Below are 72,089 nucleotides of genomic sequence, written 5' to 3'. Positions count from 1 at the left end.
AAACATGAGCAGAAGAGTGCAAGAAGAAGAGATATCTTTGTACAAACCAGGATATCTGTCCTACACATAGAATTAATTAAAAACCTAACTCAGAGGTGCTTTGGTGACACATCTCAAACCTATATAGGTTGGATTTCTCTTCCTTCATTTCATCCATTATTACCCCTCTATCTTACATTTCAGATCAGTAGAATAGCTGTGTAATTAACCCATGGATAGACTAGCTCCTTATACTGAAAGAAATGGCTTTTCTAGTTTAAAAACATGTATGAAAATGTGGTTTTCCTGAATATTCTTCTGGGGGCAATGATTGCCAAAACTAGCAAAAAATCAATGATATAAAACATACTGGGATCAGAAATGGATTTAAAGGTTTGCAATTCCCATCCACTTTTTTTTCAATTCAAAAAAACATATACAAAATATAATAATTCCTCAAAGCCAAACATGTCAACAACAAAATCACAACTTAAACTAAAATGTCTTAACTGCTGATCTTTTATCTTCTCCAAAACATTGTTTTCATCAAGGCAAAGAAACTGAAAGAAGGAAAACAGAATTACAACCTTAAACATTAAAAAAGAAGATATTTTGAATTTAAGAATATATCCTCTCCACCCCATAGCAATGTGATCCTACATTATATTATTAGCTTCTAAGATGATTTTATAGGTAGGGAGAAATATTTTTGACAGATATTGTTCCAGTCACATAATATTTTTCTTTCTGTTTTGGGAAGAATGGAGACCATCTCAGGCGCAAAACCAATAACAACTATAGGATGATGCATTGTGGACAAATTGTTGTCTCATTGGCAGTTTTAAAGCTGACAATATAACAGGTCTGGAAAAATTGCCGATATTTTCAAAGTTTTTCCTATATATTCATTGGTTTTATTGATTATCTTCTCACTTTTTTCTTTATTTAAAAATATTTAAATAACATTTGTTAAATGGGAGGATTCTGGAAAAGAAGGAATATTTACAGAAATTTTGGTGAAATAAAAACAAAGGATATCAATAAAATTTTATTTTTAAAAATAACTATATAGAGAGCAGAGTGTACATGAGGCAGCAGCTGAGAATCATTGCGTGTAACAGCAATGATGAGAGGGAATAAGTAGGTGAGAGAAGAGCAGAACATTCCTTGAGGACTTGAGATGGAAAGAAATTTGTGACAGGAGATAACATACTAGATAGAGGAACCCTGAGGTCCAGAAGCCTTTGGACAGACAATGTGGGTCTTGTATGCAAGTGACCTGTGGGCATGCTTTTGCATCCGCATGTCTTGCAACTTCCTTTCCTTTCACCAGCTAATAGAGGAATAACTTTCTACTCAGGAGAACAAGTACTAGACTATGAAATAAAGTCTCCATTTTTATCCCCTTTATCTCTATCTAAGTAAGGGAAAAGTTGGTTCCAAAGCTTATTCTGTCTTATAAAATAAAATTTCTATTTTCTTTTTTAAAACTCTGCATTTCTTTGGCTATCTCCATTAAATGAATTGCTTTAACTACTCTTGATTTGTGTGTTGTCAGTATGATCCATTAGTAGAGAAGGATTACAACCCCAGAAAAGGAATCATTTATGGGGTGAAGGAAAAAGGTTTGTTTTTATTTTTTGTTGTTGTTGTTATTTTGCTAAAGCAATAGGGATTAAGTGACTTGCCCAGAGTCACACAACTAGGAAGTGTTAAATGTTAAGTGACTGAGGCCAGATCTGAACTCAGGTCCTCCTATCTTCAGGACTGGTATTCTACCCACAGTACCATGTAGCTACTCCACAAAAAAAAAAAAAAAAAAAAAAAAAAGATTTTTATTTCCTACTCTCAACCAGCCATGTGATTTTGAAATAAAGTTACTAGACCAATAAGAAATTTTTTTTAGGGAGCTGAGATATACATAGTCCAGACAGACACAAAGAAGTGATCAGACAAGGGAAGAAGGGGCTTTGAGTAGCAGCACCCCTGGAAGGAAAGAAAGAAGCTGCATGTGGACTAAAGAATAACTAGTCCTAATAATAAAGAATTGGGTCACAGAGAAGACTTCCAGGTTTTGAAGTTCAAAAGAAATAAATTGCCTTTGGAACATGTATTACTTCCTTTTGCCTTTTATTGACATTATTCTTTGAATCCTCTATTAACATGACTATTAAGTGGATTTGAGTGAGAGTCAACCAAGATTTAACTGGGAAAAATTTACTCTTGCCATGATACCTTAAATAATAATAACAAACACTATGTCTACAGGTTGAATGTTAATGGAAAGCATAGTTATGGGGATCCCCTAAACTATGATCTTAAACATAGAGAACCACAAGATTATCAGTAGAAGTCAAAGTAGCAGCAGCCCTCTAAATAGCTAGTCCATTTGTAAGAACAAAAATTAAAGGAATCCTAGATACTAAAATAGCTAAATGTCAGCAAGCATCTCCAAATAATTATTGGAATATAAAGGAAATTGAGCTCTTGAGATGTTGATTAGAATATATTTTATTTTTTATTATAGCTTTTTATTTACAAGATATATACATGGGTAATTTTTTAGCATTGGCAATTGCAAAACCTTTTGTTCCAATTTTTCCCCTCCTTCTCTCTACTCCCTCCCCCAGTTGGCAGGTAGACCAATACATGTTAAATATGTTAAACTATATGTTAAACACAATATATGTGTGTGTGTGTGTGTGTGTGTGTGTGTGTATCCATACAGTTATTTTGAAAACAAAAATGCAAGCAGTAAAAAACAGGAGGGGAAATGCTATGTTGTGGTTCACACTCATTTCCCAGACTTCTTTCACAGGGTGTATCTGGTTCTATTCATTATTGAACAAATGGAACTGATTTGGTTCATCTCATTGTTGAAGAGAGTCACATCCATCAGAATTGATCATCGTATGGTATTGTTGTTGAAGTATATAATGATCTCCTGATCCTGCTCTTTTCACTCAGTATCAGTTTATATAAGTCTCTCCAGGCCTTTCTGAAATCATCCTGTTGGTCGTTTCTTACAGAACAATAATATTCCATAACATTCATATACCACAATTTATTCAGCCATTCTCCAATTGATGGGCATCAATTCAGTTTCCATTTTATAGCCACTACAAAGGGAGCTGCCACAAACATTTTGGCACATACAGGTCCCTTTCCCTTCTTTAAGATTTCTTTGGGATACAAGCCCAGTAGTAACACTGCTGGATCAAACAGTATACACAGTTTGATAACTTTTTGAGCATAGTTACAAATCTCTCTGCAGAATGGCTGGATGTATTCACTATTCCACTAACAATGTATCAGTGTCACAGTTTTCCCACATCCTCTCCAACATTCACCATTATCTTTTCCTGTCATCCTAACAATCTGAGAGGTGTGTAGTGGTATCTCAGAGTTGTTTTAATTTGCATTTCTCTGATGAATAGTGATTTAGAGCCTTTTCATATGGCTAGAAATAGTTTCAGTTTCTTTGTCTGAAAATTATCTGTTCATATCCTTTGACCATTTATCTATTGGAGATTTCTTATAAAGTGATTTCTTATAAAGTGATTTCTTGATTTTTTATAAATTAGGGTCAATTCTCTACATATTTTGGAAATGAGGCCTTTGTCAGAACCTTTGACTGTAAAAATGTTTTAACAGTTCATTGTTGCCCTTCTAATTTTATCAACATTAATTTTGTTTGTACAAAAGCTTTTCATTTTGATATAATCAAAATTTTCTATTTTGTGATCAATAGTGATCTCTAGTTGTTCTTTGATCATAATTTCCTTCCTCCTCCACATGTCTGAGAGGTAAACTATCCTATATTCTTCTAATGTATTTATAATCTCATTCTTTATGCCTAGATCATGAACCCATTTTGATCTTATCTTGGTGTATGGTGTTAAGTGTGTGGCAGTGTCTAATTTCTGCCATACTAATTTCCAATTTTCCCAGGAGTTTTTGTCAAACAATGAATTCATATCCTAAAAGCTGGGGTCTTTGGGTTTGTCAAACACTAGTTTATTAAAGTGTTGTCTATTTTGTCCTTTGAACCAAACCTATTCCCCTGATCAAGTAGTCTATTTCTTAGCCAATGCCAAATAGTTTTTGTAACCGTTGTTTTATAATATAGTTTTAGATCTCGTACAGCTAGGCCACCTTCATTTGATTTTTTTTTTCATTAGTTCCCTTGAATGTCCTGACCTTTTGTTCTTCCAGATGAATTTTGTTATTTTTTCTAGGTCATTAAAATAGTTTTTTGGGGAGAGTCTGATTGGTATAGCACTAAATAAATAGATTAGTTTAGGTAATATTTTCATCTTTTTATATTTGCTCGACCTATCCAAGAGCACTTAATATTTTTCCAAATGGTTAGCTCTGACTTTATTTGTATGGAAAGCATTTTATAGTTTTGCTCATATAGTTCCTGACTTTCCCTTGGCAAATAGATTCCCAAATATTTTATACTATCGGCAGTTATTTTAAGTGGAATTTCTTTTTGTAACTCTAACTGTTGGATTTTGTTAGTGACATATAAGAATGCTGATGACTTATGTGGGTTTATTTTGTATCCTGCAACTTTGCTAAAGGTGTGCATTATTTTTAATAGCTTTTTAGTTGAATCTCTGGGGTTCTCTAAGTATAACATCATATCATCTACAAAGAGTGATAATTTGGTTTCCTCATTACCTACTCTAATTCTAGAAATGCTATTAGAGCATTTCTAATACAATATTGAATAGTAACTGTGATAGTGGGCAACCTTGTTTCACTCCTGATCTTAATGGGAATGGTTCATGTTTACATTACATTTGCTACTTACTTATGAGTTTAAATAAATGCTACTGATTATTTTAAGAAAAATTATATTTAATCCAATACTCACAAGTGTTTTTAATAGGAATGGATGTTGAATTTTATCAAATGCTTTTTTCTGCATCTATTGAGAGGATCATATGGTTTTTGTTAATTTGGTTATTGATATAGTCAATTATGCTAATCGTTTTCCTAATATTGAACCTGCCCTGCATTCCTGGTATAAATCCTACTTGTTCACAGTGTATTATCCTGAGGATGATTTTCTGTAATCTTTTTGCTAATATTTTATTTAAGATTTTTGCATCAATATTCATTAGGCAGATTGGTCTATAATTTTCTTTCTCTATTTTCAAGCTACCTGCTTTAGGTATCACTACCATGTCCGTGTCATAAAAGGAATTTGGTAGGAGTCCTTCATTCCCTATTTTTAAAATAGTTTACATAACATTGCGGTTAACTGTTCTTTAAATGTTTGGTAGAATTCACATGTAAATTCATCTGGTCCTGGGGATTTTTTCTTAGGGAGTTGATTAATAGCTTGTTCTATTTCTTTTTTCTAAAATGGGACTATTTAAGCAATTTACTTCCTCCTCTGTTAATCTGGGAAACCTATATTTTTGAAGGTAGTCATCCATTTCACTTAGGTTATCAAATTTATTGATATAAAGTTGAGCAAAGTAACTCCTAATTGTTGCTTTAATTTGCTCTTCCTTGGTGGAAAGTTCTCCCTTTTCATTTTTAAGACTAATAATTTGATTTTCCTCTTTCCTTTTTCTAATCAGATTTGCCAAATGTTTATCTATTTTATTGATTTTTTCATAAAACCAACTCTTAGTTTTATTTATTACTTTGAAAGGTTTTTTTACTTTCAATTTTATCAATTTCTCCTTTTAATTTTAGAATTTCAAGTTTTGTATTTGATTGCAGGAGGGTTAATTTGGTCTTTTTCTAGCTTTTTAAGTTGCAAGCTCAATTCATTGATCTTCTCTTTCTATATTTTATTCAAGATATTAAAGTATTCAAGATTAAAGATATAAAATTTCCCCTTATTACCGCTTTGGCTGCGTCCCACAAATTTTGGTATGTCGTCTCATTGTCATTCTCTTGGGTGAAATTATTAATTGTGTCTATGATTTGCTGTTTCACCCATTCATTATTTAGGATGAGATTAATATTTAGTTTCCAATTACTTTTTGGCCTATTTACCCCCTAGCTTTTTTTTAATGTAGTTTTTATTGCATCATGATCTGAAAAGAAAGCATTTACTATTTCTGCCTTTCTGCATTTAATTTTGAGGTCTTCATGTCCTGATATATGATCAATTTTTGTATAGGTTCTAGGAACTGCTGAGGAGAAAGTGTACTCCTTTCTGTCTCCATTCAGTTTCCTCCAAAGATTTATCATACCTAACTTTTCTAATATTCTACTTACCTCTTCCACTTTTTTCTTATTTGTTTTGTGGTTTGATTTATCTAATTCTGAGAGTGCAAGGTTGAGATCTCCCACTATTATAGTTTTGCTTTCTATTTCTTCTTGCAACTCTCTTAACTTCTTCTTTAAGAAGTTAGATGCTATACCACTTGGTGCATATATGTTTAGTATTGATATTGCTTCATTGTTTATGCTACCCTTTAGCAAGATATAGTTTTCTTCCTTATCTCTTTTAATTAGATCAATTTTTGCTCTTGCTTGTTCTGAGATAAGGATGGCTACTTCTGCTTTTTTGACTTCACCTGAAGCATAATAGATTCTGCTCCAACATTTTACCTTTACTCTGTATGTATCTCCAAGCTTTAAATGTGTTTCCTGTAAACAACATATTGTAGAGTTCTGGCTTTTGATCCAGTCTGCTATCCTCCTCCACTTTATGGGAGAGTTTATCTCTTTCACATTTATAGTTAAAATTACTAATTCTATATTTCCTGCCATCTTATTGTTCCCAAATTATGCTTTTCTTTTTCTTACTCCACTTACCCCCTTCTCTCCAGTATTAAACTTATGGGCACCACTTGCCTCATGCAGCTCTCTCTCTTTAGAATCCCTCCCACCCCTTTTGAATCCCTTCCCCTTTCTTATACCTTTCCCTTATTACTCTTTTCCGTTTCCCTTTTCCTCTCCTACCTTTTAAGTAAGTGAGAGAAATTTCTCTGTAAACCAAATATGTCAATTATTTTCTCTTTGAGCCAAATCTGATGAGAGTAAGATTCACACAATGTTCATCCCCCTCTCTAAATTCCCTCAGATATGATAGGTTTCCTTTGCCTCTTTGTGGGATGTAGTTTCCCTCTTTTTATCTCCTCTTTTCCCTTTTACTGATACTATCCCCTTTCCATTTATACTTCCCTTTTTATATAATATCAGTAAAATCAAATTATACATGGACTCTTTATGTATGTCCATAACAGAAATACAGTTCTCAAGAGTTCTTTTGACCTTTTTCTACTTCTCTTGAGTCCTATAGTTGGAGGTCAAATTTTTTGTTTAGATCTGGTTTTTTCATTAGAAACATGGAATTCACCTCTTTCATTAAATGTCCATCTTCTTTTCTGGAAGAAAATGCTCAGCTTAGCTGGGTAGTTTATTCTTGGTTGCATTACAAGTTCTTTTGCCTTTTGGAATGTCAGATTCCAGGCTGCTAGATCCTTCAATGTAGAAGCAGCTAGATCCTGAGTGATTTTTATTGAGGCTCCTTGGTATTTGAACTGTTTTTCTCATTGCTTGTAATATTTCTTTGGAGTTTTTAATTTTAGGGTCTTTTTCAGAAGGTGTTCAATGAATTCTTTCAATGCCTATTTTACCTTCTGATTCTATAACATCTGGGCATTTCTCTTTGATGGTTTCCTGTAAAAGAGTGTCTAGGCTCTTTTTTTTTCATCAAAATTTTCAGGAAGTCCAATAATCCTCAGATTATCTCTCCAAGATCTATTTTCCAGGTCTGTTGTTTTTCCAAGTAGATATTTAACATTTTTTCTATTTATATATATATATATTTTTTTATTTTGCTTGACTGATTCTTGATGTCTCAATTAATTATTCATTTCCATTTGTTCAGTTCTGATTTTTAATGAGTTATTTTCTCCATTAGTTTTTTATTTCTTTTTGTATATATCCAATTGAGTTTTTAAATGAGTTGTTTTTCTCTATGGAATTTTTTTCCATTTCACTAATTTTTTTTTTACTGAGTTATTTTCTTTTTCCATTTCACAACTCGTACTTTCCTGGGAGTTCTTTATCTTTTCCAATTCACAAATCCTACTTTTCTGGGAATTCTTTATGTTTTTCAATTCACAAATTCTGTTTCCCTGGGAGTTCTTTACCTTTTCCAATTCACATTTCAGGAAGTTGTTTTCTTTTTCCATTTCATCAAATTTTTCTTTAAGTGAATTATATGCCTTTTCCATACTCTCTTGCATAGCTCTTTCCTTTCCCCATTTTTCTTCTAGCTCTCTTTTAAGATCTTTTATAATTTCTTCTAGGAGAGCCTTTGTGTGATGAGGACCAGGTTACATCCCCCTTTGGGCTTTTCTGTGGAGACTGTCTGCTATTAGTCTCCTTGAGGTTAAAAACCTGCTCTCTTTCTGTATAGAAGCTATTGATGGTTTGCATATGCTTGGTGTTTTAACTCATTTTTTAAAGGCCTTAGGGTCTGCCTTCAGGGCAAGGAGATTACCAGCTTCCTCTGCAGAGCAGGGATAGATATGTGGACAGTAGCTGTTCTGCAAACAGACTTCTAAGAGCTGCTGAACTGAGCCTCACACAGGAAGTGTTTCTGCCCTGGGAAGCACAGCCACACTGTGGAACTTCTACTGCCCCAAACAGAGCACCCTGCTGTGCAGATTTGTGGCTGCCCCGGTCAAAAGCACTGCACTGCAGAATGGAGCTGCACAGCTTTGTTGTGATCTCTGTTGAGTCACTTCCAGTATTAGGTGGGTGTAGCCAGATCCTGTTAGATTCTGGTGTTTTTTTTTTTTTTTGAAGTACACACTGCCTTTGGCCTTTTTGTAACTTCTCTGCTGATCTACTGCTTTGCAACCAAAGCAGAGCAGCCAACCTATGGTAGTGTCCTCCCTGCAAAATCTCCACCCACGGAGACTGCTCCTGCCCTGTCTGCTTAGTGTGCTAGCCTTCATGCTCTGCCTCCTTGCCTGCACTGGCCTGCTCCCACCAATCAGGACAAAGCTTTTCTGCTGATCTTCCACATTATCTTCGGCTGGTAATTTGTTGTACTCCCAGTATTTGTATACTTCCCAATATTACCAGTCAAGCACTATTTCTGAGGCTGAATTTGGTAAGTAGTAGTGAGGGTAGAAGAGCAGCTTAGAATGATGCATGTGTCTTCTCTGCCATCTTAGCCCCCAATCCCTCTGCTTCTGTCTTAAATAAAGCAGCATCAAACAAAAGTCAAAATAGTGAAAATTCTCTTTTTGTTGGAAGAACAAAATTAAAACAGTTTCAGTTCAAAAGCTTTGAGGTTAGCACATTCCTAAGGCATATAAGATCATTAGGGAAAAGTCTCAAGGAATCAGATCAATATTGCAGGCTGTGTAAAGAATCAAATTGGGATTAGAAAGGCCGATCAAAACATCTATTCATAGCTGTTTTATCAAAGGTAACTCCATCATCAAATAGTCCATAAAAATCAGATAAATTTTATAGATTGCAGCTACAATTAGAGAAACTCTATAGACAAATATAAGATTTAGAGTTGACTTAGATCAAATCATGAATTTCTTACCACAAAATCCAGACTTGAATTCAAAAAAGCAGGTAAAATCATCAGACCATGAAAGTATGACTTAATATAACATCCTTTATGAATATGAAATGGAAGTGCTGAATAGATTTAAGGGATTAGATCTGATATATAAAGTGCCTAAAGAATTTATGGACAAAGGTTCACAATATTGTATAGGAGGCAGCAGCCATAGCAACAACAACAAAAATTCAAAAGACAAAGAAGATCAAAAACACAAAATGACTATCTAATGATGCTTTATTAATAACTGAGGAAAGAAGGAAAAAGAAGACATAAGAAATATTTATTTAACTGAATTTCCAGAGAATTTCCAGAGATTTCCAGATTTCCAGAGAATAGCAAGGGGAAATAAGAAGGTTTTCTTAAATGAGAAATGAAAAAAAAAATACAATAAAATGGAAAAGACAGGATCTCTTCGAGAAAATTAGAGTCTCCCAAGGGAAATGACCATGATAAAAAACAAAAATGGTAGGCATTTAAGTGAAAGATAAGGGGATTAAGAAGAAATGATCTAAGAGAGGGGATGGAGAAGGAGGAGAAAATCTGAAACACAAGGCTACTCAAGGGTCAATGATGTCAAATTAACCATGCATATGTTTTGAAAATAAAGGCTTTATTTAAAAAAGAAGAAGAAGAAAAGGTGGTAAGAATACAAAAAAGAACTATACAAGCAAAATCTTAACATCACTGATAATCATGATGATGTGATCACTGATCTAAAGCAGATATCCTGGAGAATGAAATCACATAGGCCTTAGGAGACATTGCTAACAATGAGGTTATTGGAGGTGATAGAATTCTAGGTGAGCTTTATAAAACCCTAAAAGATGATACTGTTAAGGTGCTTCATTCAATAAGCCAACAAATTTGGAAATTCTAAGAGTAACCATTGAATTGGAAGTTAGCTTTATGTCCCAATTCTAAAAATGGGCAATGCCAAAGAATAGTCAAAATGGCAAACAATTATGCATATTTCTCATGCCAGCAAAATTATTCTTAAGAAACTTCAAGCTAGGCTTCAGCAATCTATGAATCAAGAATTGCTGGAAGAGCAGATTGGTTTTTAAAGAGAAGAGTCCAAAATGCCAACATACGCTGGATTATAGAGAAAGCAAGGAAGTTATAAACTTCAAGGGAAGTTTAAGAAGAGGTAGACAAGATTTATGAAAGCCAGATTACTGGAAAACTTACTGGAAAAAAGTTCTTTATTGTTTACCCAAAGTCTTTGACTATGTAGATCCCAACAAAATGTGACAAATCCTCAATGATATAGGACCAGATCATCTTACTTATCTCTTGAAGAATATATATGTGGACCACAAAGCAGCCATTAGAAGCAAACATGAAACAATGAAATGATTTAAGATCAGAAAAGGAGTATGGCAGTGCTGTATATAGTCATGTTATTTATTTAACATATGCCGAACATATCATGAAAATTGCAAGGTTGGATGAATCAAAATCTAGAATTAAGGTTACTGGGAGAAATATCAACAACATCAGATGCCACAACTCTGATGGTAGAAAATGAAAAAAAAAATTTAAAGCTTTTTGATAAAGATGAAGAAAGAGTATAAAATCAGACTTGAAGCTTAACAAAAAAAGAAAAAAAGAAAAGAAAAGATCTTGGAAACTGGTCCCATTTTTTTCCTGGCAAATGGAGAAGAAAGAGAAGCCATATCAGATTTTATATTTTTGGGCTCAAAGATGACTGCAAATGGTGACTAGCCGTGAAATTAAAAGATGTCTTCCCCTTAGAAGAAAAATTAAGGCAAATCTGGGCAGCATACTAAAAGAAGAGATATCACCTTAGTGACAAAAGCCTGTATAGTCATAGCTGTAGTTTTTCTTGTATCAAGGTATAGTTATGAGGGTTGGAGTACCAGGAAAGCTGAGTAGCACAGAATCAATGTTTGAAAGTTGTTGTTGGAAATTTTTGAAAGTCCCTTGGAGAGCAAGGAAGCCAAAACGGTCAATATTTAAATTAATTCAAGTTATCCACTGGAAAGCCAAATAATAAAGCTGAAGCTTAAGTACTTTGGCCACAAAATGAAAATATTAAAAGATCCTGATTTCAAAAATTGAAAGATTGAAAGACAAAAGGATAAAGGAATGGGAAGGGAGGGATTAATAGATAATATGGAGCAACAAATATGAACTCGAATAGATTTCAAGAAATAACCAAGGATACAAAGACTGGGAATATTATGGTCCATGGAGTCGTGAAGAGTTGGGTTAACTGAACAACAACAATTCCAGTCTTATTGTTACTCATCTCTACATTCAATTTATTTCATGAGGGTTCCATATGTCTATATGAAATGAAGTGGCTAGCTTTGGTCCTTTGCAACTTTGAACTGAAGATTTTTGCTATTTTATTTGAGATACTTAGGGGGAAAAAGAGTATGAAGATCAAATTGCAACATAACATCTTAACCTGCTAACAAAGCCAGAACCTACACATTCAACACAAAGAATAGGAAAAAGAAACAATTATTAAGGACCCATAGGTTAAATAATGTCAGAAAAGGTTCAGCATCCACAACTGGAGCACCTACTACAAGAGATAGTATGTTAAGGACTGATATGTTTTAAAAGTGGAAAAAGATATTCTTTACCCTCAAGGAAATTACAATCTAATGAATTAAAGAAATAAAAGAAAAATGTCAGCAAAAACATGCTTTCCCTGAAGTTGTGAGAACTAGGTTTGAATCCTACCTTTAACATTTATCAAAGGTGTAAATGTAGACAAGTTATTTAATCTCTCCAGGATAGCATTTCCTGATGTGTATAATGTGCATAACAAAAACAGCTATTTACAGAATTCTTTGAAGAATAATTTATATGTGTGTACATATATATGTATATGTGAATATATATGTGTGTGTCCTTGTTTACACACATAAGTGTATATGTATATATGTGTGCACATATGTTTTGTAAACCTTAAAACACAAAATAAATGTCAGTTATTACTAACTATTGAAATAAATTTCCCATTTCCCAGAGTATATTTGAGTGTCTTGACCATCACAGTTCCTTACCAGGGATCAAGTGCAAGAATAAAATTATCTCAATGAACAATCTGGACAGATCTATGCACCAGGCATCAAAAAACAGTAAACATATTTACAGGGGAAATCAGCAGTCAAGAAAGTGCTGCCAGCTACTATTAATCTATCCCTGAACTATGACAATTCATCCCTTTTCACTGTTCATTCTACAAATCTTATCTATTATTAAAGAATTGCATTTCAACAAAAATCTTTCATCTTATATTTCTTGTTTTTCTGGTGCATACTGTAGTCTAGAATTCTCCTGAAAACACAATATGTTTGCATATCCTTTTCAAGGATTTAAATGCCTTTTAACACACAATAGCAGAAAGAAAATTAAAAATATTATTTGCTTTGCCCTGACATTTCCAAAATTTTGGTCTATCCTTATCACTCAGCAAGTATCATATAGATTTTTTATGCTTTCAGCTATGTACTTGCATTTTACATTATCTCTTTTCCAATAAATTAAATATATGGTTTTCACAAATTTTGCCTATCTCTTCTTAAACTTCCCCTGAACACACAGGCCTTCCAGTTACCCAACTTCCTCAACTACTATGACTTCTGAATATAAGCTACTTCAACCATGAGAAAAATTGTTCATTACTTAAACACTGCCTAAAGATTTGCAACCTGCAAATCAAATAAATTGGTTCCAGAAGCCAGAATTTCTAGGTAATCCATTAGAATTATGTCCTAAAAAGATCATTGTGCATTTGAAAAGAAAATTAAAAAGGAAAGAATTGAGAACAAGAGGAAAATATCAATGGCTTCCTCCCAGAAGAATGGGTCCCTTATGAGATGAGTACCAATGGGAATCTCTGTCTCTGTATTATTAATGAGATCCCAGGAATCTTATAAACAGATCAGCATGAGTTCAAATAACACTTATGAACAAAAGGATTTTCCCCCTATAACTGAAGACTACACTCTGAATAAAGTCACAATTAGAAATAATCATGTTCAGATCAAATAAATTGCCAGACCATTTCCGAAACATCTCTATGACCTAATCCCTATCATCATTAAAAGGAATATAAGGTTCTATGACAGAACCATAATAATCTTCATAGCAGACCTGTCAGAACATTGTGAGTGGACAGACTTTAAGATCCAATGAAAAAGGGTAAGTATTTGATTAATTTGATATTTTTCTTCCTTCTAAATAGATACCCATGGAACCTCAGGACATTGCAAAAGAAAAGGTGTTTTCATATTCCATTTTATCCATTGCTGACAGTGGTATGGGGTTAAAGATTGGGAACAGGTAAATAGAAATACACATTGAAAGTATGAGTGATTATAACTAAGAATCATAGATCTGTAGAAATTTAGAGTTGGTAGGGAATTTTAATTTAGTCTAAACATAACTCACAATGTCCCTCTAATACCCACTAGAGCAGTAGTGGTCATCCAGCCACTGCTTGAAGAAATGCACTGAGAGAAAACTCACTCCTGCCCAGGCAGCCCTGATCACTTTAGGTTCTAATTGTTGTGGATTTCATCCTTAGATAAAGCTTGAATTTATATTTTTGCAACTTTCATGCTTTGCTCTTGTACATAAACTGAACAAGTCAAATTTCTTTTTTATAGGTGGTGTTAAGAGACAATTCTCATTTTCTATTGATCCTTCCCCTCTCCAGGCTAAAATTTTATAAGCTATTCAAATTATTCTTATATGGCATCTTACACTTAAAATCATTAGTTATCCTCATTGCTTTTCTCTGAATGTTTTCTACCAAGTCAGTGACCTTCCTCAACTACAGGAAACAACTAGCTAAGACAATGCAAATATGGTTTGAACATAGTATAATATGGTACACATCACTTCCATATTCCTAGAATCCATACTTCCCTTCAAGATTACACTTAATTTTTTGACTGTTGCAGTATGTTGTAAGTTATGCGTGATTAGCAGTCTACTAAGACTCCCAGACACTCTATATTTTTATGGTTCTGAAACTGCTTCTTTAGAGTTCTGTGAGGCATTTTACATTGATCTTTATTAAATTTCATCATATAAAATTCAGCTGATAGTCATAACTCTAAATATTTTTAGATCACCTTTTCAGCAGTTCAAACTGCTGGTTGGTGATCTCTCCAAGCTTTATGAGCAAATTTGACATGCATATCATCTATGTTTAATTTAAGATATTGGTCAAGATGAGCCACAAATTTTGATACTGATTTCAAATACTGATCAACAAATACTTTGTCAAATTTTATATATATTTCATCTACAATTTTTTTTCTTTTAAACTAGTTGTAAGAAAATGTACAGAAAATACTGATTAAAATCATTGTAATTTTACTTGTTTCTGAACTCTCATTTGAGATTTATAAAGATGAGGACTTCTTTTTTCCCCTTATATCTGCACATTCTTACCTCTTCTTAATGTAGATTCTAAAAGAATGGCTAAAACAAAGTATTCACTAGTGATTCAGTTTATCCCTTGTAGGGTTAAGAGACCAGCCAGAGCTCCAGGTGACTCTACCTTCTATTTCTGGGCATCTATGTGGTTACTGTGGTACGGAACCTAGCAACCATCATACTGATTATACTCAGTTCTATTCTTTTTCACCCCAAAAAACTATTTCCTGTGCACTTGTACTTCATTGATCTCTATCAATCGTCAACAATCCCAAAATGTTGGTGAACTTTGTCTCAGAAAAGAGCACTATCTCCTATCCTGAGGGCATAATTCAATTCTATTTTTTTTCATTTTGGGAATTTCTATCAGTTGTATAATTGTATGGTTGCTATATGTAATCCTTTTTTTAAGTATTATGGCCTAATAATGGGTGTGTTCATTTTTGGTGGATGGAATTTATGCATTCGACCTTGTAGTGAACACAACTCACAAGGGCTTCTTACTTAGAATGCTCTTCTGAAAAGAAAATGCTATAAATTATTACTTATGTGATCTCCTTCTACTCTTGAAGCTCCTGTTGTTCTAGTATCTGTGTCAATGATATGGTGACTCTGACTTCCAATACATTTAATATCTTTTGCCCAACCTTGATCATTTTTTTGATCATTTTTTGATCATTACTAGTATTTTTAAAATTCAGTCCAATAAAGACAGATCAAAAGCCTTCAGAACCTGCAACTTTTATATTGCTACAATTAATGTCTGCTTTAGCTCATTTGATACATTCATGTACCTGCAACCATCTTCAATTAATTCTATTAATCAGCGAAAGTGTCCTCTGTCTTTTAACACTAGTATTGTGCTCATGCTAAACCCCCTCATCTACACTTTGACATGAGTGTATCAAAATTGCTTTGATGCAAGTGATAGAAAGAAGGAATCTCAAAATAATGGTTTAATGAGTTTAGTGGATTCTGAGCAAAAAAGGGGTTGGGGGGCGGGGAATAGAGACAGAAACAGAGAAAGACACACACACAGAAAAACAGAGATAAAGAGAGAGACAAGGACAGAGACAGAGAGAAACATTTTGCTTTGTTCCAACTAGATACTCTGCTACCAAATGTGATTCCTGAGAAGCCCACTTTAAAGTTGCCTTAAACTAGGTTTAAACAGTTTAAATTAGGTTTCTCTTCCTACTTTTGTCCTACTATGTAATACCTCTCTAACATTCAAAACTAGTAGAGTACCTATGAAATTCAATCATGGATTAACCTGCTTCTGATATTCAAAGAGATGCGTTTTCTAATTTAAAAATGTGTATGGCAATGAATTTTTATTGATTTCCTTCTTTGGGGTACTTACTATTATTTTTTTCTTTTTATTTTCTCTAAAACTTAAATACAAAATAGGAAATGAAAGAAAATGTCCATTTGCACAGCAGAACATAAAAGAATCAATAATAGAAGGCAATAAATTTCCATTTCAAGAAAATCTTTTCTAAATAAGTCATACACATTGGGTTAAGAGCTATTTATCTTTTCTTTGCTTCTTTACAGGTTTTCTTTTGTTATCTGCTATGTGTTTTTTACTTTATTCTTTCCTTTTCTTCCTCCACTATAGAAAACTACAATTAATTGTGGAGATATATATATATATATATATATATATACATATATACAATGCATATATATATATATACAATGTGATTAACATGGCTGAGAAATAATGTAGTTTCCATATTTTCTCTTTTGATTAGATATATTTTCACTTTTATTTTGTCTGAAATAATAATTACTATCCCCTGCCTTTTATTACAAATAAATTCTATTCCTGATATTTATTTTATGTTATGTTCATCTTTCATTTTTATAACATTTCCTGTAAATATCATATTGCTGAGTTCAAATTTTTAATTTATTATATTTCCATTTTATAGGTGAATTCATCCAATTCACATTCTAAGAATATTTGCCTTTTTCCTATTTTCCCTCATTATCCTTCTCATCTTGTTTTTATCCCTTCTCACTGCTCTACTTTATTTCGACAAGCTACCTTGTTTTACAATCACCACATCAATTGAGCTCAGTCCGTACCTTTCTTTCAATTTACCCAAATAAAAATAGTGGTCATAAAAGAACTGACAATATTTCCAAACACAAGAAGTAAATGATTTCATTTTATTGAGTTCCTTGTAATTCATCCTTAATATTTATAGTTCTCCTGGATTTTATGTCAAAATTTCCCTTGAATTCTGCTGGTTTGTCACAAATACCTAAAAGTCTTTTAGTTCATTAAATAGCCACTTTTTTCACTCAGGATTATACTTAACTTTGTTGGGTAAGTTCCTCTTGTTCTTAACCCCAACTCTTTTGCTCTACAGAATATAGTATTATAAGGCCTATAATCCTTTAATATAGTAGCTGCTAGGTCTTATGTAATCCTTATTGTATTTCTACAGTGTTTTTAATATTTTCTCCTTCGCATGGGAGCTTTGAATTTTTGATATGATATTCCTTTAAATTTTCCTCCTAGAATCTCTTTCAGATGATAATTGGTAGGGTTTTTTTTTCTATTTTTGCTTTGCCTTCTTGTTCTAGAAATTTCCTTGATAATTTCTTGTAATATCATATCAATATTTTTAAAAAATAATTTCCAAGCAGTCTGACTACATTTATAGTATTTCTCCTCAATTTGTTTTCTAGATCAGTTATTTTTCTGATGAAATATTTCACATTCTCTATTTTTTTCATTCTTTTGATTTTGTTTAATTATTTCTTTGTATCTTAGAATGTCATTTGCTTCCTTTTGTCCACATATAATTTTCAAGCAATTACGATTTTCCTTAAGTTTTTAGTTCTCTATTTCAAGTTGATAAACTTTCTTTTTATAATTTTCTTTATTCTCTTGGATTGCTTTCTTCTTTTTACTTTTTCTTCAATCTCTCTTACTTGATTTTTAAAGATCTTTTAAAATATTTCTAAGAAATATTTTTGTGCTTTGGACCATTTAACAGCTCTCATTGAAAAAGAAATGGCTTTCTTAGCTCCATTAACTTCCTCTGAATGTGAACTCTGATCTTTTCTATCCCCATAGTAGCTGTCTATAACTGTATTCTTTGCATTTTGCTTGTTTGTTTTTATTTAATTTTTTTGTTTTATTTTCTTTTTAACATCTATCACTATGATTAAGTACCAGTTCTGAGGTCTGGAAAATTATGCTCCAAGCCTAAGGTCCTTATTTTTTTATTTTCTGAGATTGGTTTGTGGTTCAATCGTGGGTTCTCTTCTCCACTCCTAAGCCATGGCTAGAACCCTGATTCATACTGTCTCACCTATGATCTTATTCTGTGAGGTCCTTCTTGTAACTGTAAACTAGAATTCTCTTCCTTGGAACTATAATCTGGGATTCTGCTCTCCTTGCTGAGTCCCACCGCCACTAGGTTCCCCACCCCTCCATTAATGTACTCACTAAGTGTGTGGTAGCTCCTTTTCCCTCAGTAGAGATTGCCCAGCCCAGGACTCATCTGGTCATCCAGCTGTGCTTGCCATCCCTTGATATAAATGATTCTTCAATCTTCTTTTACCCTGCTTTAGACCCCACACTATCCTTGAGATTAAAGTTTCTAAAGCTGGGGCAGCCTCCCAACTCCAGCTGCCCCAGGGCTTGTTGTTTGTTGATTCTGCAGAGTAGGCCCTGAATTCTTTGCACTTGACTCTGCCCCTGGAAAGTCTTCTTAGGTTGTCTTAAGAGAGCAATTGCTTTATTCTGACTTTTTCTGACTTACTCTGCCATTTTCCCAGAATCCTCTACTTGGGCAATAACTATTACAAGTGGTAATTTATTTAATCTCCAAATTTCAGAAGATAAATGATACGAGATTTTTTGAATGAGAAAATTTGCAATTTAACAAATCTAACCCATTTTAGCTGTATCCCAAAAGGTTGTGTCCCAAAAAGACAAATGATTTGCCCAGAATCACAAAGCATATGAATAGAAAAATTAGGTCTTCAACTTAAGTCCCTTAAATTTATATGAAAGTTCACCCATGTTTAACTTGGAGGAGAGCAATATTCTTACTATGTTATATTGAATAATAATAGCATTCACTTTGTCTACAAGGTGAATGTTAGAGGAAAGCACATTGATTGGAAATTAGTGATCTACCATGTTAGGAGTACAGACCCACAGGCTTACTCGTGGAATCAAGGTAGTAACAGCCCTTCAAAGCACCAAATCCATTTGTGTGAGTACAAACTGAAGAGAAGACGGTTGTCAAAATATTGGATAACTATAAATATTTAAAAATAAATACAAAGACAAAGGAAATTATACCAATATCTGATATTTTAAAAAATAACTATGTGGATTCCCAAGAAAGCATAGAACTATATTATATAATATGCTCAGCTAACTCGTTAGAGAAATCAAATATTGAAAGAAATTAAAAGGGACTAAATGACAAAATTTATGGCCTACATAGAAGAAATCATTTATAGCATGGAAAGATTTGAATCCACAATAGTGAGTCTTCCTCAAAAAGAAAGGGAATTGATTGGCAATATAAATATCAGTGAAGTGAAGGACAATCTGGGGGAATGAAAATATAATTAAAAAAAGGACAATCTTTAAGATAAGAAGTAAAAATATTAAACTAAATTTCTAAAAAAATAATAATAATCTCTGTACTAGCCAAATGCATAGATCTCAAGTACAGGATGTATAGGGACAACTGAAATTGTGTAAACTTTCTAGAATTAAGTGACAAGTCAAAAAAAATGTGACTACCAATACAAGAATTCTGCTCAGAATTGATGAATATAGAAAACAAGCCACTAAGCAAAAACTTTTATGTTTTTAGGAAAACAATCTATACTAAAAACTCAAAAAAATTAGCAATTAAATTCAACAATTCCAATAACAAATTCTTGAGAATACCAAGAGAAACATTTTCTGTTTTAATATTATGCCTGTAGATTAATTTGCTTGAGCTCTAGGTTTTTTTTTAACTTTTCTTCTTGCTGAGATTTTTGGTGGCTTAAGTTGTTTTTCTTCTCCCTAAAATCATCTATTCATTCACATTCTGCCTCTCTTTTTGATGGAAAACTTGTGAGTCAAGGCATCAAACTTTCTCAGCATCCTTGCAGATTGTGAAATTTCATTTTAGCCAACTTGGATCCCTGAACCAAGTGACTTTTAGGGAGAACAAAACTGGTTCAAGCCAAATAACAAACCCTTTTCTTCAAGCCTAGTGAGTTTCTACATTGATGTTGGCATATTATCCCTTTGAGTCAGTAGTTCTTTGGCAGAATATATCATTGCTCCAGGCAAAATATTCCCACATTTTAATGCTACTATCACTGCTTTGAAATAGTGGGATAAGGGAAAGATAGGGTGAGCTGGCAGAAATGGCAACCATAGCCAGGAAATTGTTCATCATATATTAGATCACAAGTTAAGGAGTCCAGTTGTCCCTTCTGTGAGAAAGTGGAAGTGGATGACAATGGCAGGAATCAGTGTTCTCCATTGTTAATTCATAAGAATGGTTCCTTGTTAGACTTCTAATTTAGGCTTGCAGAGACAGCTATCTTTGCTCTCCTTTTTTGCACATGATGCTTTTCTTTTAAATCTTTTAAGAATTATTGAGTATTGATACTATCATATTATAAGCTTGAAGATAATATAATTTTTTAAAAAATTATTTGTTATAAAGGCTAACACTCTGGAAGTGGAAGAGAGAAAAATATGGGTAACACCTAGGCAATATAAAAACAAATACTGCTAAATCTCTTTCTTTAATTTTTCCTGTTAATTCCCTTGATACTCTTGATCTTTTGTTCTTCCAAATGATTTTTGTTATTATTTCTAGCTCAATAAAATAAGTTTTTTTTGGTAATTTGATTGGAATAGCATGGAATAAATAGATTAATTTAGGTAAATTAATTTACAAATACATACAAACAAGCTATATGTAGAAAAATAAATATAATTAACACAAAAAAACCCATTAAAATTAAGGGACAGGAATATGGGGAATTAGACGCTTCATCTAGAATTAAGAAGAGTTGGAAAAGATTTCTTGTAGAAGATGGAATTTTAGTTGGGACTTAAAGAAAGCCAGGGATGCCAAAAGGCAGATATGAGGAGGGAGAGTATTTAACACATGGGAGACAGCCGGAGAAAATGCCCAGAACTGAGAGATCTGATTCTTATCCAAACAGAAATAATGCCAGTGTCATTGAATCCAAGAATGTGATTTGGAGAAGGTGTAAGATTTTAAAAAGGAAATGGGGAGTTGAGGATTGTCATAAATTAAAATTTAAAACATTTTAGTTTATACATGTACATTTGTTTTTTTACATGTTCCCCTATGGAAGAGAAAAATCAGAACAAAAAGGAAAAACCAAGAGAAAGAGAAAAATAGAAAGAAAAAAGGTGCAAACAATATTCTTGGATCTGAATTCAATCTCCATAGTTCCCTAGATGTTGGATGGCATTTTTCATCAAAAGTTTATTGAAATCGCCTTGGATCATTGAATTGTTGAGAAGAGCTAAGTCTAAGATAGTTGATCATCATACAGTCTTGCTGTTGCTCTGTACAAGGTCTTTCTCGTTCTGCTCACCATAAAGGGTTTTGAATGCCAAAAAAGAAGGATTTTTTTAATTTAATTCTGGAGCCAGTAGAGAACAACTCAAATTTACTGAGTAAGATCAGGGAGAAGGGTGATATGGTTGGACAGGGACTTTTGCAAAATCATTTTGGCAGCTGAATGGATGATGAATTAACATAGGGAGAAATTTAATCATTTAGCATTGCATCTGACACAAAACAGGTGCTAATCACTGCTTATGATTGATCAATTATTTGGTACAAGTTATCGCTACTAATACATTCTTGCAAAGTATTATAAAACTGGATTTTGTGTTTATGAGTAAAAAGATATTAAGCTCCCACTAAAACATTTATACAAATCCATATAAAGTTATATGTACATATTATCATTTTGTTTTTTATAAAAATGCAGTTTTATCTAATTTATACTATAGTATCATTTCTGTTTACCTGTTTCTTCATCAGAATCTGTGCTTCTTTCCTATTAAATGTTTGAGAATACTTTGAGATCACTTCAATCTGAAGATCTGTAATCATTTACAGGATAAAACTTTGGTGGATTTTTTTGGGGGAAAGAGGAATTAGAGAAGTTAAGGGAACACATTTATATAATATAGAGATCCAGTTCTGGAGTCAGAAAGACCTATATGGGCAATAATTTAAATGACTATTACTCCTGGCTGCTATTAAGACTAGGAATTTCAGGTAAATTGATTAATAAAAATGAGGAATTTCCAGTGGAAACTCCATACATCAAAAAATCACAAAAAATATACACCCACATATACATATGTACTTAGAAACATGCATATATACATACATATATATATATAAAGTTGCATGACACAACATAAATGTATGTATGAGTGCAAATATATTCATATATAAGCATATGGTACTATATTAATTGTCCTAATAACTATAAACTTGAACTTACAGGACTCTAGTTTTAAATGCAGGTAATGCATTGGGCAGAGATTAGATGTAGTGTTAGGAAGGCTGAATTTTAAATTAGCACTAGGTATTTACTAAATGTGACCTTTACCAAGTCATTTAACCTCTTGCTGCTTCAGTTTCTTCACCTGAAAATAATACCATCTATGTCAAAGACTTGTTATGAAGATTAAATGAAACAAGATAACATAAGTTAAATGCTACATAAAAGCTATTCACTATAACTACTACCATTAATTAGTAGTAGTAGTATCAGCTTTTCCACCTACTGTGTGAACCAAATAATCTCTCTGACTCAGTTTCTTCATGAGAAAATAGGGATAATAACTGCATTAACTTCAAATGATTTTTATAAAGATGAGATAAGACATGATAACATTTGAAATATTTTAAAGATATTAAAAATTCTAGAGAAATACTAGCCACTGTTGTGAGTGCTGGTGTTATATATCCATGAATTTTGATATTAATTTCAAATATTGAACAACAAACACTTTGCCAAAATGTAGGTACATTGTATCTACATATTTTCCTATAAGTGAATTGTAGGGGAATAAAGACAAAAAATTAGTTAAAATAAAAATTATAATTTTACTGTTCTGTCTGAGATCTCACCTGAGACTTGTAATAATAAGGACTTTTATTTTTGCTTTTAATCAACAGGTTCTTGCCTTCTTTTACTCTACTCTCCAAAAAAATGGCTACATCAAATTACTCTCTAGTGACTGACTTTGTCCTCAAAGGACTCACAGACCAGCCAGAACTCCAGCTGCCCCTCTTCCTCCTATTCCTGAGTATCTATGTAGTCACACTGGTTGGCAACCTGGGTATGATCATATTAATTAGACTCAGTTCCCATCTCCATACCCCCATGTACTATTTCCTTTGCAGTTTGTCCTTCATTGATCTCTGTCAATCAACTATCATTACTCCCAAAATGCTAGTTAACTTTGTGTCAGAGAAAAACACTATTTCCTACCCCGAGTGCATGACTCAATTCTATTTTTTTGTCATTTTTGTAATTTCTGAATGCCAAATGTTGGCTGTGATGGCTTATGACCGCTATGTAGCTATATGTCATCCCCTTCGTTATAGTATTATGATATCCTATCAGGTGTGCTCTTCCTTGGTAAGTGGAGTCTTTGCATTTGGCCTGGTAGGGGCCACAGCTCACACAGGCTGCTTACTTAGAGTATTCTTCTGTCGGGAAAATGTCATCAATCATTATTTCTGTGATCTTCTTCCACTCTTGAAGCTCTCTTGTTCAAGTACCTATATCAATGAAATGGTGAATCTGGCCTTCAGTACATTTAATGTCCTTTGCCCAACCTTAATCATTATTTGCTCTTATGTTTTGATCATTGCTAGCATTTTAAAAATTCAATCCACTGAAGGCAGATCAAAAGCCTTTAAGACTTGTAGCTCCCATATTTCAGCAGTTGGTGTTTTCTTTGGTTCTGGTGCATTCATGTATCTGCAGCCATCTTCAGTCAACTCTATGGATCAGGGGAAAGTGTCTTCTGTCTTTTACACTATCATTGTGCCCATGCTAAATCCCCTCATCTATAGTCTAAGAAATAAGGATGTTAAAATTGCCTTGAACAAAGTGATAGAAAGGACATTTTAGCGAAAGGAGAAATATTAGAATAATGGGTTAATAGGTTTAGTGTGTACTGAGAAGGGTAGAGAAAGAGAGATAGACAGACAGGCAGACAGAGAGAAACTTTGCTTTGTACCAATCAGATACTTTATAACTAAACCTGTAATGACAAAGAAGTCCAACTGAGAGCTGCTTTGAAAACATTTCTCAAACCAGCTAAGGCTGGGTCTCTATTCCTACTTTTGTCTTACTATTTAACACCTTTCTACCTTGTATTCCAAATAAATAGAGTAGCTATGGAAATTGATATTTATTAACCTGTTTCTGCTATTTAATGAGATAACTTTTCTAGTTTCAAAATCTGTGTGGAAATTATTTCTTCTTCATGACCTTTGGGCCCCTCACTAATACAAATAGTAATTAAATTCACATATTTTAACAAAATAAATAATGAGAATTTTGAGTGAGAAATTTTATAGTTGTGTAACTCGAACCCACTCGTTTCTCAGTTCAAGAAAAGTGTACACTCAACAAGATAAATTACCTGCCCAAAATCACAGAAAAAGTTGACTGCAAAATCATATCTTGAACAAAAATCTTTTGGATTTATGTGGCAGTTTACCCAAGATTTAATTCAGAAAAGAGCAGCATTTTGCTCTTGATGCGATATCCTAAATAATAATAACAAACACTACAATATACAGGTTGAATGTTGTTAGAAAGCACACTGAATAGAAGCTTATGAACTACAATTTTAAGAGTACAGACCCACAGATTTGTGTGGGAACATCAGCCACATCAGCCCTAAAGGCATGAAATCCATTTGTGTGAGTACCCACATGTAGAGGACCAGAACTCTGAAAAGATATATTTGGATTTAGGTCAGCAAGGTACTTATAATTAAGCATATCCTTAGTACTTAGTATGGTGATGTAATGGTTGTGCACTCAGTGTGCTATAGTGATGTAATCATAATGAGGTATTTAAGGGAGTCTCAGACAGAGAAGGCTCTCAGCTACAGCTTTCAGCCACAGACATAGAGAAGAATTCAGGCTCCAGACTTCAGGTGCCAGACTCCATCTTTGACCATCCTGGTGGTAGCTCTCCTGCCTCATTCACTTCTCCACTAAGACCAAGGACTCAGGCTGATCCCGAGGTCCTCCTGAGAGCTAGTCCAGACATTACACCCACTGAAGGGATAAAGCTGCCAATATAGTGAAATAAGCTGAAACATTTTAAAAATAAATATTGTAAGGTGATGGGAATTGAACCTATAATTGATAAAATTAAAAAAAAAAAAACTAGAGGCAGGTAGGTGGTGCAGTGGATAGAGCACCAGCCCTGAAATCAGGAAGACCTGGTCAGGATGAATACAGAGAGACTTGGAACAACTTACATGAACTGATGCTAAGTGAAATGAGCAGAACCAGGAGATCATTATATATCTCAATAATGATACTGTATGAGGATGTATTCTGATGGAAGTGGGTTTCTTCGACAAAGAGAAGATCTATGGACAGGAGCAGCTACACCCAAAGAAAGAACACTGCTAAATTGATGTAAACCGTTTGCATTTTTGTTTTTCTTCCCAGGTTATTTTTACCTTCTGAATCCAATTCTTCCTCTGCAACAAGAGTACTGTTCAGTTCTATACACATATATTGTATCTAGGATATACTGTAACATATTTAACATGTTTAAGACTGCCTGCCATCTGGGGAAGGGAGTGGAGGGAGAAAAGGGAAAAGTCAGAATAGAAGTGAGTGCAAGGGATAATGTTGTAAAAAATTACCCAGGTATATGTTCTGTCAATAAAAAGTTATTATAAAAAATATAAATTCATTTAAGTAACAATTTCATTGGTTTGATGTGCAATATTGTTTTCAGCCATTTTATGGAATACAGTTTGAGGCTGACTGCTCATTGATGTGAAAGAGAGGCTGCATCACTGTATTTAAGTGCCAGGAGGGAAGAATTTAAATGCCTCACAATTTCAAGTTTATCTAGAAGCTCCAAAAATATTTTTCAAACAAATTACTCACAGAAACATGCTTGTTAATTTTTTTTTAATGTCACTCAGGGTATAGCCTAATGCAACTCATGGGATCAGAAGTCCACAAGGGAAGGAAGTACATTTCCGTTTTCTTCTTTCTCTCCTCCACAATATAAATCGGGCAATCCATCCCTTTTTTATGAATATGTCATGTACTGAGAGAGATACTTCTTTTGTTCCCATTGCCCTCAGAATATAGAAAGATGGATAATTCCTGTCGTCATCCAAGTTCATGGGAAATGTAGGAGTAGGTTGGAGAGAAGAGAAATAGAAAATAGTTACAGAGAGAAACTTGGTAATAAAAAGACCCGGTTCCTGTGTTCAATTCAATCAAATATATTAAACATTTATTTGCATACTCTTTGAATGTAAGATGCTATATATTATCCACTGAGAATACACTGACAAAGGAAAAATAACCCTTGCATTCAAAGATGGGTCTAAATTACTCTGGCTATATCCCATAGTAACAACAGCCATAGGAACAGGCCTCTTTTCCAACAATAGTTCTGGCTTGTCAAAATTATGTCCAAAGTTTCATAGTAGATTCATTAAAACAGTTGCCATTCAAGCTGATACCTGGACAATATAGAGAGTCAGATAGAGTGGGTTCTGAGCATTAACCTTTAGCAAAATACTAATTTGGGAGGTTTCAGTTTCTGCATCTGTAAAGTTATATGGTTGAACTGAATGTTCTCTAAAATCTCTTCTATTTCTAAATCTGATAAACCTATGAAAAATATCCTATTTCACTGAAGGGGAAACAAAGATAAAAGGAAGATAGTGATTTGGAGCTTTTAGAAGTAGAACAAAAGTTACATTCTCCACCAATAGAGATTCAACATTTTTGAGTTTTACTACTGGGCTGATTTTCTTAGGAATCAAAAGTGTTATGAAGGACTAAAAAAGCATACTCTTCATCCTTCTTTAATCTATGTTCCTTGCAGTTTTATTAAGCAGAGTTCCTAGGATCATTTAAATAAGATTCTGTCTAGTGACATGCATATTACAGAATTTAGAATGAACTTCAGATAACAAATCAGACAGAATTTACATGAAAAGATCAAAAAGGTGGAATTGTGAGGAAGGGAATTTAAATAACAAGAGTATTGGGAGCCAGGGTACTGCTGACTTTTGCTAGTTGCCTGTCTGGGAGTACCTATAAATAACCCTAGAATACAAAACTGAACTCTTACTACAAGGGAGAGGCTGCCTAGCTACTGCAATCCATGGAATGGTAACAGAGAGCAGCAACAAAGATAATAGAAACAAAACAATTCAGTGGAAATAGCAGAAAAGAATTTCAAAGAAGAGTTCAGCAAAGTAGAGGTGTCCAGCAGAGATCACAGTAGCCAAAATAATAATAATAATAATAATAATAATAATAGACCCCATAGCAGAAAAGGAATCCAACTCAATGAAGAAAGCCATTTCATTGATGAAATCAACCAAAGACATCAGTTATTCTGAAAATGGAAGAGATATGAATCATCCTAGAAATCTATGTACTTTTACCACTCAAGTTCTCTATACATCTGCCTAACTTGAAGAACTTCTGAATAATATGTATTCTAATACAGTGTTAGTCCCTATGTATCAATGGGATCCTCCCGTTGTATTCATCATTTCTCACTTTGTAGCTTAGGAACCCCAAAAAAACAATGTGGTAAGAAATAGAGCTGTGAGAACAAATGGCCAAGTAGGTTATGAAGTCTTGAAGAATATTGACCCATAAAGTCGTTCTCAGAAGATTGGGCAGAACTCTGAAAGCTATAGCTACACAAATTTATTACATCACAAATTAGTAACAAATAAATTCCTTTTATAAAACTCCCAACAAGTGATGATTCGGTCTTTTCTTCAACAGTTCCAAAGCATTAGGAATATAATTGTCAGTGTCACTATTAATTCTCATCATTATAATGTAAACTATTGTTATTTTTATTGCTATGATTATAATAATATTTTCATAATTTGCAATTTTTATCTCTGCTAAAGTCTTATAAGACACTTTCCCTAAATTTTTCTTTAACAATCTTATATCTAGCCAGAAATATACAAGAATGTCTAAATGAATACTAGCACACAGACATCAGAGTTTTATCCCAGATCCTGACATGTAGGAAACAAACATCTGTTTATCTTTGGTTGCAAAATAGGCTACTCAGCTCCTTTACTCATTTGCTTAGGGAAAAAAAAATGTGATGCATATGCCAGAGCACACCAGGGAACCTTGACATCCACAACTCTCTACTGTGTGGTTCAGAAATGGTGAGGGGGTCACCATTTAATAAAAAAAAAAAGCTGGAGAGATCTCTAGGAGCAAAGCAAAGTTTATTATACATTCTTGCTAGAAGGCCACCCGTGGAGCAGACAATCAAAGGGAGGAAACACCGTAGGGGGCAGGTCAACACTTTTAATCCCTAACACAAATATCCCCTCCCACCACTGACCCTCATCCTCATTGGCTGAAGATCTTAACATTCTAAATGTGGGAACTACCCAAGAAAATAAATACATAGTTGCCCATATTTGACTGAAATGGGGAGAAAATGATGGCATGGGAGGATAGCAGGAAGGGGACTTAAGTATGCTTTTGACTCAAAGCTCAAGAGTCCTTCAGGTCTACTCAAACTCTGAAGTAGATGAAGCTTTACTCGATATTCACAACTGTCTTGAAAGATTTCACCTCATTTTGTTCACTACCACTACACATTTGCTGGAACAAAGTCCTCCCAATTCACTGCTTGAACAGAAGAATAATGAACTAGATACTAAAATCAGTAAATATATTTATCAGACAGAAAAACAGCTTAAAAAGTGTTGCTGGTCACTGTTAACCAAGCCTTAAGCTAACAGAGCTCCCCACTTTGCATTTTCATGCAGAAATAATCTTTTTGGATATCCTTTTCAAAGTTGTAAGTGCTTTCTCACCCTCTCACATACAGGATCAAGAAAAGAAGCTGGTATATTCTTTACTTGGCCTTGTCACATTTATGTATTCAATCTATCCTTGTCACTCAGCCACTTTCTTCTTGAGATCCTTATAATTATCAACTAGGTAACTCTAGTTCAATATATTTCTTTCCCAATAAGTTCAGCATCTGATTTTCACATTTCTTGTACCTCTTCTTCTCCCCCTTATGAACATTTAGGCCTCTCAGATACCCAATTTCAACTATTGTGATCTCTGAATTCAGGCTGCTTCAACAATACTTCAACTTCTCTAAGACTTCCAAATATCAATTTAAATAAATTATTTCCAGATGACAAAAATTCTAGATATGATCTAAGAATGTATTCATAGAGAGTAAGAGAAAATGATAGAAGTAAGAGGTCAAGGAAAATAATAATGACATTTCCCCAGAAAAGGGAAATCCCTAATGAGATAAGTCTCTTTGGAAGTCTCTGTAGATTACTAATGAGATCCCAGAGATCTTATAAATAACCATAAAAATCTTAAGATACATCATCAGGAATTCTGTTGATACTGATGAACACTATTTCTCCATACCTAAATAAGATACTCTGGATAAAGGCACAATTAGAAATAAACATCCACAAATTTAATCAATTCCAAAAACATTTTGGAGATGGTTTGTGTCCTAATTCCCTTCCACACTAAAAAGGATTAGAAGCCTCTATATCTACACTATATTAATTTTTATACAAGACATTGATTTGGAATGAATATGCTTTTCAGGATAAAGAGGCTCTAATATTCAATGCTAAAAAGTAAGTAGTTGATTAATTTGAAATTTTTCTTCTAAAAAAGGCACTTCAGGACTTTACAAAATTATCTTCTATGCATCACTTATAATACTATGGGGTTGAAGATGAGGAAGTGATAGTTTTAAAATAGATTTTGAAGGCATGAGGAAATACATCTTGGAATAATTGAACTACTGCATTTTAGAGTTAGAAGAGACCTTCCATCTAGTCCAAGCCATACCCTACAATTTTCTGCCCAACAGCAGTTGGAATCTCCCTACTTCTATTTGAAGATATGCTCTGAGTGGAACTCTACTACTGTCAAGGCAACCTACCTCACTTTGGATTGTGTCAAGATTTTTATCCTCACATTAAATATAAATTTGCTTTTTTGTTACTTTTAAATATTGTTCTTTTTTCTATACTTTGGAGACAAACTGAACAAGTCTAATCCATTTTCAACATGAGAGCCTTTAGAATACTTGGAAATAATTAATGTGTTCATCTGATTCTTCCTCTCTCCAGACAAAAATTTCAGAAGTACTTAAAATTATCTTTATAAGGTATTCATGTCATTCATGACTCTCATTGCCCTTTTCTGAATGTTCTCCAACTTGTAAATGTCCTTTGTAAACCATGGCAAACAGAATAAGATAAAATGTTCTATGAATGGTTTGACCAATGTGGAATGTGGTAGATCAACAGAGATAAAATAGAAGCATCTGTCTTTGTGCTATTAATGAGATCTGGGTAATCTTATAAATACTCATAAAAGCCTTCAGATTCTTCAGGAGGAACTCTACTAACATTAATGAATACTGGAAATTAAAACTATCTTCATGAAGACCAAAATTATAATAGTTCTTTTTCTGATTGCCATATTATACATCTTAGTTATATTGAACATGCTGTCAAATAAAAACCCAGATCCTTGCCAAACAAAATGACTCTTAAACATATCTCCATAATTTTTCAATAAATGAAACACATTTTAATTGCTGTTCACAATTTTACATTTCTGTCTGTATTAAATTTCATCATAAAAAATTGAGCCCAAGCCTTAAACTGGTATGACATTTTTGGATCCTGTTTAGGGTAAATTGCAAGTTTATAATAATTCAATTACTTATCTTGCTAAGCTTTGTACAGTATTTGAATTTGATAAGATACTATCCATGCTTCCATCCAAGTTATTTAACAATAACAAATCAAACAAGAATTCCCAACGCACTCTACTGGATACTACCTTTCAAGATGGCATTTAAAAAATTAAAATAACTCTTTGTGAGTGCACCAAATTACAATTCTGTGCAATTCATGTCACTTCATTCTTTCTGATTGAAAGATTGAAGAGATGGAAGAATTATACTCTTTCCTGAATTGCATGAATATTAGACCTTGGGTGATATACTTATTGCATTTCTTGCCTCCAAAGCTTTTTCACAAGTATTTAAAATACAAATAAAATACAAAGATCCAAATTTTAATAATTTTAGAAAACATTATTTAAAATTCAAGATAAAACTATTATAAATGAGAATCATCAAGTGAGAATAAGCTTTAGGTTCAATCTCTTATGCTTATCAGTAATGAGAAATAGAACTTCAATATCATCTAAGATTTTTACAAACACACTATTGATTATGAGTAAAGAACTTTGAAACCATGAATGGTTATAAGGACAAAAATAATTATATTATATGAAGTGGTTAGACAGTATTTTCAAACAAGCTGGTATACATGCATTACATAACTGAAAACTAATGATCAAAAATCATTTGTAGGAAAGTGGAATAATACAAAAAGATTACATGATTATACATGATTTTATTATGTCTGAGATCATTTTTGAAACTTAACAAGGACATCCACTTTTTCTCATTTCTGTTTATCCTTCATGTTTACAGATTCTTGCCTCCTCTTGCTCTACAACCAAAAGTAATGGAGAAAGGAAATTATTCACTAGTCACTGAGTTCATTCTCACAGGGCTGACAGACCAGCCAGAGATCCAACTACCTTTTATTCCTGTTCCTAGGGATTTATGTGGTTACTACAGTAGGGAACCTGGGCATGATCATATTGATTAGACTCAGTTCTCATCTTCACATCCCCATGTACTATGTCCTGTGCTGTTTGTCCTTCATAGATCTCTGTCAATCAACTGTTATCACCCCTAAAATGGTGGTGAACTTTGTGTCAGAGAAAAACACTGTCTTCTAATCTGCATGCAGGACCTAATTCTGCTTTTTTGTCTTTTTTGCAATTTCTGAATGTTTCATGTTGGCTGTCATGGCATATGACTACTATATCACCATATGTTATCCTCTTCATTACAGTCTTATGATGTCTTATCAAGCGTGTTCATGGTTGGTGAGTTGGGTCTATGCATTGGCCCTGGTTGAGGCCACAGTTGACACTGGATACTTGTTTAGAATGTTCTTTTGCAAAGAAAATGCCATCAACAATTACTTCTGTGATCTCCTTTCAATCTCGAAGCTCTCTTGCTCTAGTATCTATATCAATGAAGTGGTGGTCCTGTCCTTCAGCATATATAATATCATTTTTCCAACATTGATCACTACTTCCTCTTGTTTTGATTATTGCTAGCATTTTGAAAATTCCAAAATCAAAAGCCTTCAGTATCTGCAGTTCCCACATTGCAGCAGTCAGTGTCTTCTTTGGCTCTGAAGAATTCATGTACATGCAGCCAGCTTCAGGTAGCTCCATGGATTAGGGGAAAGTATCCTCTGTGTTTTACACTATCATTGTACCCATGTTAAATCCTCCCATCTACAGTCTGAGAAATAAGGCTGTCAAAATTGCCTTGAAGAAAGTGATAAAAAAAACATTTTATTGAAAAGAGAAATATCAGAAGAATTAGCTAAAGGAAGATAGGAATTCTGAGGAAAAATAAGGATAGGGGTGATAATGAGAGGGAAAGGGATGTGGAAAGGAAAAAGCAAAGTGAGAAATGTTTGTACAAACCACATACATGTCTCACACATATAATTAACTTGAAACTCAATCCAAAGATGCTTTGGGAACATACCTTAAACTAGGATGAAGTGCATTTTTCTTTTGACATTTGCCCATCTCTTACAACTCTGGCTTGCATTTCAAATTAGTAGAATACCTGTGAAATTCAACCATGGATTGATCTGCTTCTTATTTTTTAAAGAGATTAGTCTTATAATCAAAAATAAAATATATATGGAAATGTAATTTTCATGGGTAACCCTCCTGTGGAACAATGATGGCTGCGACTAGAAGTTAAATTTCTAAGGTTTCACATGAATTGAAACAGAGAATATTAAGGCTAGAGAAGGATTTTTTAAATTTCAGTTGCCACCCACTAGTTTTTCAGTTCAAGAAATTGTACCCAAAATAGGACAAATGACTTTTTTTGCATGTTTTCATTAATTCCCTGGTAGTCCTTACCTTTCCTTCTTTCAGATGAATTTTGTTATTATTTTTTCTAGCTCTATGAAATTTTGGGGCACTTTAAAGAATTAAATTTTCCCTAACTCCTATTTTGGCTGCATCCCAATGGTTTCTCATTGTTGTTATACTCTTTAATGAAATTATTGTTTCTCTGATTAGTCCTTTGATCCACTTATTCATTAGGATGAGATTGCTTAATTTCCAATTAATTTTAATCTACATTTCTATGGTGCTTTGTTGAAAAAAGAAAGATTTATTCTTTTCTATTCCAGTTCATTTTTTCTAAAGGTCTGTCAGAGCTAACTTTTCTGAAATTCTATTCACCTCCTTAATTTCTTTGTTGTTTATTTATCTATTTAAGACAGGTGACAGCTGAAATTGGTTTTCTGTCTATTTCTTCCTTAAGATTTTTTAGGAAAATGTAGTTATTTTCTTTATCTCTTTAATTAGATTTATTTTTGCTTTATTTAAAGTCAGGATTGCTATTCCTGCTTCTTTTTTTTACTTCACATAAAGCATAATCTGGTCTGCTGCAGTCCTTTGCTTTAACCCTCTGTGTATCTTTCTGCTTCAAGTGTTTTTATTGCAAACACATTGTTAGATTTTAATTTTTGATCCACTCTGCTATCTGCTTTAGTTTTATAGGAAAATTCATCCCATTCACATTCACAGTTATGATTATGAACTCTGTATGTCCTTTTATTATATTTTTCCTCCTTTTTGTTCTCTCCTTTCATCATTTCCTTTCTCACTAGTGTTTTCCTTCTAACCACAGGCTCCCCTAATCTGTTCTTTTTTCTGTCATGCCACTCTTTTATTTTCTTTCTCTCCTCTTACTTCACTGTAGGTAAGATAGATATTTATACATAACTGATTATGTATGTTATGACTTCTTTGAGCAATGTTCAAATTTCAAAGTTCAAGGTTCAAAGTTCACTCTTTCATCTTCCCCTCCACTATTAAAATATGACTTTGACCTCCTCTTCATTTGAAATAATTTACCATACTTCCTCTCTCCTTTCCTTATGTTTCCAGTGTAATCTTCTTTCTTATCTCTTAACATATTTTTTCATATAATCCCTTCAAATTTACCATATACCTACACTCTCTATATTGATCAGTTGTTGTTCTTCAATCTTGAAGAGGACCAAAATGATATCACTATGTTAAAATCAAATTAATGTGTCAGAATGTGACTAACCTGACCAATACAAGTTCCAAATTCTCTGCCCAAAGTTGGATACAAATAGTCCCTATAAACATTTGGGATAGATCCTCTTTTGTACATCTCATATGTCTTTTGAATTAATTCAATTCTGTTTTGCTCATAGAATATAGTACCTTTTCTCATGAAGGCACACAATGCTGGGTGATTCACCACTGTTTCCCATGTCATACAATCAGTCTTAAAGTTTTCCAGGGAGACCTTAAAAGAGTCACTTTTTCTGAACACCTTGTGAGTACTTATCTTGTGTGAGTTAGCAATAAAATGATCTTTTTGGTAAGCATACATTTGGCATTTGAATCATGTGAACAGCCCAAAAGAGTTACACTCTATGCAGTAGAATTTGAATTCTTGGCAGTTTAGTTTGAAAAAGGATCCCAGTGTGTGGTATCTTATTCTGCCAGGTGATCTTCAGCATCTTCCTAAGAAAACTAAAATGGTAGCAACTCAGTTCTCTGGCATGGTACTGGTATACTGTTCAGGTTTTACACACAATGATGTTATCATAACGGTTCTGGAGACTTTCGTTTTGGTAATCAGTCTAATAGCTCCCCTCTCCAACATTTTCCTTTGAAGTCCCCCAAACACTGTGCTAGCTCTGGCAATGCATGTATCGACATCATTATTGACATATATACTTTTGGAATTACCTAGCAAAGGGAAGTAAACTTATCCACAGCATTCAAAACTTCTCCATTTGCAGTAATGGCTGAGTTCACATATGGATGGTAAGGTGGCTGATAGAGTACCTGTATTTTCTTGGTGTTAATTTTTAGACTAAAATTAGCACAAGCCATACTTTGTTGTACCCCAATTTCAAAGGCTACATAAAGTGTACAATCAACTGCAAACAAAAAATCATGCACCAACATTCCCTAAATTGTAGTATGATAATAAGTATGGACTGATCATAGACTTATTCTCCTCCAACCTGAATATTCACATTCAACAAAATGAGCAGCCCCAAGACAAAAATACTACCCAAAGAATTAATAGCAATAATTTAAAATACTTTTCTGAGAACCAGTTTAGTAAAGAAGAGATCTTGGTCTTTTCACTTCTAGTTTCAAGAAAGAAAACATATTATTCCATATTCTAACACAGAAAGGGATCTATAAAAGTAGACAAAAACTGTGGGAAGAAGGTGACATAAAGAAGAGAGATAGCATCTCAATCATGTTCTAGCCCAAACTTACCAGGCCAGAGATTTCAAGAAAATTCTCTTTGAGTAAGATATGAGATTCTTTTTCTTGGTTCAGTTGAGATAGCTTGCTCTCATTAGGAGAAGTCATTTGTTCAGTGTATTGGCTAATATATTCTCATTCATATATCTTCTCTGATTTCTGTTTACTATCAGCTGAGATAAATAGTTTCTTTACAGATAAAACTCCAATAAACAAAAGTTCTAGTCATAAAAACCAATTTATTAACATCTGGTAAATGATCAATAAATTAATGGTCATTGATTTCACTCAGTAATCAAAAGCAAGGGAAACTCTGAAACACCTGAAATCAAGAGTGTTCCTTCTGTGAGAGAACTCCTGACAAGAGAACCTCAATCCTGACTAGTGATCACTTGAAGAAGGAAGCCAAGAGTACTCAGCTAGGGCAAGTGCCCATAGACAAAAGGGTCCTTGCCCTTTGATATAGTACAGCCCAGGGTTTTTCTGGTTAGCACAGTTATGTTTGGCATCCCTCAATAGTGACAGGCCCTTCAATCTTCTCCTCAACCATCAAACCCTTCCTACTATTGTGCTTCTTGATTTTTGATTTTGCAGTCAACTTGGTGGTGTTCCTACTTCTCTCAGGATGAACCTGTTCTATTCTCTTGTTAAGAATATGACTTTACCATAGTACTCTGTAGCCTCCAGCAATATAGATGAGGAAAGCCATTTGAATTTAAACCTTGCTAATTTTCACCTTCATTAACTATGTTATCCCAAACTTAAATGAAGAGATCAAGGACAGAGCTTATTCATCCCCAGGAGGAGTCTCACTCAAACTGGATCCTGTTTCCAAGGAACTCAAATACAGGTTCTCAGTTGGTGTAGGTCTAGGGGTGATCACATCATCCAGTCATGTCTTTCATTCACTGTTTGACGTTTTTAGAAGTGAAGTCTTGAGTAAAACAGAAAAAGCAAGAATATATTGTAAAAAATCAATAATTTATAATTAACATAATAGTATCATGTTAATTTCTTTCAGTTTTATTTGCCATGCACTATTGTCTTTAAATAACTGGCATTTCACCAAAAGGTAAAAAGTACTTGGATAAATATATATATGCTTATACACACACACACACACACATGCATATATACATACATATATATATATATATATATATATATATATATATATATACTCATTAAGGATATGTGATGAAAGAAGAGGATTCTGAGAAGATAATGGAGTAGTCAGAAAACTTTCAGCTCTCCCAGTTTCCTCCATTAAAAATAAGAGAGATGAAGAACATTATTTTCAGAGCAATAGAAATAAACATAGGATAAAGCAATTATTCTCCTAAAACAATTTGAAAAAATCCCAGGAAATTCCAGTCTTCAGGGGCAGAGATTCAGCCTCAATAAAGTGCAAAAACCTCCAGGCTGAGTCTGCAACGTCAACAAACAACAGGCCCTAAGGGGCAACTGGATTGAGAAGATGCCTACACTCAAGAAATTTTCATCTCAGAGACAGTGGGGAGGGTCTAAAGACTAAATAAGAGAAGACTGATTTGTTAAGGGATCAAAAGCACAACTTTGCTAACCAGAAACACCATGGGCTGTGCCAAACTAAGGAGCAGGGACTTTTTTGGCTGTGGGCACTTGAAATAAAACAGTCTGTAATTTCAGTTCCACAACAAAGAGGTTAGGTGTAGTTAGCAGCCATCAGAGAAACTGTAGTTCATTTATAGGGCAGTGTATCTGGGGGCCCAAACCATGGCTTCAAAGTAGAGTGGAGTAAAGAGGGGTCCAAATTTAGACCCCAAGACAGACCTCAGAAACAGTAAGAAGGATCTGAGGATTGGGAGGGACTTCAGTCCCCATAACTCAAAGCTACACCTTGGTTACACTAGTACCTGCTAAAGGCAAGATAAAGCAAAAATAAATAAATAAACAATGAGTAAACAAAAAAAGAACCTTGCCATAGAGAGTTAATATTGGGATAGAAAAGATATGAATTCATATTCAGAAAATATAATGACAAATTTCTCTTTTTTTCAATGAGAAATGACAAATGTTTCCAAGCATAAAAAGAATTCTTAGAAAGAGTTGAAGAGGACTTCTAAAATTGCATAAGAGATAGAGGGGGGAAATAGGAAAAAAATTAAGAGTAATCCAAAAAAATTTTTTTTAAATTATGAAACATCAACCAACATGAATTAGAGAATCAAAAACGTAAAGAAATTCCTTGAAAGCTAGAATTGGGCAAGAAGAAGGTAATGATATTCGAGGACACCAAGAAATCATAAAACAAAAATCAAAAGAATGGACAAGAGAAGAAAAACTGAAATATCTCATCAGAAAAATAATTAAGAATACAGAATTAAAAAATGAAATAGTCTAACTGAAAATTATGGTAAAAGAAAAAGAATCTTCACAAAATATTACTGGAAATGATCACCAAAAATCGTTCTAAGATTCTAGAACCAGAAGGCATATAAATAGGAAAGACAGAAACAAAAACATAACAATAACTAGAGATTCCAGGAGGAAAACTTACAAGAGTATTATAGACAGGGTCAGCGAGGTGGCACAGTGGATATAGCACCAGCCCTGATTTCAGGAGGACCTAAATTCAGATCTACCCTCAGACACTTAACACTTCCTAGCTGTGTGACCTTGGGTAAGTCACTTAACCCCAATTGCCTCAGCAAAGAAAAAAAAAAAAGAAAGAAAGTATATCATAGACAGGTTTCAAAGTTCTCAAGTCAAGGAAAACATATTGGAATCAATAAAAAGGAAAACAAGTAAACAATATATATATCTAGAAGGGTATAAAAGTGTTCTACATTCAGAAAGACTTAAGAAGGCAAGGGATAGAGTGGGAGGAGCTTATGAGGCAGGGAGTTTCAGAGGGGTGGGCAGCTTAAGGAATAGGAGGAAAAAGTATAGGATAGAAGTAAAGCAGAAGAGTGAGGAGGGATAGAGCAAATAGGATGATGATAGTAAGAAAAAAGAGGAAAGTAGAAAATACGCAATGGGTAATCAAATTAGAATGTGAATGAAATGCTGCCCATCTCAGCAGATGAAATGAGAGAAAAAATGAGAGGTGCAATCTTACATGTGTGTGTGTATGAGTGTATCTATATATATATTGTATGTTTGTAGATACCTATAATCATATTTATAAATATAGATTTAGATTTATCCACACTAAAATATAAACTTCTTAAAGCTGAGAAACAAGAAAAAAAAAAGGAGAAAAAAGAAGGCAAAAGGTGCACAGCATAGAACCAAGACAAACAAACCCAAAAAAGACACAAAGAAATAGGTGTGTAGGATTTATTATACAGATGTTTTTGATTTATACAGATGTTTTTGATATTGAAATGTGTTGTTTTATATTGAATACTCTTTTATGGTTTGCTATGTGCATGGCAATAGCAATATTTCCTTTTTCTTTCCTAACTTTGTATTTAATTTTAAAATAATTTTTTAAAAATTTTACAAACGAGAAAAGAAATAGTGATCAAGAGTGCAACATGAACTTTCAAATTATTTCTCCTAGGTTAACATTATTTAAAAGGTACATTTCTAGCCCAGTGCCTTTTTTCTCAGAAGAGGAAATCTACCAACATCATGGCTACAGCCTCCTGCTTCTCTCCTGGAAGGAAGTTCTCTTTTAGGGAAGAATGGGAGGAAGAGCCTTTAGAAAAATCCCTTCTAGGCTCCCTGTGACTCACACTTAGAAATACACATGGGAACACTCAATAATCTACATGAACAATACATACACACATACAATACACATACTCCTACATGTGATATATTCCAGTATGCAAAAGAATATAGCTATATTTTTGGTCATTAATTTTTGAAAGAAAAAAAAAGAATCTGTGATTTTGGAGGATATATTTTTAATGATTTTTTACCAAGGTTCTACACCATTGTTCCACAGGAGAAGCTGATTTCTACATTGTGATATCAAAATAGGGCTCTCAACTTAAACAGCCTCCTGCTTGACTGATTGGCAGTATTGAGTAGTCCCAAATTCCCTGGCATCTGATTTGGACTTATTTCTACTCATGCCGTTGTGTTTAAATTGGAATTTTATTTAACCAAAAACTGTGTTCTTTGTTCTCCAAGTTTTTGGAAGGAATTTTGAAAGAAGAATTTAAAAAAAAAAAAATTTCCCCTTTTTTGGGATGGTGACTCCTGAAGCTATCTTCTTTGTTTTCGTTCCTTACATATCACTGCAGTGTTGTCTGAAACTAAAACTCTGATAGGCTGGAAGCTTCCTTTGATTTAGCAAGCAAGTTTCAGAAATTTGTGCTGTGATTGGTTTTCCTTTAAAAGAAGATTTAGTCTTGACTGTGAAACATATTTTGTTTAATTTGTTTTTTATCTTGTTCTAGGAATGTTACTTTCATTGGAGGCAAAGATAAAGTCTTTCTTCCTAATGGGATTCTTGGGGGAAAATAGATTTAAGACAATTTTTATCTGTTTTCTTATTTCCTTTTTTGAAGGTATTAAAAGTTTGGCCAATCTACAATGAAGTCATTCTACCCTGATACTAGCATGAGAATATTGTTTTGCAATTGCTAAAGACCAGAACTAGTGAAATTGAGAAAAACAGCAATTAATAGGATCATCTTCAGGTTTCACAGCATGATTACCAAATATATTCTTGGGAACAGGAGAAAAAGAGGAACCTGGAGCTCTGGAGGATCTAGAGTAGAGTACTGAGAAGGTAGTCTCCATCACTGCAGAGGCATTGCATCTGGGTATTTTCCAGTAGATAAAAACAGGGAAGATGGCAGAAAACAGCTACATTCTATGCAATTCTCCCTTGCCAGAATTTTGCCAGAACAAAGTTCCACACTCTTGCCCACTCTAGGTCTACCTTTGGATATTGTAAGGAAATCATCAATGAAAGTACCAGGGCATAGGCTTAATAAATATTTCCTAAGAATTCTGTAGATTAGATTCATGTCAAAGTTCATAAATTAGACTACATGACCTCTAAGGTTATGCCTAACTCTAAAGACCTATGATTTCTGCCCATACTGTCTTCTCTATCACTCTATCACTCCTAGGGTGTCCTGAGGACTCTGAGAAGATCAAATAGTAGTTCTGAAAACTTTGTTGCATTAGATGCTGCAGTAGATGCTACTGTATTTCTGCTATGTGAAAGACATCCTGTATCACTGAATTTAAGTCTCAGAAGAAAGTGTTTAAATGTCACACAATTTCAAGTTTATCTAGAGGCTCCAAAAAGGTTTTCAGACAAATTACTAATAGAAACATACACTGATATTTGGGGGGAAGGGGAGGAAATGTCACTCATAGTGTAGCTTAATGGAGCTCATAGGATCAGAGGTCCTCAAGGAAAGGAATTACATTTCCCTTTTCTTCTTCATCTCCTTCAGAAGACCTATTGAGCAATCCCTCCCCTTTTTAATGAATATGCCATCTATGGCCAAGATGTCAGAGAGCAGACACAACTCTCTGTAACCTCATCTAACCTTTTCTCAGACCAACAGCAGATTAAGCCTCTAAAATGATTTTGAATTCAAAGAATCCCCAAATATTTGGAATACAATACATTTCTAGAAGACGATACCTTGGAAGAACTTCAGAACAGGTCTGTTTCAATTGGGTAGGGGGACAGTCTGCCCAGCCTAGAATGAAGCATAGGGAGAAAAGAAGCTGAAGTGGAGAGTCAGAGCATTGTAGCTTCCACACACCTGGGAATCTTCTCTGAACCTCTTAGGACACTCTGTCCTGATTGCAAACAGGCAGTTTGGCAGATTTGCCTTTTGTAAATGACAAATTATTAACCACTAAGCCCTAGACGAATGCCAGACCTAGCCACCATTACCTAGCACTGGAAATCAATCAGCAGAACTGCCCAGGGAAAATTAAAACACCTGTCACTCTTTTGTATGAATAGACCTCAAGCGTTAAAAAAAATGAATTAAAAAAAGAACTCTTACCAAAGACACCTCTTATGAAAAGAGAGAACAGAATCCTCAAATCGCGAGGTTCCTAAAGGCAAAGCAACTCCAGAAATCCCAAAGAGAGACATGAGCTGGTCATTTCATAAGACTTTCTTTGAAGACTGCATAAAGGATCTTAAAAGAGAGTTAGAAGGAAAATGGGAAAATGAAATGAGATCATTGCAAAAAGGAATGGAAAAAATAGAAAAAGAATGCAATGAACAAAAAAATTTAATTGGCCATTTGCAAAATGAGCTAAAAAAGGTAACTGAAGAAAATAATACACTAAAAATTAGAATTCAACAAATGGAAGTGAATGGCTCAATAAGACTTCAAGAATCACACAAACAAAAACAAAAAACTGAAAAAATAGAAGAAAATATGAAATATCTCCTAGAAAAAAAAATTGACCTGGAGAATAGATCTAGGAGAGACAATCTAAGGATTACTGGGCTTCCTAAAAGCTATGATGAAAAAAAAGAACCTTTTCTCACAGGAAATTGTAAAAGAAAGCTACTCTGATATTTTAGAATCAAAAGGTAAAATGGCCATTGAAAGAATCCACCAATCATCTCCTGAAAGAGATTACAGAATTAAATCCCCAAGGAATATCTTTGCTAAATTTCAGATCTACTAAGGAAAAGATATTGCAAATAGACAGAAAGAAACAATTTAAATACCAAGAAGCCACAATTAGGATTACCCAGGAACTAGCAGCTTCCACCTTAAAGGACTGAAGGGTCTGGAATCTGATATTCCAAAAAACAAAGGTGTAATGGTCTGAAGCTCGAGTTGATGCACTGAGGTCCCAAGCACTTGAGGCAAAATAGCAATTGGACAATACTCTATTGATATATGCTTGGAGAAAGAATGGCCCCGCCCATTCTCTATGCAAGTTTTGATGTGTTGTATAGGAAATGACAGAGAAAATTTTGGTGGGTGGAGAGAGAGAGGCAGAGAGACTGTTGGTCAGGTTCATGTAGTGACTGCTCTCACTTCCTATCACCATCCCCCTTCAACTCAGCAAAGAATAAAGATCGAGGGTTTTCCCTTAATATGAATTCCTGACTCCGGCTAATTTTAAAATACACAGTCATCACACAAAGGAACTGGAATTACATTACATTAACTTTCAGGGAAGAATATGGATATGCAATGACATAAGGGAATTTCACCTATTTCTAATGAAAAGACCAGAACTGAACAAAAAAAAAAAATTGATCTCCAAATACAGAACTCAAGAGAAGCATAAAAAAGATTAAAAGGAAAGAATTCTTGAGTACTATATTTCTATTGGGTATAATTTGATTTTGTTATGATAATATGAAAAAGAAACTAGAGGTGGAAATGGGGATCATACTGAAAGAAGAGGAAAAGGAGGTAAAATAAGGGAAATTACATCTTACAAAGAGGCAAAGAAAACCTTTAATAATTGAGGGAAAGAAGTGAGGGGGATGAGCATTGTGTGAATCTTACTCTCACCAGATTTGGCTCAAAGAGAGAATATCTGACATTTGATTTCACAGAGAAACTTGTCTCACCTTATAGGGAAGTAGGAGGAAAAGGAGGAAAAGAAAGGGAAAGACTAATAGAAGGAAAAACAGAAAAATTAGGGGAAAGGTGTAAAAAAGGAGAGAGGCTCTAAAGGGGAAGGACTGTTTGGGGGAGATGGTCATAAAAAGCAAAATATTAGAGAGAAGGGAAGGAGGATAAGAAAGAGAAAAGCATGACCCAGGGTAAATAATGGGATTAGTTATTTTAACTGTGAATATGAACTCTGAAAGGATGAACATTCAATGATAAAGGGAATTTTACCTACTTCTAGTAAAAAGACCAGAAGTGAACAAAACTGATCTCCAAAGATAGAACTCAAGAGAAATATAAAAATGTAAAGAGTAAAGAACTCTTGAGAATTATATTTCTGTTAGGGGTATACTTATAAAGTGAGGGTATAATTTGATTTTATTATGATAACATGAAAAAGAAACGAGATAGAAAGGGCATCATATTTTAAAAAGAGGGAAAAGGAGATAAAATAAGGGAAATTACATCTCACAAAGAGACAAAGACTTATTATAATTGAGGGGGGAAATGAGGGGGATAAGCATTGTGTGAATCTTACTCTCATCAGATTTGGCTCAAAGAGAGAATGTCTGACATATTTGGTTTCACACCTTATAGGGAAGTAGGAGAAAAAGGGGGAAAAGAAAGGGAAAGGCTAATAAATAGAAGAAAAAGCAGAATATCAAGGGAAAGTTGTAAAAAAGGGGAGAGCTTTTTGAGAGAGGTGTCATCAAAAGCAAAATACTCAGGAGGAGAGAAGGGAAGAGAAAAGAATAACTTAGGGTAAATAAGATGGCAGGAAATACAGAATTAGTGAATGGGATGAGCTCTCCCATAAAACGGAAATGGATAGCAGACTGGATTACAAGCCAGAATCCTACAATATGGTGTTAGAAGAACATGTAAAGCATTGTGTTATATAGAGAGGGAAGATAAAGAGCTGGAGCAGAATATATTATGCTTCAGGTGAAGAAAAAAAAAAAAGGCAGGGATATCAATCCTGATCTTAGATCAAGTAAAAGCAAAGATAAACCTTATTAAAAGAGATAATAAAAAAACTATATCTTACTAAAGGATACCATAGATAATGAAGCATTGTCAATATGAAACACATATGCCCCAAGTGATATAACATCCAAATTCCTAGAGGAGAAGTTGGGAGATGTAAGAAGAAATAAACAGCAAAACTATACTAGTGGGGGAGCTCAACTTTGCTCTCTCAGAACTAGATAACTTGAATGACAAAATAAATAAGAAAGACGTTATAAAGGTAAATAGAATACACAAAAAGTTAAATGTGATAGATCTTTGGAGAAAATCAAATGGAGACAGAAAGGAGTTTCCTTTTTTCTCAGTGGTTCATGGAATTTATACAAAACCTGACCATGTATTAGGTCACAAAAATCTCAAAATCAAATGCAGAAAGGCAGAAATAGTAAATGCATTTTTTTCAAAACATGATGCAATAAAAATTATATGCAATATAAGGCCTGGAGAAAACAGACCAAAAAGTAACTAGAAACTAAATAATCTCATCCTAATGAATAAGTGAAGGAGGAAATTATAGCCACAATAATTTCATCCAAGAGAATGACAATAATGAGACAACCTACTAAAATTTGTGGAATGCATCCAAAGTTGTAATAAGGGGAAATTTTATATCTTCCATACTTGCATAAAATAGAGAAAGAGAAGATCAGTGAATTGGGCTTGCAACTAAAAAAGCTAGAAAAAGAACAAATTAAAAATACCCAATCAAATACCAAACTTGAGATTCTAAAACTAAAAGGAAAGATTAATAAAATTAAAAGTAAAAAAAAAAACTATTGAATTAATAAATAAAACTAAAAGTTGGTTTTATAAAAAAACCAACAAAATATTTAAATCTTTAGTAAATTTGATTAAAAAAGGAAAGATAAAAATCAAATTATTAGTCTCAAAAATGAAAAAGAAAACTTTACACCCATGAAGAATAAATTAGAGCAAAAATTAGAAGTTACTTTGCCCAACTTTATGCCAATAAATTTGATAATCTAAATGAAATGGAGGAATGCCTACAAAAATATAGATTGCCTAGATTAAAAGAGGAAGAAGTAAATTGCTTAAATAGTCCCATTTTAGAAAAAGAAATAGAACAAGCTATTAATCAACTGCCTAAGGAAAAATCCCCAGGACCAGATGGATTTACATGTGAATTCCACCAAACATTTAAAGAACAATTAACTCCAAAAAGTATATAAACTATTTGAAAAAATAGGGGATGAAGGACTACTAGCAAATTCCTCTTATGACACAGACATGATACTGACAGCTAAACCAGGTAGGATGAAAATAGAGAAAGAAAATTATAGACCAATCTCCATAATGAATATTGATGCAAAAATCTTAAATGAAATATTAGCAGAGATTACAGAAAATCATCCCCAGAATAATACACCATGACCAAGTAGGATTTATACCAGGAATGCAGGGCTGGTTCAGTATTAGAAAACTATTAGCCTAATTGAGTATATCAATTACCAAATTAATAAAAATATATGATTATCTCAGTAGGTGCAGAAAAAGCATATGAAAATCCAACATCCATTCCTATTAAAAACACTAGCAAGTACAGTAATATATGGACTTTTCCTTAAAATAGTCGGTAGCATCTATTTTTAAACCATCAGCAAGCATCATTTATAATGGTTATAAAGTGGAACCATTCCCAGTAAAATTTGGGGTGAAAAAAGATTGCCCACTATCACCATTACTATTCAATATTATATTAGAAAAGCTAGCTTTGGCAATAAGAGAAGAAAAAGAGATTAAAGGAATCAGAGTACATAATGAGGAAACCAAATTATCACTCTTTGCAGATGATATGATGGTATACTTAGAGAACGCTAGAGAATCAACTGAAAAACTATTAGAAATAATCCACATATACTTAGAGAACCCCAGAGATTCTACTAAAAAGCTATTAGAAATAATCCACACCTTTAGCAAAATGGCAAGACACAAAACAAAACTGCATAAGTCATCAGTATTCTTATATATCAGTAACAAAATCCAACACTTAGAGTTACAAAGAGAAATTCCATTTAAAGTAACTACTGATAGTATAAAATATTTAGGAATATATCTGCCAAGGGAAAATCAGGAACTATATGAGCAAAACAACAAAACGCTTTCCACACAAATAAAGTGAGATCTAACTAATTGGAAAAATATCAAATGCTCTGAACAGGGAAATGAATAAAGATGACAAAAACTAAAAATTATTTATTTAGCGCCTATACCAATTAATACCAGATACAAAATATTTTAATCTAGAAAAAATAACAAAAGTTCATATGGAAACAATAAACTAATATCATTGAAAGAATAAATGAAAACAAAATCAAAACGAAGATGGCCATGCTGTAACGGAAAAAAAAAAGTATAAACATGGATAGCAAACCACTCTGTATTAGGCTAAGAAATAGAACTTGACAGTGAGGATAGTTGTCAACCCAAAATAACAATAACTAACATGTTTTACAAACCAACAGACCCAACATTTGGGTATAAGAACTCATTTATCAAAGAATTGGCACACATTGAAAAATTAGGAATCAGAACATGGAGCATTTTAAACACCAAGACATCAATTGTTAATGACAGTGAAGAAATGAGATCATAAATTAAATTTAAGAACATAGCCTAGTTACCCTCAACTGGAAGAGAAGATATCAACAGAAAAAAAGCCTGGCAGTTCATTATTCATCCAAAACAGAAAATTTATAGATCAACATTGAGAAAAGGATTTTGTGTAGAACAAAACTTAACAAAGATAAAGTTGGGAATGCTAGAAAACTGAAAAATTTTCACAGTCAAAGGTATCTGGTAAAGACCTCTATTATTCCAAAAAATATAGAGAATGACTCTAAAAGTTTCAAAAGAAATCAAGCCATTCTCAATTTCGAATAAATGGTCAAAGTATATGAACAGATCATTCAAGATGAATGATAATTAGCAAACTTATTTCTACCCTTAAAATGATCCAAGTCATATATCAAAAGACAAATAAATGAAGACAACTCTGGAATACCATACACACCTCTAGATTGTGAAGACAGGGAAAGATAATGCGGAATGTTGAAGGGATGTGGGAATAACTGGGACACTGATACATTAGTAGGAATTGGAATATATCCAAACCATCTCTGATAGTAAATTCTGAAACAATGCTCAAAAGTTTCTAAACTGTGTGCATAAACCCTTTAGATCACAGTGTAATATTGGCTTATAGCAAAGAGATTTTAAAGAAAAGGCACTGTATTGTCCATAAAAATTTCTTTGTCTACTACTTCTTTGATAATTTCTCATTTTCTAGTGATTCATAATGTATTCTCCTAAATGTAACTATTTGATCAGGAGAAATGCAAATATAAGGAAACTCAAGATAAAATATAGTCCATCCCTCAGACGCTAAGAAGAAAAGAAAATTGATCTATCTTACTATAGCTGTTAGATGATGGGGAAAACTAGATCTGATTTAGTTTTGAACGTGAATACCATACCCATTCTAGTAAAATGTTAGCAGAGATCCAACCCTTTGCAGTTACCAGATCAGTAGACAAAAAACAGCAACATAATTAATCAAAAGAAAAAGCTCTGACACTGAAATAACTACAAGAATTGAAAGTCAAAATAAAATATTTCAATAAGGTATCCTGAAGACAGCCCTATAATGAAATAGTAGTTCAAATGAATCCAGATCTGGAGAAAGCAGTGTAATTGATGAAACATTACCAAAGACATCAAGCTTATTTGGAAGTGAAAAGATGTAAATCACCTTAGAATCTAAGTGTTCATTTAAACTACAAACCTTTATAATCTGCTTACTAAGAACTGAACTTCTAATAATATTATCCAACAAGTTTCAGAGGAGTCCTTCACTGCTGATATTATCATTTATCCTTGTATGTTAGGGGATCTCCTTCAAAATAATGTGATAAACATGTAGGAACTACATGAGGCAAAGATATAGTATGATATAGTCAAAGTAATATGACCAATAAAAATTGTTCACAGAGGGTTGGGTAATTCAGAGACCATTAAATCGTGATACATATTATTGCAAGTTAAAAGTCACTTAAAAAAATTCTATTAATGTTATACTCATGAAATTGACCTTGAGTATCTCTTTTGAAAGTTCTAAGCACAAAGAATCAACTGACTATGATTGTAAATTATAAAGCTTAAAACTATTATTGTTTTGGTGCCTATGTCTATAATTATATCTGAATAATTGAATCACTTTTCAGAATAAACAAATTTCAATATTTTTTAACAATTTTCCATCTCCGACAATAGACAAAGAAATACCAGTAATATTAATCTTCGAAAGACAACAGATATTCAGGCTTTAATTTTCGACTAATAAGGAAACAGAAAATATTTACTTTTGGTTACAAGTTAGCTTTAGACTTTCTCACTCATTTGATTAGGAAATAGCTTATATATTCCATTAATGTATATACCAGGGACCTCACACCACAATCACTCATCGCACAATTGCAGAAACAAAGTCCTTCAATGTCTGCTTGAAAAGAAGAATTATGTACTAGAGACCAAGAATCAGTAAATATATTTACAGGAGATAACGCTAAGGAAATGCTGCTGGACATGTTGTATGCCCTAAGCTACTCACAGCTCATCACTTTACACAGCATACTCAAAAATTCTCTCATATCCCTTTCATCCTCAACTTGCTTTTCATAATTTTTCATCAATTTTTGGTGTTCACTGAATCCTACACTCTCCTGGATGAAATATTGGATAATTTGATGGTCCCTCATTTCAGGTAAAATTATAGTATTTTATCCTTAATCAGCACTCTTTTGGGATTTTAATTTCTTAGTTAATTATTATCTCTTCCCCAATAATATTCAGCATCTGGTTTTCACATGTCTTGATACTCCTTCTCACCTTAATTGCCCATTTCTAACTAAAGATCTCTTAATTAGACTACTTCCACCATGAGGAATGTTTACCTCAACATACCTCAAACTTCCAAATACCAACCCAAAAACTTCATTCCAGATAAAAGAAATTTAGATACCATCTAGAGATGTTAGAAATATTCATTGTAAAACACAAGAGTAAATAAATTGAAAGAATTAAGAGATTAAGGAAAGTATTAATGACTTCCCGAAAACCCTTTGAGATAAGTCTCTTTGGAAGCTTCTGTAGATTATTAATGAGATCCCAAGGTTCTTATAAACAGCCATAAAAGACTTAAAACACATTATATGAGTTAATGATGAACACTATTTATTTTTCTATAGCTGAAGAGAATACTCTGGATAAAGTCACAGTTAGGAATAATCATCCAAAAATAAAATAAATTTCCAAAGCATTTCAGAGACAATTTATGCCCTACTAAAAAAAAAAACTAGAAACTTCTATCCCTGGGTAATATTAATCTTGATAGAAAATATTGACCTGGAAGGACTCTGTGAATGAAGAGCCTATAGAATTCAATGTTAGAGGGTAAGCATTTGATTAATTATAATTATTCTTCCTTTTCAATAGAGATTTAAAAAAACTTCAGGACTTTACAAAGGAAAAGATAGCTCCTAATCTATTCTGGCATTACTGGCAATAGCATAAGACTGAAGACTGGGAACAGGTGGTTTCAAAAATAAATTTTGGAGGCATGAAAAACACCAGTTCAGAATTATGGTACTGCAACATTTTAGAGTTAGAAAGGATCTCCCATATACTTTAAGCCATAAACTACAACTGTCCCAAATGTCTATACAGCAGTGATAATTATCTTGCTTCCATTTGAAGACCTACTCTGAAGTGGATTTTCATACTACCAAGGCAACCTATCTTACTTTGACTTGTTTATAATTATTAGAGATTTTTATCTTCACATCAAGCCTTAACTTGTTTCTTTGATATTTCCATGTATTGCTCTTAGTTCCATTCTTTAGAGATAAACTGAAAATCTTAATCCCTTTTCAGCATGAGAGGCCTTAAAATACTTGAAAATAATTGTGATGTTCCTCTGATTCTCCCTCTCTCCAGGGTAAAATTTCAGTAGGTCAAATTATCCTTATAATATTCTCATATTCATGTCCCTCTTTGACCATTCCTGAATGTTCTCCAGCTTCTCAATGTTCTTCCTAAACTACAGCAAACAGAACAGGATAAAATGTACTATTTGTGGTTTGATCAAAGTAGAATGTGATAGAACTATCAATAGAGCTATTACATAAGCCTCTGATTTTGCATTACTAATGAGATCCCCTTAATCTTATATAGAGCCATAAAAGCTTTCCTATATGTCAGCAAGAGCTCTGCTAGCAATGATAAACCTGGAAGTTAAGAATATCTTCTTGTAGACCAAAATCACATTAGTTTTTTTAAGAGCCATATTATATGTCTTTTGTTATATCGAATTTCCACACAACTAAAAAACTCAATCATTGTCAAACTGGACTTTTAAACATATTGTTATATTTTTTAAACTAATGAAACACATTTTAACTGCTGTTCACAATTTTCATTTCTGTCTGTATTAAATTTCACCATAAAAGTTTGAGCCCAATTCTTAAACTGTAGTAACATTTTTGGATCTTGCTTAGGGTAAATTCCAAGTTTACAGTAACTCAGTTACTCATCTTGCTAAACTTTCTACAGCATTTGAATTTGATAAGCATACTATCCATGCTTTTATCCAAGTTAGCTTACAACAGCAAATCAAACAAGAATCCCCAATGCACTCAGTGGATACTACCTTTCAAGATGGTGTTTAAAAGTATGAGAATTTTTTGTAAGTGTACCAAACTGCAATTCTGTCCATTTCATGTCACTTCATTCTTTCTGATTGAAAGATTGAAGAGATGAAAGAATCAGACCCTTTTCTGAATTGCATCAAGATTAGACTTTGGGTGATATACTTATTGCATTTTTTGCTTCTAAAGCTTTTGCAGAAGCACTTAAAATACAAATAAAATACAAAGATCCAAATTTTAATAATTTTAGAAAACATTATTTAAAATTCAAGATAAAACTACTGTAAAGTGAGAATCATCAAGTGAGAATAAATTTTAGGCTCTTTTATGCTTACCAGGTATAAGAAATAGAACTTCAAAATCATCTAAGATTTTTACAAATACAATGCATAATTCAATATTTGCCACATACACTATTGGTTATGAGTAAAGAACTTTGAAATCATGAATGGTTATAAGGATAAAAATAATTACTTTATATGAAGTGATGAGACATGTTACTTTCCAACAAGCTGGCATACTTGCATTATGTAACTGTGAAAATTGATGATCAAAACTGTTTGTAGTACAATGCAATTAGGCAAAAAGATTACATGATTATACATTAATTTATTCTATCTGAGATCATTTTTGAAACTGGAAATAACAAGGACATCCCCTTTATCAGTGTTTTTGGTTTCCTTCATATTGACAGATTCTTGCCTTTTCCTGCTCTACAATCAAAAGGAATGGAGAAAGGAAATGATTCACTAGTCACTGAGTTCATTCTCATAGGGCTGACAGACCAGCCAGAGCTCCAATTACCTCTCTTATTCCTCTTCCTAGGGATTTATGTGGTCACTATGGTGGGGAACCTGGGCATGATCACACTGATTATACTCAGTCCTCATCTTCACACCCCCATGTACTATTTCCTGTGCTGTTTGTCCTTCATTGATCTCTCTTTATCCACTGTCATCATCCCCAAAATGTTGGTGAACTTTGTGTCAGAGAAAAACACTATTTCATACCCTGCATGTATGACTCAATCCTCCTTTTTTGCCTTTTTTGCAATTTCTGAATGTCACCTGTTAGCTGTCATGGCATATGACCGCTATATTGCCATATGCAATCCCCTTCGTTATAATATTATGATGTCTTATCAAGTATGTTCATGGTTGGTGGTTGGGGTATATACATTGGCTCTGGTTGTGACCACAATTGACATTGGATGCTTGCTTAGAGTGTTCTTCTGTAAGGAAAATGGCATCAATCATTACTTCTGTGACCTTCTTCCACTCTTAAAGCTTGCTTGTTCAAGTATCTATGTCAATCAAGTAGTGAATCTGACCACAAGTATATTTAATGTCCTTTGCCCAATCCTGATCATTATTTGCTCTTATGTTTTGATCATTGCTAGTATTTTTAAAATCCCATCCACTGAAGGCAGATCAAAAGCCTTTAGTACCTGCAGCTCCCACATTGCAGCAGTTGGTGTCTTCTTTGGCTCTATTACATTCATGTATCTGAAGCCATCTTCAATGAGTTCCATGGATCAGGAGAAAGTATCCTCTTTGTTTTATACTATTGTTGTGCCCATGTTAAATCCCTTCATCTACAGTCTGAGAAATAAGGATGTCAAAATTGCCTTGAAGAAAGTGATAAAAAAGACCATTTTATTGTAAAGAGCAATATCAGAATAATTAGCTTGAGGAAAACAGATCTGAGGAGAAGCAAGGATGGGGTGACAGCGAGAGGGAAAGGGAGATGGAAAGAAAGAAGGAAAGTAAGAAATCTTTGTACAAACCACATCCATGTCTGACACATATAATTAATTGAAGCTCAACTAAAAGATGCTTTGGGAAAATATCTTAAACTAAGGTGAGGTGCATTTTTCTTTCCACATTTGCCCTTCTCTTGCAACTCTGACTTGCATTTGAAATTAGTAGAATACCTGTGAAATTTAACCATGGATTGATCTGCTTCTTATTTTTAAAGACATTACTCTTCTAGTTGAAAAAATATATGTGGAAATGTAATTGCCATGAGTAACCCCCTGTGGGACAATGATGGCTGCAAGTATAAGTTAAATTTCTGAGGTTTCACAACATGAATGAGACAGAGAATATTAAGGCTAGGAAAGGATTTTAAATTTTCAGTTGCATCCCACTTGTTTTTCAGTTTAAAAAATTGTGCCCAAAATAGGATAAATGACTTTTTTGCATTTTCCATTAATTCCCTGATATTCTTGAACTTTCCTTCTTCCAGATGAATGTTGTTATTATTTTTTCTAGCTCTATGAAATTCTTTTGGTACTTTAAAAAATTAAATTTTCCCTAACTTCTATTTTAGCTGCATCCCAATGGTCTCTCATTGTTGTTATTCTATTTAATGAAATTATTTTTTCTCTGATTTGTTCTTTGCTCCACTTATTCATTAGGATTAGATTGCTTAATTTCCAGTTAATTTTAATCTATATTTTTGAAAAAACAAAGACATATTCTTTTCTATTCCAGTTCATTTTTCTCCAGAGGTCTGTCAGAGCTAACTTTTCTGAAATGCCTATTCAACTCCTTTGTTTGTTTTTTTTAATCTATCTAATTATGAGAGGTGACAACTGAAGCCCTCTAGAAGTATAGGTTTTCTATTTCTTCCTTAAGGTATTTTTTGAGCAAAGTGTAGTTCCTTTCTTTATCTTTTTTAATTAGATTTATTTTTGCTGTATCTAAAAACAGGATTGCTACTCCTGCTTTTTCTTTTACTTCAGGTGAAGCATAATCAGTTCTGCTGCAGTCCCTTGCTTTTACTCTCTGTGTATCTTTCTGCTTCAAATGTTTTTCTCACAAACATATGGTATGATGGTAATTTTTGATCCACTTTGCTATTTGCTTTAGTTCTTTGGGAAAATTCATCCCATTCACATTCACTGTTATGATTATGAACTGTGTATTTACCTTTATCAACTATTTTTCCTCCTTTTTGTTTTCTCCTTTCATCCTTTCTTTTCTCACTAGTGTCTTGCTTATGACCACAGGTTGCCCCAAACTGTTCTGTTTTCTGTCATGCCCCTCTTCTATTTTCTTTCTCTCTTCTAACTTCATTTTAGGTAGGTTAGATTTCCATACCCAAATGATTGTGTATGTTATTCCTTCTTTGAGTCAGTTCTAAGGAGAGCAATGTTCAAGGTTCACCCTTTCATCTTGCCCTATACTATAATAGGACTTTAGCTCCTCTTCCTTTGAAATAATGTATTCTATTCTCTCTCTCCTTTCCTTACGTTTCCAGTACAATCTTCTTTCTCACCCCTTAACATATTTTTTACATCATCCCTTCAAATTTATCTTATACATACACTCTCTATGTTGCTTGGTTGTTGTTCTTCAATCTTGAAGAGAACCAATATGATATCACTATATTAAAATCAATGTGTCTGACTGTGACTAATCAGACCAATACAAGTTCCAAATTCTCTTCCCTGGGTTGGATAGAAATAATGCCTATGAACATTTGGGATAGATTCTCTTTTGCAAATCTCATATGTTTTGAGTTCATTCAATTCTGTTTTGCTCATAGAACATAATACCTTTTCTCATGAAGGCACACAATGCTGGGTGAATCACCAATGTTTCCCATGGATACAATCAATCCTAAAGTTTTCCAGAGAGACCTTGAAAGGGTCATTGCATCACTTTTTCTGACCACCTTGTGAGCACTTATCTTGTGTGAGTTAGCAATAAAATATTTTTTTTGTTCAACATACATTTGGCGTTGGAACCATGTGAACAGCACAACAGAGTTGCATTCTATGAATTTGAATTCTTGTCAGTTTAGTTTGAGAAAGGACCTCAGTGTCTGGTATCTTATTCTGCCAAGTGATCTTCAGAATCTTCACAAGGCAATTGAAATGGTAGCAACTCAGTTTCCTGGCATGGCACTGGTATATTGTTCAGATTTCAGAGGAAATGAAGTTATCATAATGGTTTCATTTTGGTAATCAGTCTAATACCTCTCCTCTTCACCATTTTTCTTTGAAGCCCTCCAAACACTGGGCTAGCTCTGGCAAGGCATGTATCAACCTCATTATTGACATATATACTTCTGGAATTACCTTGGAAAGGGAAGTAAACTTATCCAACTTATCCACAGCATTCAAAAACTTCTCCATTTGCTGTAACTGCTGATTTCACAAATTGATGGTAAGATAGCTGATAGAGTACCTGTATTTTCTTGGTGTTAATTTTTAGACAAAAATTAGCACAAGCCACAGAGAATTGATCCATACTTTGTTGTACTTCAGTTTCAGAAACTATATCAAGTGTACAATCAAATGTAAACAAAAAATCATGCACCAACATTCCCTCCATTTTAGTATGACAGAGAATGCTGGACTGATAATAAACTTACCCTCTCCAACCTGATTATTCACATTGAACAAAAGGAGCAGTCCCAAGGCAAAAAGATTATCATAAAAATTAATATCAATAGGTTAGAGGACGTATCTGAGAGCAGACTTAATAAAGAAGAGATCTTGGTCTTTTTACTTCAAAAAAACTTCAAGAAGGAAAATAAATTATTCCATTCTAATACAGAAAGAGATAAAAAACTCTGGGAAGAAAGTGACATAGAGAAGAGATAGCATCTCAATCATATTCTATCCCAAACTTACCGGGCCAGAGATTTCAAGAAAATTCTCTTTGAGCAAGATATGAGATTCTTTTTCTTGGTTCAATTGAGATAGCTTGCAGTCATTGGGAGAAGTCATTTGTTCTGTTTATTGGCTAAAATATTCTCATTCATACATCTTCTCTGATTTCTGTTTGCTATCAGCTGAGATAAATATATTCCTTACCAATAAAACTCCAAGAAACAAAAGTTCTGCTCAAAAAAATAATTTATTAACATCTAGTCAAGGATCAATAAATTAATGGTCACTGATTTCTCTCAATAATTCAAGGATAGGAAAACTCTGAAACGCCCTAAATCAGAAGTGTCCTTTCTGAGAGAGAACTCCTGACAAGAGGAACGCAATCCTGACTGATGAACACTTAAAGAAGTAGGGCAAGAGTCCTCAGCTAGGGCAAGTGCTCACAGACAAAAGGGTCCTTGCCCTTTGATATAGTACAGCCAAGAGTGTTTCTGGATAGCACAGCTATTCTTGGTATCCCTCAACAGTGGAAAGCCCTTCAATCTTCTACTCAACCATCAAACCCTCCCCACTATCTCTGAGACAAAATTTTCTGGCCTAAGGCTGCCTGTCAACCAAACTGCTCCTGTGCTTCTTGATTTTTAATTTTGCAGTCAACTTGGTGATGTTCCTACTATCCTCAGGAGCATCCTGCTATATTCTCTTGCTAAGATTATGACTTTATCATAAGACTTTATACTATAAATACTAAATATGATGGATATAAATATAATAAATATAATAATTCTAAATATAAATATAATGGAGCTTTTTTTTAAAAATTCACTTTTTTTTTCAATGAAAAACCTCAAATAGATCCAAGCATAAAAAGGCTTATTTTTTTAAGTTGAAGAGAACTTCTAAAATTACATAAAAGAGATAAAGGGGAAAAACAGAAAAAATTTAAGTGTAATCCAAGAAAAAAATTTACAAAACATCAGCCAACATGAAATAGAGAATCAAAAACTTAAAGAAGAAAATAATTACTTGAAAACTAGAATTGGGCAAGGAGAAACTAAAGACATTCTAGAACATCAAAAAACCATAAAACGAAATCAAAAGAATAGAAAAGAGACAAAAAATGAAATATTTCATCAGAAAAACAACTGATTAGTAAAACAGACTGAAGAGAAATAATGAAATAGTCTAAGTAAAAATTATGGTAAAAGAAAAAGAATCTTCACACAATATTACTGGAAATCATCACTGAAAATAGTCCTGAAGTTCTAGATACAGAAGGAAAAATATAAATAGGAAAAATAAAAACAAAAATACAATAATAACTATCTGAAAGAGAACCTAGGAGGAAAACTTAAAGAATATCATAGCCAGGTTTCAAAGTTCCCAGGTCAAGGAAAACATATTGGAAGCAACAAAGAGGTAAACAACTAAACAATATCTATCTAGAAGGGTATAAAAGTGTTCTACATTCAGAAAGACTTAAGAAGGCAAGGGATAGAATAGGAGGAGCTGATAAGGTAGGGGCTTTCAGAGGGGTAGGTAGCTTAAGGAATTAGGAGGAAAAAAATAATGGATAAATGCAAAGCAGAAGAGTGAGTAAAGAAAGAGCAAATAAGATGAGGATAGTAAGCAAAAAGAGGAAAGAGGAAAGTATACAATGGGTAATCTCAGTTTAGAATGTGAATGAGAGGCTGTCCACTTTCAGAGACAAATGAGAGGTGAAAATAAGCAGCCTTACATATATATGTATGGGCATATCTATGTATATTTGAATGTTTGTATATACATATAATCATATTTATAAATATAGATATAGATTTACCCACAGTTAAATATAAACTTCTTTAAAGTGAGGGGCAGGGGAGGAAAGGGGAAAAAATAAGGTAAAAAATGCACAGCAGAGAAACAAAACCAAAAAAACCCAAAAAGGAAACAAAGAAAAGGTGGGCAATCAGTTACTATTTATTTATTTTTATATAGATTTTTTTGAACTCAAAATGTATGGTTTTATATTGAATACTCTCTGATGATGTGTTGTGTGCATGGCAATAGAAATATTTCTTTTTTCTTTCTTCACTTTGTATTTAATTTTAAAATAAATTTGAAACATTTGTAAAAAAAGAAAAGGAATAGTGGCCAAGAGTGCAACTTGAACTTTCAAATTATTTCTAGTACATTAACATTATTTAAAATAAAATAATAAATTTAAAATAATTTAAAATAATAAATAAAATAAAATAGATATATATATATATATACATACACACAAATATATATATGTATACATATAATATACAGAGAGAGAGAGAGAGAATAGATCAACATATAATTCTAACCCAGTGCCCTTTTTCTCAGAGGAAGAAATCCACCAACATCATGGCCCCAGTCTCCTGCTTCCCTCCTGGAAGGAAGTAAAATCTCTTTTAGGGAGAATGGGAGGAAGAGACTTTAGATAGATTCACTCTAGATTCCCTTAAGTCACACCTAGATACACCCATGTGAACATTCAATAACCTACCTGAACAATACATATACGTACATACAACTACATGTGGTATATTCCAGTATGCAAAGGAATACAGCCATATTTTTGATCATTAATATTTTTAAGAGTGAAAATGTTATGTTGTGATCCACATTCAGTTCCCACAGTTCTCTTTATCTGTTTTCTTGTTTCCTTTTCTGAAGGTATTACAAGTTTAGCCAACCTACATTGAAACCATTCTACCCTGATGTTTTAGATATTTCTCTTCATCACAAGAGCATTGGAACTGGCATCAATCATCTCATTGTTGGAAAGAGGCACATTCATCAGAATTTATCATCATATAATATTGATGTTGCCGTGTAAAATGATCTAGTTCTGTTTATTTCACTTAGCATTAGTTCATGTAAGTTTCTCCAGATCTCCCTAAAATCATCTTCCTGATCATTTCTTATAGAACAATAATATTCCATAACATTCATATACCATAACATATTCAGCCGTTCTCCAATTGATGGGCATCCATTCAGTTTCCAGTTTCTTGCTACTCCATAAAAGGCTGCCACAAAGGGTCCCTTTACTTCCTTTAATATCTCCTTGGGATAGAAGGCCAATAGAAACACTGCTAGATCAAAGGGTATGCACAGACTGACAATTTTTTAACGTAGTTCCAAATTGCTCTCCAGAAGGGCTGGATCCGTTCACAATTCCACCAACAATTTTTTAGTGTCCCAGTTTTCCTTTATCCCCTCCAACATCTGTCCTTGCCTTTTCCTGTCGTCTTTATCAGTATGAAAGGTGTGTAGTGTAGTGGTATCTCAGAGTTGTCTTAATTTGCATTTCTCTGATCAATGGTGATTTAGAGAATCTTCTCATATGATTAGAAATTGTTTTAATTTCCTCATCTTTAAATTGTTCATATCCTTTGACCATTTATCAACTGGAGAATGCTTAAATTCTTATGCATTTGAGTCAATTCTTTATATATTTTTAAAATGAGGCCTTTATCAAAACCCTGAAATATAAAAATGACTTCCTAATTTATTGCTTCCCTTCTGATCTTGTCTGCATTAGTTTTGTTTGTACAAAAACTTTTTAACTTAATATAATCAAAAGTATCTATCTGGTCTTCAATTATGAGTTCTAATTCTTTTTTTGGACACAAATTCCTTCCTTCTCCACAAATCTGAGGGATAACTATCCTCTGTTATTCTAATTTGCTTATAAAATCACTTTTATGTCTAAATATGAACCCATTTAGATCTTGTCTTGGTATAGGGTATTAGATGTGGGTAAAGCCTTAATATCTTCCATACTAATTTCCAATTTTCCCAGCAGTTTTTGTCAAATAATGAGTTATTATCCCAAAAGCTGGGATCTTTGGGTTAGTGAAACACTTAGGCTGCTATAGTTATTGACTATTTTGTACTGTGATCCTAACATATTCCACTGATCAACTATTTCTTAGCCAATACCAAATGGTTTTGATGACCACTGCTTTATAAGATAGTTTTAGATCTGACACATCTAGGCCACCTTCATTAGCATTTTTTTCATTAATTCCCTTGAAATTTTTTGGTCAATAATTTTTGAAAGACAAATAAAAAGATTCTGTAATGTGGGGGGAAGGGGAGAGGAGCACATTACTTAATGATTTCTTTCCAAAGTTCTACACCATTGATCCACAAGAGAAGCTCATTTCTAAATGATGATATCAAAGTAAGGCTTTTAATTTAAACAACCTCTGGATTGACTGATTATCAATATTAAATAGTCCCAAAGTCCCAAGCATCTTTTTCAGGTTTATTTATACTCATGCTGTTTTGTTTAAATTGGAATTTTTTTCTAAAAAACTGTTATACAGTTCACATTTCTTTGTTCTCCAAGGTCTTGGAAGGAATTTTGAAAAAAGGATTTTTTCAAAAAAATTTTTTTTTCTTTTTTGGGATGGTGACTCCTGAAGCTATCTCCTTTGTTTTCATTCCTTACATAGCACTGCAGTATTGTCTGAAACTAGAATGTTGGCTGGAAGCTTCCTTTGATTTAGGAAGGAAATTTTAGAAATTTGTGATGGAGTTGATTTTCCTTCAGAAGAGGATTTAGTCTTGACTGTGAAACACATTTTGCTTAATTTTTTTCTTTCTTTCTAGGAATTATACTTTTATTAGAGATAACGTTAAATTCCTTCTTCCTGATTGGGTTCTTGGGGGAAAATAGATTTAATAAAATTTTTATTTGTTTTCTTGTTTCCTTTTCTGAAGGTATTACAAGTTTAGCCAATCTACAGTGAAATCATTCTACCCTGATACAAGCATGAGAATATTGTTTTGCAATTGCTAAAGACCAGAATCAGTGAAATTAAGAAAAAATAGCAATCAATAGCATCATCTCCAGGTTTCTCACCATGGTAACACCATAGATTCCTAGGAACAGGAGAAAAAAGGAAACCTGCAGCTCTGGAGGATCCATGAGTGATGAGAAGGTAATCTCCACTACTGAAGAGGCATTTCCTCTGGGTATTTTCCAGTAGATTAAAAACAGTGGAGGTGGAAGAAAAATAACTACATTCTATGCAATTCCCCCTTTCCAGAACAAAGTTCTACATTCTTACCCACTCTAGGTCTATCTTTGGAGATTGTAAGGAAATCATCAATGGAAGTACTAGGGCATAGGCTTAATAAATATTTCCTAAGAATTCTGTAGATTAAATTCATGTCAAAGTTCAGAAGTTAGAATATATGACTCCTAAGGTTATACACAACTCTAAAGTCCTATGATTTCTGCCCATACTGTCTTCTCTATCACTCTATCACTCCTAGGCTGCCTGAGGACTATGAAAACATCAAACAATAGTTCTGAAAACTTTGTTGCATTAGATGCTACTGTACTTTTGCTATGTGATAAAGATCCTACATCACTGAATGTAAGTCCCAAGAGAATGTCTTTAAATGCCACACAATTTCAAGTTTAACACAGTCAAGAGGTGGGACAGAACCAAGATGTCAGAGAGGACACATGCTTCATTCTGAGCGCCCCTTCTACCCTCAATACTGATTACCAAATTCAGCCTCTGAAATAGTGCTTAACTGGTAAAATCCACAAACACTGGGAGTACAACAAATTACCAGCTGAAGATAATCTGGAAGATTGTTAGAAAAGGTCTGTCTTGATCAGGCAGGAGGAGGTCAGTGCAGGCAGGGAGGCAGAATATGGAGGACAGAGCACACTGAGCAGACTGGGGATGGAGTGCGGTCTCTGTGGGTGGAGAATTTGCAGGGAGGAATCTACCACAGGTTGGCTGCTCTGTTTTGGTTGCAAAGCAGTAGATCAGCAGAGAAGTTACACAAATGCCAAAGGTAGAGTGTACCCCAAAACACCAGAGTTTCACAAGACTTGGCCACACCCACCCAGCATTGGAGTGACTCAACACATCCTCAGCACAGCTGCACAGCCACATTGTGCAGCGTGGGGCTCTTCCCAGAACAGTCACACTTCCACAGCACAGACTCTCTTTGCAGCTACTGGGAACCTCCTGAAGGCAGAACCCAAGAGCTTTTTTAAAAATGAGTAAAAAACCAAAGCAACCTCTAACTATACATAGCTTCTATACAGAAAGAGAGTAGATTTCAAACCCTGAAGAGACTTATAGGAGACAGTCTACAAACAAAACCCAAAAAGGGGATATAATCTAGTCCCCAACAAACAAGGCTCTCCTAGAAGAAATTATAAAGATCTTAAAAGAGAGCTAGAAGAAAAATTGGGAAAGGAAAGAGAAGCTCTGAAAGACGATATGGAAAAGGCATATAACTCATTAAAAGAAAGATTTGATGAAGTGGAAAAAGAAAACAACTTCCTGAAATGTGAATTGGAAAAGGTAAAGAACACTCAGGGAAAGAGAATTTGTGAATTGAACAAGATAAAAAAAAAAACTTCCAGGAAACTAGGATTTGTGAATTGGAAAAAGAAAATAGCTCATTAAAAAAAATTTAGTGAAATGGAAAAATAATTCCATAAAACAAAACAACTCATTTAAAAACCCAATTGGACATATACAATAAGAAGTAAAAATTGTTAATGAAGAAAATAATTCATTAAAAATCAGAACTGAACAAATGGTAATGAATGATTCATTGAGACATCAAGAATCAGTCAAGCAAAATTTTTAAAAATGAAAAAATAGAAAAAAAATGTTCAATATCTACTCGGAAAAACAACAGACCTGAAAAATAGATTTAAGAGAGATAATCTAAGGATTATTGGGCTCCCTGAAAACCATGATGAAAAAAAAGAGGCTAGGCACAATTTTTCAGGAAATCATCAAAGAGAACTGCCCAGATGTAATAGAATCAGAAGGTAAAATAAGCATTGAAAGAATTAATTGAGCATCTTCTGAAAGAGATGCCAAAATAAAAACTCCAAGGAATATTGTGGCTAAATTTCAGAATTATCAGATTGAGGAAAAAATATTACAAGCATCCATAAAAAAAAACAATTCAAATACCAAGAAGCCATAATAAGGATCACTCAGGATCTAGCAGTTTCCACATTAAAGGATTAAAGGGCCTGGAATCTGAGATTCTGAAAGGCAAATGAACTTGAAAGGCAGCCAAGAATAAACTACCCAGCTAAGCTGAGCATTTTCTTCCAGGGAAGAAGATGAACACTCAATGAAACAGATGAATTCCATTTATTCCTAATGAAAAAACCAAATCTAAAAAAAAAAAAAAAATTGACCTCCAAATATAGAACTCAAGAGAAGCATAAAAAGATAAAAAGAACTCTTGAGAACTGTATTTTTGTTGCAGGAATACATAAATAATGCATGTATAATTTGATTTCACTGTTATAATATAAAAAAGGGAATTAGTAGTGGAAAGGGGATTGTATCAGAAAGAGGGAAAAGGCGAAATAAACAGAGAGAAACTCCATCCCACAAAGAGGCAAAGGAAATATATCATATCTCAGGGAATTTAAGGATGGGGATGAATATTGTGTGAATCTTACTCTCATCAGATTTGGCTCAAAGAAAAAATATTAGACATATTTGTTTTACAGAGAAACTTCTCTCACCTCATTAAAAAGTGGGACAGGAAAAGGGAAAAAGAAAAGAGTAGGCTAAATAGAAGGGGATACAGAAATAATAAGGGAAAGGTATAAGAAAATCAATTTTGATTTTCTGGATCAAAAGCTAGAATCCTACAATATGTTGTTTACAGGAAACACATTTAAAGCAGGATAATACATACAGAGTAAAGGCAAAAGGCCAGTGCAGAATCTATTATGTTGTTCAAAAAGTAGTGGTAGCCATCCTTATCTCAGATCAAGCAAAAGCAAAATTTGATCTAATTAAAATTAAATTTAATTAAAAGATAACGAAGTAAACTATATCTTGCTAGAGGGTAGTATAGACAATGAAGAAATATCAATACTAAACATCTATGCACCAAGTGGTATAGCATCTAAATTCCTAAAGGAGAAGTTAAGAGAGTTGCAAGAAGAAATAGACAGTAAAATTATAATAGTGGGAGATCTCAACCTTGCACTCTCAAAATTAGATAAATCAAACCACAAAACAAATAAGAAAGAAGTTAAAGAGGTAAATAGAATATTAGAAAAGTTGGGTATGATTGATCTTTGGAGAAAATTGAATGGAGACAGAAAGGAGAACATATTCTTCTCAGCAGTTTATAGAACATATACAAAAATTGACCATATATTAGGACATAAGGACCTCAAAATTAAATGCCAAAAGGTGGAAAGAGTAAATGATTTCTTTTCAGATCACGATGCAATAAAAACTATATTCAACAAAATGCCAGGGATAAAGAGACCAAAAAGTAATTGGAAACTAAATAATCTCATCCTAAAGAATGAGTGGGTGAAACAGCAAATCACAGATACAATTAATAATTTCACCCAAGAGAATGACAACAATGAGACAACAAACCAAAATATGTGAGGTGTAGCCAAAGAGGTAATAAGGGGAAATTTTATATCTCTAGAGACTCACTTGAACAAATAGAGAAAGGGAAGATCAATGAATTGGGCTTGCAACTTAAAAAGCTAGAAAAATAGCAAATTAAACCCCCCCAATCAAAAATTAAATTTGAAATTCTAAAATTAAAAGAAGAAATTAATAAAATTGAAAGTAAAAAAAACTATTGAACTAATAAATAAAACTAAGAGTTGTTTTTGTGAAAAGACAAAATAGATAAACCTTTGGTAAATTTGATTAGAAAAAGGAAACAGGAAAATCAAATTGTTAGTCTTAAAAATGAAAAGGGAGAACTTTCCACCAATGAATAGTGTTAGGGTTCTTACAAGGTATTAAGTGGAACTGAGGAGATAGTGGTTTATCTAAATCTAAATCTAGTTTAGCATTGATTTAATCCTAACAAATAATGGTTTCCTAGTGATATAATGATTGCTGTATACCCAGTGTGGAACATATAAGGAGGAGCTCTCTGACCAGAAAGGACAAGCCCACTAGAAGCTCTTGCAGCCTCAGTGAGGATTCAGTCAAGGAGATTCAGAAGCCATAGAAGGCAGTTGGGCAGAACGAAAGAAAACAGAGAAGTGGGGGCAGGCTGTCCTGTGGAGAACATGGAAACCAAGACCTGGAAAGCCTCCAGAAAAACTAGCCGAACCCCAAATGAAGGAGACAAGATTTTGAAGGAGACAATAAAGTATTTGGATTTTAATCCCTAGCTGCACTTGTGATTACTGAACTGAAAGGAAGGCTGCCTCCAGAAGACCCCCAGAAACCTGCTCCCAGAGAAAACTACATTTTAGAGGTGACCATTACAGAAGAGGAAATTAGAGCAATAATTAGGAGTTACTTTGCCCAACTTTATGCCAATAAATTTGATAACCTAATTGAAATGGATGACTACCTTCAAAAATATAGGCTGCCCAGATTAACAGAAGAGGAAGTAAATTGCTTAAATAGTACCATTTTAGAAAAAGAAATAGAACAAATTATTAATTAACTCCCTAAGAAAAAATCACCAGGAAGAGATGGATTTACATATGAATTCTACCAAACATTTAAAGAACAATTAACTCCAATGTTATACAAACTATTTGAAAAAATAGGAAATGAAGGACTCCTACCAAATTCCTTTTATGACACAGACATGGTTCTGATACCTATACCAGGTAGATTAAAATCAGAGAAAGAAAATTATAGAGCAATCTCCCTAATGAATATTGATACAAAAATTTTAAATAAAATATTAGCAAAAAGATTATAGAAAATCTTCCCCAGGTTAATACACTATGACCAAATAGGATTTATACTAGAAATGCAGGGCTGATTCAATATTAGAAAACCATTAGCATAATTGACTATATCAATAACCAAATTAACAACAACCATATGATCATCTCAATAGATGCAGAAAAAGCATTTGATAAAATCCAACATCCATTCCTAATAAAAACACTTGAGAGGATAGGAATAAATGGACTTTTCCTTAAATAGTCAGGAGCATATATTTAAAACCACCAGTAAGCATCATAGGCAATGGGGAAAAACCGGAACCTTTCCAAGTAAGATCAGGAGTGAAGCAAGGTTGCTCACTATCACCAGTATTATTCAATATTGTATTAGAAACACTAGCCTCAGCAATAAGAGTTGAGATAAGAGTTTAAAGGAATTAGAGTAGGTAATGAGGAAACCAAACTATCACTCTTTACAGATGATATGATGGTATACTTAGAGAACCCCAGAGATTCTACTAAAAAGCTATTAGAAATAATTAATAACTTTAGCAAAGTTGCAGGATACAAAATAAATCCACAAAATCCTCAGCATTTTTATGCATCACCAACAAAATCCAACAGCAAGAGATATAAAGAGAAATTCCATTCAAAATAACTATTGATAGAATAAAATATTTGGGAATCTATCTACTAAAGGAAAGTCAGGAATTATATGAGCAAAATTACAAAAAACTTTCCACACAAATAGTCATATTTAAATAAATGGAAAAATATTAAGTCCTCTTGGATAGGCCAAGCGAATATAATAAAGATGGCAAGACTCCCTAAACTAATCTATTTATTTAGTGCTATACCAGACTCCCAAGAAAATAGTTTAATGATCCAAAAAAAATAACAACAAAAATTCATATGGAAGAACAAAAGTTCCAGAATCTCAAGGAAATTAATGAAAAAAAAAATCAAATGAAGGTGGCCTAGCTGCACCAGATCTAAAACTATATTATAAAAAAAAAACTATTTGCTATATTGGCTAAGAAATAGACTAGTTGATCAGTGAAATAGGTTAGGTTCAAAAGACAAAATAGACAATAACTATAAGAATCTTGTGTTTGACAAACCCAAAGACCCCAGCTTTTGGGATAAGAATTCACAGTTTGACAAAAACTGCTGGGAAAATTGGAAATTAGTATGGCAGAAACTAGGCATTGACCCACATTTAACACCACACACTAAGATAAGGTCAAAATGGGTTCATGAACTAGGCATAAAGAATGAGATTATAAATAAATTAGAAGAATATAGGATAGTTTACCTCTCAGACTTGTGGAGGAGGAAGGAATTTGTGACCAAAAAAGAACTATAGATCATCATTGATCACAAAATAGAAAATTTTGATTACATCACATTAAAAAGCTTCTGTACAAACAAAATTAATGCAGACAAGATTAGAAGGGAAGCAATAAACTGGCATAATATTTTTACAGTCAAAGGTTCTAACAAAGGCCTCATTTCCAAAATATATAGAGAACTGACTCTAATTTATAAGAGATCAAGCCATTCTCCAATTGATAAATTGTCAAAGGATATGAACAGACAATTTTCAGACAAAGAAATTGAAACTATTTCTAGCCATATGAAAAGATGCTCCAAATCATTATTGATCAGAGAAATGAAAATTAAGACAACTCTGAGATACCACTACACACCTCTCAGATTGGCTAGGATGATAAGAATAGATAATGCTGAATGTTGGAGGGGATGTGGGAAAATTGGGACACTGATACATTGTTGGTGGAATTGTGAATGCATCCAACCATTCTGGAGAGCAATTTGGAACTATGCACAAAAAGTTATTAAACTGTACATACCCTTTGATCCAGCAGTGTTACTACTGGGCTTATATCCCAAAGAGATCTTAAAGAAAGGAAAGTGACCTATATGACCAAAAATTTTTGTGGCAGCCCTTTTCATATAGGATAAAAACTGGAAATTGAATGGATGCCCATCAATTGGAGAATGGCTGAATAAATTGTAGTATATGAATGTTATAAAATATTATTGTATTATTGACCAGCAGGATGATTTCACAAAGGCCTGAAGGGACTTACATGAACTGATCCTGAGTGAAATGAGCAGAACCAGGAGATCATTATATACTTCAATAACAATACCATATGATGATCAGTACTGATGGATGTGGCTGTCTCCAACAATGAGATGAACCAAATCAGTTCCAATTGTTCAATAATGAAGAGAACCAGCTATACCCAGTGAAAGAACTATGGGAAATGAGTGTGAACCACAACATAGCATTTCCACTCCTGTTTTTGTCTGTTTGCATTTTTGTTTTCAAAATAACTGCAAGGATATGTGTGTGTGCATGTATATATATATATATATATATATATATATATATACTTTAACATATTTAACATATATTGGTCTGCCTACGGGGATTTGGGGAGAAGGAGGGGAAAAGTTGGAACAAAAGGTGTTTCAAGGGTCAATGCTAAAAATTGCCCATGCATATGTATCTTGGAAATAAAAAGCTATAAAAAAATTTCAGGTTTATTTAGAAGTTCCAAAAAAAGATTTTCAGACAAATTGCTAACAGGAACATATACTGGTATTTTGGGGGGAAAATGTTTCTCACAGTATAATGTCACTCACAGTGCAGCTTAATGGAACTCATAGAATCAGAGGTCCCCAAGGGAGCAAATTCCATTTCCCTTTTCCTCTTTATTTCCTCCACAACACCTATTGGGCAATCCATCCCTTCTTTAATGAATATGCCATGTAATGAAACAGATATTACTTATGTCTCATTGCCTTCAGAATATAGAAAGATGGACATTTCCTCTAAATCCTTATCCAAGTATATCAGAAAACATGGAGGTGAGGGGGTTAGGGAAAAAAAAGAAACAGACAGAAAGACAGAGGAAGCTGGGAATCAAAAGACCTGGTTAATTTTCAATTCAATCATATCCACTAAGCATTCATTTGCATGCTTTTTTTAATGTAAGATGCTATATACTAGCCACTGAAAATACAGTGACAAAGGAAAAACAACTGTTACATTCAAAGAAATGTCTAAAATACTTTGTATCCCATAGTAACAAAGGCCATAGAAATAGGATTCCTTTCCAGCAATACCTTTGGGATTTTGTTCCATGAAAGAAGAGTCAAAATGATAAATCAAAATAGCTGACATGTAATCTGATATCTAAACAACAGATGAAGTACAGACAGAGTTGGAAAGAAAAAAAAACTTGGGTATGAACATCATTTACTTTCCCTGTAACTTTTAGTAAATGACTTATTTGGGGGGTTTCAGTTTCTGCTTCTGTAAAATGGTGGGATTGAACTGAATGTTCTCTGGAATCCTTTCTGCTTCTAAATCCAATGAACCTGTGAACTCTGCTATTTCACTGAATGTGAAAGAAAGCTATAAGAAAAACAGTAATTTGAGGCTATTAAAAGTGGAACAAAATCCCCACCAACTCTTTCCCACCTTTTCAAGCTTTATTCTTGAGCTGATTCTCTTAAAAGTCAGCAGCATTATAAAAAACTAAAAACAAAACTCTTTACTCTCTCTTCTTTGAACCAGTTTCTTTGCAGTATTATTAAGCAAAGTCTCTAGAATAATGTAAATGGAGCCCTGCTTACTAACTGAGTATATTACAAAAGTTAAAATAAATTTCATATAACAAATCTGACAAGTATTTAAATGAAAGGATTGCAAAGATAGAATTGGGAGAAAGGGGATTTAAATAACAGAGTACTGGTGATGGGGACTTACTGACTTTTGCTGGTTGTATGCCTGTGGGTCCTGTAAATAACATTAGAATATGAATACAAGAACTAAACTCTCTTCCTACAAGAGAGAGCCTACCCAGTTGCTGCAATTCATCAGATGGTAGCAGAGAATAGCAACATAGATAATCAAAAGAAAGCAGCCCACTGGAAACTACTAGAAAAGAGCTGCAAAGATTGTCCCAATAGAGGTGTCCAGCAGAGAGCACAAGAGTAAAAAGAACATAGTGGAAAAGGAATCCAATTCAATGGAGAAAGCAGCTTCACTAATGAAATCAACCAAAGACAATAAATTATAATTCTGAAAGTGGAAAAAATGTAAATCAACCTAGAAATCTATGTGCTTTTACCACCTAAGTTCCCTGTATATCTACTTAACCTGAAGAACCTCTAAATAATGGGTATTCCAACACAGTGTCAGTGGAGTCCTTCCCTGCTGGATTTATCATTTCTCATTTTGTATGTTAGGGATCCCAAGAAAACAATGTGATAAGAAACAGAGCTGTGAGAACTAATGGGCAAGTAAGTAGATGAAGGCTCAAAGAATAATGACTGATTAAATTTTTCTCAGAGGGTTGGGCAGAGTTCTGAGACCAATAGCTGCATATATTTATTATAGGTGAATAAATCACAAAAAAAATCCCTTTATACTTTATCAACAATTAACCATTGGGTCTTCTTTTCAACAGTTCCAAGCACAAAGAATAACTGCCACTGTTGGTTGTCATTATTATAATGCAAACTATTGTTATTTTGGTGCTATGATTATAATTACACTTGTATAATTTGTCATTTTTTCTACTGAATTCTTATAAGACATTTTCCCTAATCTTCTGTTTAACGATTGTTTATCTAGCCAAGGATACTCAAGAATACCCGGATGTATGTTAGCACAGAAACACCAGAGCTTTATCCCAGGTCCTGACATTTTGGAAACAAACATTTTTTTATCTTTGGTTGTAAAATTAGCTACTCAGCTTTCTTACTCATTTGCTTAGGGAAAAAGCTGATACATTCCATAAGGTATATACCAGGGGACCTTCACACCCACACCTCTCTATCGCTACAATTGCAGAAACAAAGTCCTTCCAATGTGCTGCTTGAAAAGAAGAATTATGTACTAGAGACCAAGAATCAGTAAATATATTTACAGGAGATAAGCAGCTAAGGAAATGCTGCTGGACACTGTTAGACATGCCCTAAGCTATCACAGCTCACCACTTTTCACAGCATACTCTAGAATTCTTCTCTAATAATTCCCTTTCGTCATCAATGCTTTTCATAATTTCATCAATTTTTTGGTGTTCACTGAAACCTAGCACTCTCCTGCAGAAATAATATCTGTGGATACCATTTTCAAAGCTGTAAGTTCCCTTTCATAACAGGATCCAGAAAGGAATTAATATACTCTTTATTGGCCTTGCCACTCCTGTAACTCAGCCACTATTTTTTTGAGATCCTTATAGTTGTCAACTGTGGAACTCTAATTCAATTCATCTCTTCCCTATTACATTCAGCATCTGATTTTCACACGTCTTATACTCCTTCTTTCGCATCCATTGCCCAATTTTCTCAACTAATGATCTCTGAATTCAGACTACTTCAACCATAAGGAATGCTTATATCTCAGACACTACCTCAAACTTCCAAATACCAACTCAGATAACTTGGTTCCAGATACAAGAAATTCTAGATACCATCTATAGATTATGTTATGAAATGTTCAATGTAAACATAGAGGTTAAATAAAATTGAAAGAATTAAGAGGTTAAGGAAAGTATTAATGACTTCTTCCCAGAAAAGGGAAATCCCTTAGGAGATAAGTCTCTTTGGAAGCTTCTGTAGATTACTAATGAGATACTAAGGTTCTTATAAACAACCATAAAAGACTTAAGACACATCATCAAGAGTTATGTTGACACTGATGTACACTGTTATTTTTCTATAGCTGAAGAGGATACTCTGGATAAAGTCACAGTTAGGAATAATCATACAAAAAATAAAATAAATTCCCAAAGCATTTCAGAGACAATTTATGCCCTACTAAAAAGAATTAGAAGCTTCTATACCTAGATAATATTAATCTTCATAGAAAACATTGACCTGCAAGGACTCTGTGGATGAAGAGCCTGTAGAATTCAATGTTAGAGGGTAAGTATTTGATTAATTGTAATTATTCTTCCTTTTCAATAGAGATTAACAAAATTGAGTACTTTACAAAGGAAAAGATAGCTCCTAATCTATTCTGGCATTACTGGCAATAGTTTAAGACTGAAGACTGGAAACAGGTGGTTTCAAAAGTAGATTTTGGAGGCATGAAAAACACCAGTTCAGAATTATAGTACTACAACATTTTAGAGTTAGAAAGGACCTCCCATCTACTTTAAGCCATAAACTATAATTGTCCCAAATATATATACAACAGTGATGGTCATCTTGCTTTCATTTGAAGACCTGCTCTGAAGTGAATTCTCCTACTGCCAAGGCAACCTATCTCACTTTGACTTGTTTATAATTATTAGAGATTTTTATCTTAACATCAAACCTTAATTTGCTTCTTTGATACTTTCATGCATTGCTCTTGGAGACAAACTGAAAACTCTAATCCCTTTTCAACATGAAAGCCCTTAAAAATATTTGAAAATAATTGTGATGTTCCTCTAATTCTCCCTCTCTTCAGGCTAAAATTTCAGAAGTAGTTCAAATTATGCTTATAATGTACTCATATTCGTGACCTTCTTTGCCCATACCTGAATGCTCTCCAGCTTCTCAATGTCCTTCCTAAACTACAGCAAACAGAGCAGGATAAAATGTACTATTTGTGGTTTGAACAAAGTAGAATGTGGTAGAACTATCAAGAGAGCTATTAC

General features: G+C 33.5%; 2 protein-coding genes and 1 pseudogene across 2 annotated transcripts; all 3 read left to right on the top strand.

The window, feature by feature from the left end:
• The first annotated feature begins 23,218 nt into the window (after positions 1 to 23,218).
• Positions 23,219 to 24,172, top strand: LOC100915323 (olfactory receptor 8G1-like). Its single transcript, XM_012545107.2, has one exon. The coding sequence runs from the start codon at positions 23,243 to 23,245 to the stop codon at positions 24,170 to 24,172; it is 930 nt and encodes a 309-aa protein (XP_012400561.1). The 5' UTR covers positions 23,219 to 23,242.
• A 7,678-nt stretch (positions 24,173 to 31,850) lies between these two features.
• LOC100915583 lies at positions 31,851 to 32,767 on the top strand (annotated as a pseudogene).
• A 19,034-nt stretch (positions 32,768 to 51,801) lies between these two features.
• On the top strand, positions 51,802 to 52,737 carry LOC100915846 (olfactory receptor 8G1-like). The gene has a single exon (XM_031957231.1). It carries the CDS (start codon positions 51,802 to 51,804, stop codon positions 52,735 to 52,737), a length of 936 nt encoding a protein of 311 aa, XP_031813091.1.
• The last annotated feature ends 19,352 nt before the right edge of the window (positions 52,738 to 72,089 follow it).

Source organism: Sarcophilus harrisii, chromosome 3 (genome assembly GCF_902635505.1).
Source record: "Sarcophilus harrisii chromosome 3, mSarHar1.11, whole genome shotgun sequence".
NCBI lineage: Eukaryota > Metazoa > Chordata > Mammalia > Dasyuromorphia > Dasyuridae > Sarcophilus > Sarcophilus harrisii.
Note: the sequence above shows the minus strand (reverse complement) of the source record. Positions and strands in the feature narration are given on the sequence as shown.

Coding starts and splice junctions, on each gene's coding strand:
- LOC100915846 (XM_031957231.1), top strand. CDS start 51,802: ATGGAGAAAGGAAATGATTCACTAGTCACTGAGTTCATTCTCATAGGG.
- LOC100915323 (XM_012545107.2), top strand. CDS start 23,243: ATGGCTACATCAAATTACTCTCTAGTGACTGACTTTGTCCTCAAAGGA.